Here is a 69232-nt window from a genome sequence, read left to right as displayed (position 1 = left end):
ATTCTTTTTACACTTAAAGAAATTTAAAAGTGTCTAGCCTTCGCGATAGATTCCAACTACATTAAATTACGCAAGTCGACCACAGAATTCACCATTTGCCATTCCTTGTCCTGCACTTAACTTTCTTTATCACACAGATATTTATGATATACGTAGGTAATTTTTTACCTGCCTAACGCGCTAGTTCTTTTCTGTTTTCTCCTTCTGTCACGTTTTACTTGAAATCAACTTCTTTTACTGCAAGTCCATTAAGGGTGACAGTAATTTGATCTGGTATAGTGACAAGTAAGCGAGATAATCAAGGCTTTCGAGAGTAATGAATCGTATAAAGTCATGTTAATTGCAAGAATAGCTCGCAAAGCAGTTATAATTTCAACGTAAAATCAATCTTACTTGAAACAATTATACGTCAAAGAAGAGAAGACAATACTGAGAAATACAAAATTGAAGCTTTAGTAAAGTCAAGTTCTTCATGTAATAAGTTTAAGTGATAATCTCTGCCGCAGATGGGATTTTGGTACAATGCGCTACATTTTCCGCAAGCCTCAGGGCGATTGCTACATTGTACCCAAATCGAGTGTATGCAAACCTGTCAAGGGGATTATTGTCATTGTATCGAATCAAAATTTGTTTTTATGGCGTTAAAAGCTGTTTTCACGGTAGTTTTAGCACGAAACAAAAGGAGAAAACAAACTACGAATGCGGCGATCGTCGTCGAACAGAAATTCGGCGCCCGGGACCGGGAACGAGCGTTGTTGGCGCGAAGGATACACAGGACGCGTACTTGGTATTGGAAGCGACGCAGATCATGGCAAAAAGTAAGTGACAGCGCTGATTTAGCGAAGGCAAGCCATATGCTCTAAAACGGCAGTTCTAATAGCAACATTCTATATGTTTATACTGCTCTTACTTGAATTAACTCCATGTATTTCACCATATAATTGGTTTTAACGTCGACTTTTCTTGATATCAAAATGCTCTCTGCCGCCGCGCAAGTTTCTTTGCCAGTTGACTGGTAAAACTGTTTCTACCACTGGGAGCGTAGGCTCTTGTCTAATCAGAACGACGCATTGGCGTGACTGATACACTGATATCATATATTGCAATATTTCAGTTTTCTCATTAAGGGTGACGATGATCTGGTATGATATAGGCCTAGTGACAAATAAGCGAAATAACCAAGGCTTTCAAGAGTAATGAATCGCATGATGAACGTCCAATCAATCTCAGTTTAAACACCGATACGTCAAAGAAGAGAAGACAATAATTGATAACGCAAAATCGAAACTTTGGTAAAGTCAAGTACATTCCTGTAAAAAAGTTCAAGTGATAACCTCTGCCGCAGACGGGGTGTAGGTACAATGCGCGACATTTAGCACAAGCCGCTGTGTGGAGCGGATTGTACCCAAATCGAGTGTATACTATTATATCATATGTGCTTATGGCATTAAAGGCTGTTTTCACCGTAGTTTTAAGACAAAATAAAAGGAGAAAACAATCCACGAATGTCGTGATCGTTGTCGAGCGGAAATTCTGAAAAAATTGTGAAAGTCTGAAAAAGAAACTTATCACCTGGCATACGGATCACACTGGTCTTGCAGCCCTTGGAAACTATAATGCATTTGCATTTACAGAAACTTGGCTAAACGACTCTGTTGTAAACACTGAACTAAATATTCTACCATTTACTATCTTCCGTCGAGATTGTATTGATAAAAGAGGTGGCGGAGCTCTCTTACTATTATCGGATAATATCCCGGCCCAACGTCGTCTTGATCTTGAACAAGAAGACGGCGAAGCACTTTGGGTACAAATGGATTTGTCGAGGAAGAAACATTTGCTGCTTTGTGTCTTTTATAGGCTGCCCAATACTGACATGCAACCTTTACGCGGCTTATCACATTCTCTGAATCTGGCTACACGTACCACCAGTGATCTTTTAATTGTGGGAGATTTTAATCTCCCAAACATTACCTGGACAAACTTTGGCCCTGCATGCCTCAACACTCCTATGGATACGTTGAGTACTTATTTTATTGATGTCATTTTAAATTCTTGTAATCTTCACCAGTGTAATTTGTTAAACACTTGCAACAACCATGTTTTGGATTTGGTTTTGTGCTCATCACAAATTTCAAATGTTCAATCTGGTTTAAATGTGTTTGAATCAGATCACGAGTCAATTTCTTGTAGTTACAAACATATAAGATCAAAGTCTATTCGTGACAATCGGCTCATTTACAACTTCAAAAAGGCAGATTTTCCTGCTCACAACAGAGGTTTAGAATTGATGCCTTGGTGTCTACTCGATGGTTTACATATTGATGAATCGGTCGATTTAATTTATTCTATGACCTAGTGTCTGCTGCTGTCAAGGACTATATTCCATCATTCAGGCCCAATCGTTCCTTTCCTCTTTGGCATGACAAGGAACTGATTGCAGCTCTCAGAGAAAAAGAGAATTCATTTAGACGTTTGAAATATGATAGATCATGTGATAATATTTAGTTATTTCGTATTAGGAGGGCAACTTTTAAGAAATTGTCCAAGAGTAAATACAAAACTTATATTAATACTGTGGCTGATAATATCTTAAATAATGATAAGCGCTTCTGGTCCTTGGTCAGGGCACGCTCAAAAAGTAGTACTTCTTTTCCCGTAATGAAGTATGGTGATCTTAATGCCATTGATCAAAAAAGTAAAGCTGAGCTCTTCAACAGCTATTTTGAATCTGTCTTTATTAAGTCAGACCACACATTTGATGTTACCAACCTTGATGTACCACAATTTTCTGACAAGGTTATGCAAAATGTTGAAATCAGTACAGAACAGGTGTATGACCTGTTGTCAAATATCAATGTTAAGAAGGCCAAGGGTGCTGATAATATTAGTAAACACGTGTTATCACAATGTTCAATTGGACTAACAGTCCCAGTTTGGAAACTATATGTAACCTCACTCTCTCAGGGGTGTTTTCCTGACATCTGGAAAACGGCAAATGTATTCAATACACAAGTCTGGAAGCAGGGAACAGGTCAGTAATTATAGGCCAGTCTCGCTGCTTCCAACTATAGCAAAAGTGTTTGAAAGGCTAATCTGTGATAATATTTATACTCATGTTAGTCCAGTTATCACAACAAAACAGCATGGTTTTGTTCGACAGCGCTCTTGCACAACCAATCTTGCTGTTCTTGTGAAAAATGCTATTGATGCAATAGAAAGTAAACAACAACTTGATATTATCTATACAGATTTCAGCAAGGCTTTTGATAGAGTTGATCACGTTTTCCTGCTCTACAAATTACAGTATTTTGGCATTCATCAGAATATTCTGAAATGGTTAAAAAGTTATTTGAATAATAGGCAGCAATGTGTCCTAGTAAATGGAGCAGCGTCGACTTGGTGCCAGATAACATCCGGTGTGCCACAAGATTCCATTCTTGGTCCTTTACTATTTTTATTATACATAAATGACTTGCCGATGACTGTATCTGTTCCGTCTTTGCTGTTTCAAGACGATGCCAAACTTCTCAGTCGTGTTAAAACTCTTGATGATAGCAAGCACTTACAAAAGTCTGTAGATAAACTTGTTCAGTGGTCAAAAATTTGGCGTTAAAATTTGAATGCCAACAAATGTAAGGTACTTACCATCACCTTAAAAAAGAAACCTATTAAGTTTAATTACCATGTGGATAATTGTTTGCTCGATCATGTTTCTCACATTAAGGATTTTGGTATCATTTTTGATTTAAAACTCACTTTTGTTTATCACATTGACTCTATTGTAGGTAAAGCCAATCGCATAATTTGTCTCATTAAACGAAATTTTAATTTGATTACTCAAGTTGCTGTCCTTCGACACCTGTTTATTACTATGGTGCGTCCAATTTTAGAATATAATAGAGTCATTTTCAATTCAATTTCTGAGAGTCAGGTAAACCGTATTGAGTCGATTCAGAAACGTATTCTTAGATATTTACATCATAAACAGGGATAGCAGAGTGATATTTCATCTTGGTGTAATTGTGAGTATAACTTGCTCTGTAATCTTTTTAAAATTCAACCTTTGTTCTTACGTAGGAAACTATTTGATTGTATGTTTGTGCGTAAATGCCTTTTATCTTCTTTTGACTCTACAGATTATACAGGTTTTTATGGTCTATGCGTACCTAGATACTCTGCTAGACATAGACCTCTATTACATATCCCTTAATTTTAGAGTTGATGTTACAAAAAATGGCCTGATTGGACGTACGTCACGACTTTTTAATGATCTGATTGATAAGGTTTGCGATGTCGATGTTTTTGAAAAATCTCATTCAACTTTTAAAAGACATGTTAATTTGTTTTTGTCGTTGTTTGATTTTTAGAGTACTTTTTTCTTTGTTCAAATTTTAGTGTATATTATCCTTCTTTTTTTAATTTTCTTGTCTGTAAGTGGCTGCCTGATGGCGCTGTTGATGAGCAAATAAAATAAAATAAAATAAAATAAATTCGACGCCCAGGACCGAGCATTGTTGACGCGAAGGATATACAGGACGCGCAGTCGGATAAACCACAGGGACGCGTTATCTTCCGGGTTAACGTTATCTCATGCGCGTGCTGTGTAACCTCTGACGAATATGAAGATTTAATACGTGTTCATCAAAATTGTGAATTTTAATTCAAGCTACACTGGCAGCAAATGCAATTCAGTGGGAACCCGGTTTAAATGGTAGAATTAGAGAGTTCGGCACCCAAGGCAAATGCAACATTTTGAACAGATTAAAGACGACGAAACTGGCTCTCATTTATGCCATATTAAAAACTATTATAGTAATCTAGCTGGGATGTGAAGATACTGCACAAAAGCGGTCTGCAGAATTTATTGATGTGGTAGAATATCGAGCCGTAAATATCAAGTGTCACGTCAAGGTTACAAGCAGAAGCTGAGGTGGCAATATCGGGTTCTCCAATCCTAGAGTCAGCTAATTTTGCTGCACTGGATCTAAGACACGACGAAAACTGAATGAATTGTTGACATTCAGAACGAGTATATTGCATATTGCATTTCATCCTTCACTTTTTACTTTGAAAATATGAGTAGCCTGGTCGACGAGATAGTTGAAGCAAATCGCACGCTTCTAAAAACAGTTCGCACGTTCTTAATGAAATGAAACCATCATTTTTGAAATTTAAATTAGCGCATGCAGTACTATAGGTAAGCGGGCGAGTAGGAGGCGGTTTACGGAATTTAACGGTACAGTTTGCCAGTAAAACTCCGAGGCCCGCAGGGCCGAGGAGTTTTATGGCAAACTGTACCGTTAAATTCCGTAAACCGCCGACTACGAGTTCGCTGACCGTGTTATACCACGAATTTGCCGAGTTTTAGAGCCTTGTTTGCACGCCGAAAGTTTTATTTGTAATTTTAGTGCAGTGCAAGTTGAAACTTTGGCAGGAAAACATGGACGCGTTTTGACACCCTGTTTGAACGAAAGTATAAAAAAAATAACCCATGATAGGATAAAACAAAGTTGACATGTGTTGCTATTGTAGTGCGATGACGTGGTTGAGCACCTGGTTTGTTTGAATTGTATGAATTAAGTTTGATTGATTGGTTAGTTGAATGAAGTGAAAAGGTGTTTGCGGATCGACGTTAGAGCCACGCTTTGCTCATTGGGTCGAAAACTTTGAGCAGCATACACGCAATTGCCGAGTCGCTCTACGTATATCGATATGGCGGATGAAGTACAAATGAAAGCTGTATCCGGTGCACTTCAACTACCAAAGCCAAAGATGGAAAAGAAAAGTCCCCCTGTCACGCCAGTGCTAACGGCCACAATCGGAAGACCAAGCTACACAGCCACGTCAGAGAAAGGCGCAACAGAAACTGCAAGTACAAAAAAAATACGTGTAGATCCACAATGACTGTGGTACTGCGTGTGTGTTTGCCTGTAGCTAGATTTAACTTTACCAAAGGCGACTGAAACCTCTACATTCAGTGTTGATAACTGACTTTGAAGTCTTAAATTTCAGCTTCGAATGACCGTGATAACAATAACCTTAACACTGAAGTGATATTTGCAATCAATGCCGTTATTTCACGGTGACCTGTAATTGATTTTGAGATGTACAGACGTGCAAAATTAATTCAGTGATTCTTTTAAAGTGTCTTTACTCTGTACTTAATGGTGAAATAAATTTCTTCTGGTATAATGTCTCGCATTTGGGTTTTTTTACTCGTCGCCACGTGACTTTCTTTTGTTTAAAAAGTGTCCATTTTACAAGTTCTTTTGTTTAAAAGTGTCCGATTTACTAGTAAATCGGACAGTTTTTAACAAAAGAACTTGTAAATCGGACACTTTTTAAACAAAAGAAAGCCAGGTGGTATATAATAAAATATTCGGTTATGGAAATTAGAGAGCATGGTTAGAACAATGGGCACGAGGCGGAGAGTGGTATAATAGTAAAACACGCCTGCGCACATGCAATGGTAGAGGAGACACTGACCGAGTCCAATACAGGTCCAGGGGCAATTCTATGTTATGCCCTCAATCTGAAGTATCCAGATCTATTATATGCTTCCCCTGGGAGAATGCCACCGGGAGTTCCTGTTAAGATTGAAATCCCAACAAAACTCAGTTTCGCCAACTTCCATGTAAATAGTCATGAGAAGCGAGTATGTAATTATTATGTAGTTTAGGAGATTTAAATAAGAAGCATCTTCGTGAATTTAAAAAGTTCGACAACTACACAAACAAATCTCGATAGTCGTCGTAATCAGTTTAATTGTATATGCCAGCTTTAAGGAAAATAATTAATTTGGCACAATGTATATGGCGGTGAACAGATGAACAATTTTCAAAAAATGATAAAATTTGTTTCCTTTCTTGTTAACACGATTGGAACTAATTTGGGATGATTGGATTTTCAAATTTTTATAATTTCTCAAACATGTTAGGTGCCAGATAGCTGAATGTTGCAATAATACAAATTACTCATAAAACAAGTGTGTAATGTAAAAAAAGCAGATGAGATTACACTTGTACATTAAATCAGCATTGCTTCACCATCCAATTATCCCTAATTAGTTCCAATCGTGTTTTTTTTATGGAGCAAAATGGTCCATATGAGCATAAAGGGGAAACAGATATTCAGAAAGAGCGACGTAATAAATTGTAAACTATTCTCGTATCAATGACGTTGTCCTATCAGGGTTTTCATTCCTAAATCAGAATATGTACCTTGGGCAGTAGTTAAGGTGGTGCTATTGATACAGGCTGGGTTTTCTACCCTTTTCAGTAATAGAGCCCGAAGCCACTGCAGTGAACTGCAATAAAACTGCTCACACTAATTAGTTTCAGCTGTAGCCAGCTGACAAAGTCGACAACATTGTATGTCCCATGCAGACACTTTGTCTGGGGAAGTTGAAATAAAAAAAATTTGTACATGGACAAGTGCATGGTAATGTTACATTGTATCTCAATCTTTAACACAGGGTGCCAATCGTAAACTCTCATTTACAACTCGAGCCTCAGACAGAGCTAGTTTTGCCTTTGTACAAGCAGACTTTTTGGTCTTTATCAAGTAGCCTTGTTCAACACCAAAGTGGCCACGGCTACAGCTGAAACTAATTAGTGTAAGCAGTTTTATTGCAGTTCACTGCAGTGGCTTCGCGCTCTATTACTGCAAATTGTTGTATTGGTTGCCACTGCTGCCACTTTCACCGAGTCTGTGATTACGTCAATAGTTGGTGTTATTAATTATTGTTGTTGGTGACTGGGCTGTCATGACTGTGGATGGTGATGGTGTCGTTGCCGCCGTTGATGGTAGGGTGGTCACAACCATAGTTGTTGCAGTTGCTGTTGGTGGCTTGGTGGTCGCAACCATAGTTGTTGCAGTTGCTGTTTTTGGCTGGGTGGTCGCAACCATAGTTGTTGCAGTTGCCGTTGGTGGCTGGGTTGTTCCTGTCCAAAGACAGTAATAGTCGCGCCAGCGGCTTACTGACTACGCATGCGCAGATTCATAATATACTATACGAGTACCCGGAAGTGTACCCTACTTCCATGGGCGCCGCCATGTTTATTTGAGTACTCGTAAATAAACAAATACGAAACGTGCAAATTATTATCGAAATAACGGACGACGCGCTGACCATTAACGTCTATCTATATCAAGGGCGAGAGGAAAGCCAAAAATTAACGGGCGAGGCTTGCCGAGCCCATTAATATGGCTTTCCTCTCGTCCGCGCCCATAAATAAACGTTAATGGTTAGCGCGAAGTCTGTTATTTCTATTATATTATCAACGAACCCCTAAAAACCGCCAAAATTTACGAAAATTTCCCGTGCGAACGACAACGGGGCCCAGAACCTGCCAGTGAGTAGTGCGCGCTGCAAAAATTTTGCAAATCCGAAGATTTTTTTGAAAAACAGCGTCTAAACCTAGCCCACAAATGCTCCATTTTATTTTTTATGGTTGATTATGATCTTTGTACAAATCACCATTTTCATTTTAGCTGAAAAGTTACAGTGTGTACGATATTATTCATATTCACGGGCATGAAAACAAACCATTACTGTGTATTTGTGGGCAGTCTCGTGGTTCAGCTCAACCAATTAAAACGCAATGGACAGGGCATGGTAATTTAATATTTTATAACACGCCATTTATAAAACATATCTCTTTTATTAGCCAGTAAGTGTTATTATCCACCTTGTCGCTGATACAAAATATCGTTAATATCACGCATAAAAAATAGAAAAGGGAGAAAACTGTCGTGCATATGAATGGGGCATACGCAAAGAATGCTGGGATTGAATTTTAGAAAAGCGCCCCTGTGTCAATAATTAGATTCAAAAATTGCCAGTTTTTAGACGGAACGCGCGCTATAGTTTCAGCTTGCAAGTGGAAGGTGGGCAGTGCGGTTACCATTGCAATGATAATGATTGCATAATACGTCCCTTGTTTAACGCATTAGGCTGTGTTATCATGATAAAAATTGCCAATTTTGTCCAACATTTTTACACATTACAGAAAATCTATACCTGCACTGCTGCAGGGTTTGACGTCGTGTACGTACGTGAACTGCTTTCATCAGAGGGAAACTGGGCATAGTTGTCATATAAACGTTTATGAAGTAACAATTAATTATATTTTATCATGAATCAATACAAATAACATTGCAAATCTTAACCCCTGGCGCGACACCAAGGGCTGAGCCCTATATAATATTACAGAATCGCAATAATACACGGACTCTTCGATATTTATTTGCCAATTTTGTACTATAGCTACTTTCAAGAAACTATAGAAATAACGGGCGACGCGCTGACCATTAACGTTTATTTGTGGGCAAGGGCGAGAGGAAAGCCGAAAATTAACGGGCGAGGCTTTCCGAGCCCGTTAATTTGACTTTCTTCGAGCCTGCGCCCATAAATAAACGTTAATGGTCAGAGCGGAGTCTGTTATTTCCATTAATTATCAGCGAACCAAGAAAACCGTCAAAATTTCCGAAAATGTCGGAGCGAACGACAACAGGGCCCCAGAAACTGAGCAATACGGGACGCACTGTCACGCTATAAAAAATTGGCAAATCCGGAAATGTTTTCAGAAAAAAGTATCTCAACTTGACCTACAAGTGTGATCCTGTAAAAGGAAGGCATTTTTCTTACATTTCATATTTTAATTAGCATGACACTGCTAAGTTTCTTTGTAAACTTATGTGAGACTATGCGCTAAAGATCTGTGCTACGTTCCAGTCCGGTCAACATATAGTTCGATCTCTATCGACTCATCGGTCTCCTTACATATCTGCAGACTTGAGCAAAACTCAAAATACAGAAACATCTAAACTAAAAAGCAAACTCTGAACTCAAACCTTCAAGTGCAGCGTGCGACACGGCAACTTACTCTCTAGAAAGTTCCGCACTGGACTCCCCACCTATACAGTTATAACAAACAAAAACTCACAGGTAAAATGGAAAATACACAGCCTAAAAAATCAACTCGTTACAATTACATTTATGGTTGATAAGTATTACATTTATGGCTACCATTACAATAATAGTTGGTATTTTTATTACATTTATGGTTGATTTTTGTTATATTTATGGGCGAAATTACATTTATGGGTGCAATTTATCACAATAATAGTTGATGTTACATTTATGGAGATTATTACATTTATGGAGGTTACACTCCCTTAACAACCTCAAAAATCTAATAAGGCCATGAAGAATAAATAAGTTTTTCCTCGGAATCGCTGCTTCTGCTCAAGCCAATTTTTGTTTTATTTTGAAATTACAGATTAAGAGTTAACTTAGAGATAACGTTTCCTTGTACCGGAGCAATACTGACTTTCCAAGACACAGCGCAACCTTCCCATAGGGGCCAGAGTCGAATATGGTAGACACTGAATTGCAAGGAATGAAGCTGAGAAACCTGGTGTTCTTCAAGAAATTATGAATCACACAAACTTTCTTCCAAAAACCGTTTAGATAACTGGGTTTCTAGGTTCTATTTAAGGTATTGACATGACGGAACTTTATGACTACCAAGGTCACCTTGTACATCTACTCAATGAAGTCCTAATTAATGGAGTGCAACTCTTAGATTGGACTTGAAAGAAACGGAAGTGCTTCTAGCTATTCCGAGACAAGTACAAAGGCACACTGAAATGTTGACTACTCTTCAAAGAGTATCATGAGCGTGTAACCCATGAAATTTAGAACATTGTGAAACCTTGAAGAAAATACATACCGTAATTGAGGCTCTTTTAATATGCCAAACTACACCCGAGAGCTCTTATATCAACTAAAAAATATCCTTGCTTGCCGTTTATATCTCTTAATACAGTCATGCAATCGCAAGATTCAATTTCTATGATTATCCTGGAAAAACCGCGTGAGAGAGGTAGAAAAAGCCCCCTCCCCCCTCAACTTCCGATCCCATCGAGAATAAATAGCACTACATGTCTAGATACAAAATTCTAAAATATTTTATTGCATTTCATGAAAATCCATGTATTTGTTTGTCTGTTCAATTATTCATATTTATACAAATATTGGATAAATGTCGATCTACATTGCACTTTACTTTTGCCGGCTTTATCATACATTCAGTTGTTTTTATGACAAAATTAATTGACACTGACTTCAACTGTGTTTTAATCCGTTGAAATGAGCAGAAAACACAAAGGTTTTTAAAATTGCTTTGATTTCGTACGTTTATAATGAAAGGTCGTGGTACCTTTCACTTACAGTGCGAATACATAAAATTTGTCTGTGAATTCTAAGAAGAACGCACATATATATCCCAGGAAGCAGTTATTTTAGCGACGCGTAACCTATCAGATAGGCTGATTGTCTGCAGTTGTCCGTCCGTTATCCGCTATTCTCTGAAACAACTGGTCTGATTGCTTTGAAATTTACTCTGTTGGTTTCTCACGGTGACTTAGCTCGGTTTCTTCAAATTGTGGTGAAGTTAGCACATTTGTATATAGAAGCAATTTTTCAAGGTTTTGGTAAATAACATGTACATGTCAGTGGGTTTTACACATCATAGTTGGATAGAAATAGTAAACAGTGCTGAATGAAAGATGAGTCTTCAAACTCTATTGAAAACACTTAACAGTTCTAGTGTTGCGAATCTCAGACAATCAAGTAAAGCGGTGCAACACGGTAGAAGAGTTTACACGTGTTCGACAAAGTTATGAATTTTAATGCGAGCTTCAGCTGGCAGCAATGCGATTAGAACCGGGGCACAAAGGTAGAATTGGTGAGTTTGGCTCACAAGGCAAACTACAGCATTTTGAACTGATTCAAGACGACTCTGGGTCTCATTTATGCCATATTAAAGACTATTATAGTAATCTAGCTGGGATGTGACGATACTGCACAAAAGCGGTCTGCAGAATTTATTGATGTCGTTGAATATCGAGCCGTAAATATCAAGTGTCACGTCAAGGTTACAAGCAGAAGCTGAGGTGGCAATGTCGGATTCTCCAATCCTAGGGTCAGCTAATTTTGCTGCATTGGATCCAAAACACGACGAAAACTGAATGAATTGTTTCATCCTGATGCGAATTTCGTCCACACACGTCGACAGCAACATAAATCTCCTCTGACTTGTTACAAACAATCAGATACGACTTTTTGACAACTCTAAGCGGAATACTATGTGTTAAAACACACTAAACACCATCGATATCCTTTCTCTATTTTGAATAGCGATCACTTTAATTGTTCTGATATATAGCGTCTATGAGTTGGTTCAATACTGCGGCCCACAGTAAAACGTCATTATTTTCGCTGAAAATGTACATAGGTAGCAGTTACATTTGCAAAACAATATTGTACGCAAAATACATGTGTGTCAAGTTGTCAAAACACACTTCAACAAGGTCGGACGCTCTTTATAACTGCTTTTTTGTCAGAAATCCGAAACAAAACGAACACATAACGCTGAATTCCAAAGGAACCGAGCACAAGTCTAATTACAAAATCATAACAACATAGGGAAGCTTTAGAGTTCAGTGAGAGGAAAATATTGCAAAATTAAACAATACTGCCCTTACGAATTTATTCTTTGTGTCAGCCATTTGCGATTGCGTTAATTCACTGTGTAAAAGAACAAAGTGTTGCAAACATAGGAACACCGTTAAAGTCGATTTATTGACAATATGGTTTCGACCTTTCCATTCTACTTTCATTAAACTTTAATTTTGTGGGAGTTAAAGCAATTCCAGGAATCATCCCGGACGCTTTGCACACGATGTCGTGCCCGTAATTACTGGATAGGATCGAATTTCTGGCTATTCTGTGGTGTTTCCTTTTTGTGTATCACATGTATAATTTCCATCGTGGGATTCGGGAATGATCAGACAAAACTTTGAATAAGAATGAAAAATCCAAGATATGATGCGAGAAAAATTGTATTTCCGATTAATTTTTATCCCCAAACTGATACGTCTTTTACTTGTTACTTTGAAAATATGAGTAGCCCGGTCGATGAGACAATTGAACCAAATCGAACACTTCTGAAAACAGTTCGCATATTCTTAATGAAAAGAAAACATCGTTTTTGATATTAAAACTAGCGCATGCAGTTAATGCAAGGCACGCCTGCGCACATCCAATGGCAGATGAAACAATGACCGAGTCCAATACAGGCCAGGGGCACCTCTATGTTCTGCCTTCAATTTAAAGTATCCAGATCTATTACATGCTTCCTCGGAGAGGGCGCCACCAGGAGTTCCTGTGAAGATAGAAATCCCATCATACTCAATTTTTGTAGACTTATATGTGATGTGAATAGCCATGAGAAGGCAGAATGTAACTTTAATTTAGTTCTGGAGATTTAAATCCAAAACATCTTCGTGAAAGTCAGAAGTTTGATAGCTACGCAAACAATCTCAGTTTACGCCAGGTTTAAGTACAACAATTAATTTGGCATTTTGTATATGGTGGTGAACCTATAGTTTTCTACAAATGATAGAATTTGTTTCCTCTCTTGTTTCTACGAAACAAAATGGTCCATGTGAGCATAAAAGGGAAAACAGATATTCAGGAGGAGCGACAAATATTTTTTAACTTCGCAAGTGCACCTGACGTTGTCCTATTCGGGCTGTCATTCATAAATCAGCGTATGTACCTTGCATGGCAGGGGTTAGCGTGCTCGCAGTTGGTGGCGCTGTCGATAAAGGCTGGGATGTACTGGGTACCACTGTTGTCACCATCCCAGAGTCTGTAGTTACGTCTGTAGTTGGTATGCTAATTGTCGTCGTTGGCGATTGGGTTGTCATGACTGTGGATGGTGATGGTGTCGTTGCCGCCGTCGATGGTCGGGTCGTCGCAACCGTGGTTGTTGCAGTTATTGTTGGTGGCAGGGTGGTCGCAACTGTAGTTGTTACAGTTGTCGTTGGTAGCAGGGTGGTCACAACTGTGGTTGTTGCCGTTGTCGTTGGTGGCAGGGTGGTCGGACCTGTAGTTGTTGCAGTTGTCGTTGGTGGCAGGGTGGTCGCAACTGTTGTTGTTGCAATTGTCGTTGGTGGCAGGGTGGTCATAACTGTTGTTGTTGCAGTTGTCGTTGGTGGCTGGGTTGTCATAACTGTAGTCGGAGGTACAGTTGTATAGATTTATGGACATGTAAATGTAGTGAAGTTCTATAATGATGTGCAAACTGCATCGAGAGGCGTTTCATCCCATGCATACAGACCGATGAAGATTGTTTATATTCAAATCACATTCAATCAGCTTATTCTCTGTGGTTCGAGGGACATGGATGATAATATAGAAATAACGGGTGACGCGCTGACCATTAACGTTTATTTGTGGGCAAGGGCGAGAGGAAAGCCAAAAATTAATGGGCGAGGCTTGCCGAGCCCGTTAATTTGGCTTTCCTCGAGCCCGCGCCCACAAATAAACGTTAATGGTCAGAGCGGAGTCTGTTATTTCCATTATATTATCAGCGAACCCAAGAAAACGTCAAAATTTCCGAAAATTTCAGGAGCGAACGACAACTGGGCCCCAGAAACTGAGCAATACGCGACGCACTGTCACGCGCGCTGTAAAAAAATTGGCAAATTCGGAGATGTTTTCAGAAAAAAGTATCTCAACTTGACCTACAAGTGCTCCATTTTATTTTGTGATTGATTATGATTTACATTTTAGCTGTAAAGTTACGATACTTTGAGTTGTTAATCTTATTATTCATATTCACGGGCATGTCAACAAACCATTACTGTGTATTTGTGGTCAGTCACGTGGTTCAGCTCGCCCAATCAAAATGCGACGGGCAGGGCATGGTAATATAATTCTGTATTACGGTTTCTCAAAATGAGAAATGCCTGCATTTTCAGGATTACAAATTTTCTTTTCGTGGTTTATGATAAAAAGTGATCTACTACCCTTTTCAGTAATAGAGCGCGAAGCCACTGCAGTGAACTGCAATAAAACTGCTCACACTAATTAGTTTCAGCTGTAGCCGGCTGGAAAAGTCGACAACATTGTATGTCCCATGCAGACAGTTTGTCTGGGGAAGTTGAAATAAAAAAGATTTGTACATGGACCAGTGCATGGTAATGTTACATTGTATCTTAATCTTGAACACAGGGTGCCAATCGTAAACTCTCATTTACAACTCGAGCCTCAGACAGAGCTAGTTTTGCCTTTGTACAAGCAGACTTTTTGGTCTTTATCAAGTAGCCTTGTTCAACACCAAAGTGGCCACGGCTACAGCTGAAACTAATTAGTGTAAGCAGTTTTATTGCAGTTCACTGCAGTGGCTTTGCGCTCTATTACTGCAAATGGTTGTAGTTAAAAACATTAAATCTGGAATCGTAAAAACGGTCCTATCAATATTTTGTAATTATCGCCACTTCACACGATCATAAATCCAATCACCAAATGACAAACATCAGTCAATTAAAAGTTCCAGTATTGCCATTCTACACGGTATCGTTCGATCTTTCATCATTTCGTCCAAAATACACGTTTCAGCACTATAAGATGTTTCAGTGGTGATATGTCCACCAAGTACAGACCTGCTGATCCAGAAAAAAGTTATGCCGTCATCACTGCACACTAGAACTGACAGACTGTCCTTTCAAGGTAGCTTCCTTAACCCTTTGAACTCGGCTCGGACAAAAATGCCTGCATGATGTCATAGGTCACCAGGGGGTCAGAGTGCAAAGGGTTAAACTAGCTTAGTGCATAATTGGCCAATGAATATCAAAGGGTCATGAAGTATTCACACCAAGGGTAACGTCTTTGTCCTGCCCAAGATATATTATTTCTGCATTCAAATTTATTCAACATTATTGTAACCAGCCGACAGTTAGTGCAGTTGTCTGTCAGTGAGGACAACAACATGACACAAATCCAAAAGTGAAATAATGAAAATGTATTGAAAAGTTGTAGCCAAATGAAAGTTCCAGGAAAAAAATACTGTGCCGTGTTTTTGATGAAACGTTTTATAAAAATAATGATAACTATATGAATGATTAATTAATCACTTGATTAATGCCTTGATTGGTTGTTTTGCATCGAACGATACACTGGTCGTAATACCCGCCCCCAGCGCTCCCAAATGTTTTGTAAAGTGTGAGAACTCAAACAGATTGAACATGCTGTTTACCTGGGGGATATTTGCACACAAATGGTAGCGTTTCATCGCAACTGTCGTCATAGAAACCATTTCCGTCAACATCCATACTGACACAGTTCTCAGAAAACGAACCATCTGGCTGATTATTACCAGAGGTGGCCCAGTCAATGTATGGTGCTTCTTGGTTATGCAGAGTCCGAAAGTCATCTTCTGTTGTCTCATCACTCAGACCAATCCACACCCTGTAATGAAAAAAAAATCCTTCTTCGGAAAAAAAGAACAGCATGCAAGTACACTTGCAGTAATACGTCAAGAGTGAATGTTAAATGTCATATTTTTAGATGCGAAATAAAATCGTTCCCTTGGGCTCTAAGTTCATACTTTATCCTCGACCTGACCACATAGGATACCCTGGGTCACCAGTGGCCTAGGGAACGTAGCCGTCTGCGTTGAGACTACGTTTAAACGCCTCTGGATGAGAGAATCTTGAAAGTTCATTCTGGCTTTTTACGTACTTGGTATCCTCTTAAGAACCTCAAAAATTCAAGTTCTCCTAGCTTGTAGTAATTCTGAAGTTCCTCGTAAAACGCACTTGTATCTCCAGTAAGCAGAGGCAGTGGCAAGATGTTATTCTTTTTAGTCGGGAAAAAAATGTCATACCTGTTCTTGTATTACACTAACAATCAATGGAGCTACAAGTTCGGTGCTTGACAGTTTTTGTTTGCATACCTTTCCGTGGTCACTTCCGCCGCCAGATCTTCAACTCGTGCGCATTCCCCAGAGTTCTCAATAACAACAAGTCGACCTAAATCGTAAAGTTGACAGTAGGCGTCTGCATCGTACCAAGTCAACGGAATATCCTGGGCTGTGTAGGTATGGCCGTTGTATTCCATCGTTGTTACGTTCGCCGCTGTATGTGTGTTTTTGGGAAAGAAATCAATTTCAATAATTCCATTTACCATCGTCCTATCGAAGTCGTAGTGCATTGATAAGTTGACTTCAGAATAGAGCAACTATGATTTGTTACCATCTAGTAAAAACGATGTCAATTGTTGTACGTTGTTAGCAGATTGTTTGTTCGACAACTTTCAGTATTTAATCATCTTTTCATTGCTTTATTCATGTTACAAAAACTATATGCCTGATCACATCCATTCTAACACAAAAACATCGTTTTCCAGAAACTCAGCATATATATTGATCTCCCTTAGAAACTAGCAAAAAGAAGGAAGAAGTTGAGCTGTACATTTGATTAGCTCAGTCACATTATTCCTGTCGTTTTTTAAGTACCTTATGGAATTGGATCCTTAAAGGTATACAGTCACCTGTAATCTAAATATGCCCATATATGGTCAAAGGCACGTTCCTTGGTATTCGAAATACCCATGTGAGGGGGCTGTTTTTAAAAAGTGGCCACACGCTTAAAATCTGTGATTGGTTAGATTTTCTCTTTCCATGGTAACTGTGGCAAAATTGGAACAGGTGACAGTGTACCTTTAAAGTGAAACATAATGTAGGGCGATATGATGATACGTATATTGACATCAAGAATTATCACAAACATTTGTTATTTGATTATGCTTATTGCCCTATCGGAGAAAAAAGAAAAAAGAAGGAAGTGTGGAGACTCGGTCACCGTTTCTTCTTTTTTAAATTTGTGTCACTGAACTTCATTTCGCGCCAAACCATAGACAGTGTAGCTTCTGCTGCACTGCACTGGTAACCATTGGAGAATACGCAGCTCGGCTACATTCGTTCGGTACGAGCGAGGTACACGAATAAATGTTAGCTTTATCATAGTCTTATAGATGAATAACTTACGGGAGCAGACTCTAGGGTAATTGTTCCAAAATCCACTTGTACATGTGAGTGATGATTTGCCGTTACCTGTAAACTTATACTCAGCATTGCAGGCGAAATTTATTACCGCTCCGTTCGGCGCTGGAAAGGACTGTGCCGGGATGTTTGAAATGTATCCGTTTGGAATTTGTATTTCAGTACATTCACCAGCTGAAACCAGGCGAAGTACTTGTTAAAGTGTTATTCATCGAATATAAGAATGCATTTTGCCATTCTAAGTACGGAGCGTGTGAACAGACATACGGTACATGTAAGTAAGGCATATAACTTTAATTAATGAAATCGAGTAGTCATGAATCTTATCTCCGAAATGAAACCACTAAAATAATCTCCAGAAATGATGGAAAGCGGATCTAATATTACAAAAATATGGGTTGAAAAATCGTGAAACGTGCTATCATATACCGTACTTCGTGGTATGGACATGGTTATGTCTTGTTTTGTTTTGCTTTGTTTTTTTTCTGCATGTTCTCGATTGGATATGATATTAGTTTTGTATAATCAAAGTTTTGGGATTGATTCAGGAGAATTCTTGACACAAATGTTGTGACAACGATGAAATCCGAGCTTCCTCTAGTTATGTTGCCGGTTAACAGAGAAGTACAACCATCATTGAAATTGGACCGCAATAGGACTGATAAGGACAAGAAAAATCACTTTTCACTGTCAGGGGTTCCAATTAAAGTTAACCCCGGAACTCTTTTGAAACTGATAATATCAGCGTGCATGTATTATAATTATTAACTTGTGTGCGTTATCTGGACCAGGTAGGGAATCCCATCTACACGTGGGGTTGCCTCTTCACAATAATATTAGCTGTCCTCTTTGATGAGTGCAGACTGACCATAAATGATGTATGTCTTTTTTTGTCACATGCATTCGTGTAACGTTCTGGGTCATCGCACTAAGGTACTTACATTCACTCTTTTTGCAGACGGTTCCGCCAAAAGTTAAATAGGGGACGACAGTTGAAGCCATTTGCCACTTGGCGGTATTCATGTCCATGGCGACATAGTATCTTATAGGGTCTGATGGTTCGCCGGGTCCCCAGTCGGTGAAACCTACTTCTACGCCCCACACAGTTCTGAAAACGCCCTCTTCGATGTAATCAATTACACCAAGGCGCACTTCTTGTACGTTACTACAAAAAATGTGAGACGAAATCCCTTTTAGTCTGTATATGAAGTTATGTGACTGTTGTGAATATATACCATTTTGAACAACTTATTTCAACAATAAAAAATGAAATATTAATATGATACTGGTGAGTCAGGGTGATGTTGCACCGGCGTATTTTGTTCAAAATCACTTTTTTGCAAAGATTCAGTCAATTTTCATTGATTTGTTGACCGAAGATTAAAACGATGGTCGGGTACACTTTTTCGTATGGTCCTTAGTCATGGGTGAGAAAAAAGTTCAAATTTATGCAAATCACCCTATTTCCTGGCTGCCGGTTTCACATTCCAACAAAATTAAACTCCACTCTGGCCTGATCAAATCATGTGAACGTTGATAATGTACTTTACATGCTACATAACCAAACTACAATTTTGTTTGGCATTGGAGTCCTTACATGTTAATAAGAATCATTTTAATTTTGCCTATCAAGATTTTTAATCATTTTTTACATGTCAGTCTTTAAACCCATGCGATTTAAGATGAGAAGAGAATTATAAGAATAGATAACGCAAAAGAAAATTATCAGGCTTTTTCTACATATACTCAATGAGGTATTAAATTTCATAAAGCGGTCAATGAATTTTTAATATTGATACCAAAATCGAGTTTCGTGCCCAAAATGTGCTCCCCTTCATCTTCGAGTAAGGTGTAAGTACATTTACCATTCTATACGTTAGATTTTCTGTTTTTTGAAAATCTATATAATGCGGGCGTTTTCATGTCATCTCTGATAAGAAATATTGCTCTGAAAAACGTGTGTAGGTTAAATGTAAGGACACCCTTATCGCTACATACCTAGAGAAAAGTCCACGTAAACTGGCTACATGAGTATTTTCAGCACTGTAGGTGATGTCGGCAGGATACCCGAGCTTTTCTGTGAGGCAATAAGATACCGCATTCAGGCCTCTCTCTTCAACCGTCTCGTAACAGTATCCATCGAAAGCATTTTCACAACCTGAAAATCAAATCACTGGGTTACATTTTAAAAAGTCCATTTTGTTAGAAATTACAAAATTTCAAAAAATGTTTATTCGACACTGTCACTGTATCAAAATCTACCCATACAGAAAAATTCACACTAGTATGTTGCCTATACCGTAGAATAATACTCACGAATTCACAGGAATCCGTATGAATACATGATTTAAGAATACAAGCAATGGATTCTTGACTGTATTCATCTGTATACGCACTATTCAGCTAAAACAAATACAATAATACATGCTAACAGAATAAGTATTATATGGTTTTCATGCAGTGTGTTTCTGCAAACCATTTTAATGTTATTTTTTTGCATGTCCATACAGTAGGTTTAATAACTAAACACATTAGTCGAAAAAGCCTCAACTGCTAATTTCATGTCTATTGAGTTTGTATTAATGAAAAGACGTAAGTGTTGTATTATTCTTTCACTTTTCCTGTGCTATTCTTTGCAAAAGAATAGCATTACGACAGTTTAAAATCCTTTGCTTAAAATATTTGTTCATGTATGTTTAAATTCCTTGCGGAAGAATAGCCTTACGACAGTTTGAAATCTTGCTCTTTGGTCTACTATAAATGAGTTGTTTCATATGATGTACAACTGTAAAACGTGGCAAATAAAAAACATGGACTTCTGCAGAGAGTATACTTACTTTTGCAGATAGGTGGCGCTCTGTCCCAATATCCCTGTCCACAAGTAATTGTGGGAGAACCATCCATGACGTAACCAGGGTCACACTCAAATGTGAGAGTATCTCCCTGATTGGCCGGAAATGAAATCATTGGATCAGTCGTTATTCGTCCATTGACAGGTGCGTGTACCTCATCACAAGAAACCTGATCTGAAAGATTGAAAAGGGCCCAGGGCATGTTAGTTTCTTCAGCACTTTGGGTTGGGCGGTCACCTTGGCACAAAGCTCGAAATAGTCGAAGGGATCGCACCTGGCCGTGGCCTTTAATTATGATAAAAACGTGTGTTGTTGGTCTTTCAAAAAGATCGACGAAGAACGTGGGTTTTTTTAATATACAACCCGTTTACTGTGACTGAATTAAATCACTTAGAGAGACCTGATGGGAATCAACGTTCACGTGCAACGGGTCATCCTATACTATCAGGCTTCTGCAGAAAGTGTTTTCATTAAGCAGTTGTACATATTACTGCCTGAATACATGGGTTTATGTGCCCGAGAGCAGGTGACAATTGCCCGATGTCAGGAGGGCAAATTGTCTCCTGCCGCGAGGGCATATAAACCAATGTATTCAGGCAATAATATTTTATTACATGCCTCTTCACAGTTAATGCTCTATGGCGTTAAGTTTCATGAAGGGATAATTTTACCATTATCGACCAGCATCAACAGATTTTAACGAAAGTCAAAATGGCAGTGCGCGCATGGAAATTTTGCATGTAGCGTTAAGCGTCTGCTTTGACGTCAAAAACTTCGAAGGGCTTCACTGGACCAGGTAACCATGGAGACCGGTCAGTACATCGTTCATCGGCCCGCTAACTCGCCGGATGTTCCTATTCAAATCAATGCAGTGATTTGCACCCACAACGAGGCATGTTATAAAATTATATTAAAGAACAAGATATTCAAGTGTTTGCGTGAACTACATATATACAGTTGCCGAGTATCAAGAACATTTCTTCGAAGTTACTATCTTTGATCGACACTGACATCCATTTCAAGGGAAAACGATTGTTACAGTGTCTGAATATTTTCTTGAAGAAGTGATACCTGGAGTTTCAGGTGACTATTTTGTTATACGTGTTACACGTGGCTGTTGTCTGGAGACTCTTTAACTGGCTGAGCCTTGCGGACTTACGACAAAAAACGGAAACGCCAAAGAATGTTTGTTGAGCGTGTGAGCTTGTTTTTTTATTATTTTGTAATCATTTACGGTCGCCGGTCACAAAATCTAAGAGAGACTTTGACTGACAGACAGACAGATAGTTAGTCGGTCGGTCAGATAGACAGACAGAGAAAGACACAGACAGACAGACAGACAGACAGACAGACAGACAGACAGACAGACCATTGGCATTGACTGACGATAGACTGATAGATGGATATTTTTACCTTTTCTCCTTTTACAGAGAACTTTATATCGACTGTAGCAGTATTCGTCCCACCACTGTCCTGTCCCACCAAGGACTACGCAGTCTTGGCGGAGCGATGAACTTCCGTCATCAGGTTCGCCATTCATAAAATTAGTATAGGTGGCGTCATCGTTCATGACGGTTTGAAATGAGTCTTCCGTGACACGATCATGGATGCCAATCCAAGCTGTATTGCCGGTTCTGTATTTGTGAACAATGCATTAGACAACTTATTTGTGCATGGGACTCATTTTATTAACGCGTAACCGTTCCAACAACAAAGAAAAATGTAATGGAAATACAAGCAGATATTAACTTTGCGGGTTGAATTGCACACTTAGCCGGGAAAGAAAGACGTTTTTTTATCGATTTATATCGAACGTTTTAAGTCACTATGTAAACATGAATCAAATGTCGCACACTCATTTGTAAAGTATGCCCAAGTCAGTGATCAATAATGACATAAGATGCGACTGACATTTTATCGTTCGTTTCCCATCGGAAGATACATACTTGACAAGGTAGCTCTGTAGATCGCTGAAAATATGAAATAAATCCCTAAAACAGCTTAATGTATTAATCATCTTGTTCAGCAAATCCCATAAATACAGATACTTAACATTGGAACAAAATTTCATGTAGTCTCTTATTTATAATTGTACAAAACAAACATTCTGGCGTCCTAACTATGTGAAAATACCGGCAGGCAAGACTTGGCATAAACACAGGCCTTGTTGTAACACACCTCATCCGCAGTCTGTATTCTAATTCGCTAGTTGATAGTCACGTGGGATGCATTCTTTTTGTGCTGATCCACGTAAACGACGTCATCAGGCATCATTTGTTGGAACTGTTGCCTGCCAGGCATCAGTTCCGAAAAATGATGCCCGCTGACGTCAAAAACGACATTGACGCGTGCGCGGACCGGAATGTAAACAAAGATGTCGTCTGCGGCCGATCGAAACGATAGTCGAGAATTTTTTTGGTTTATCCTACTTTCTGAAGAAGAATTGAATGCTTTGGTTTCCAACAAGGACTCGAAACGGACGAAAACTATAATCAAAGGTGCATTGAACGTTTTGCAGAAGTATTGCGATCCTGTAAGGAAAAACGTTTTCTTACTGAACCACTCCAACATATTACATCATAGGCCTACATGAGACAAGTTTTGTGTATAGTACGTTCTTATGCATGGCTACGGATGAGATGTGTTACAAAACACATATTGACTGGCCATGAGGGCAACAGCATACGTCTGTACCCCGAGGGACTGTGAGTCACCCCAAAAACAGACTTTTTCCCGAGGCCGTAGGCCGAGAGAAACAGTCTGTTTTTGGAGGTGACTCACAGGCCCGAGGGGTTAAAGACGTATGCTGTTGCCCTCATGACCAGTCAATATGTGTTTTGTAACACACCTCATCCGCAGTCTGTGTTCTAATTCGCCAATTGATAGTCACGTGGGATGCGTTCTTTTTGTGCTGATCCACGTAAACGACGTCATCAGGCATCATTTGTCGGAACTGTTGCCTGCCAGGCATCAGTTCCGAAAAATGATGCCCGCTGACGTCAAAATAAACACTTGCGCATGGGCGAACTGGAATGTAAACAAAGATGTCGTCTGCAGCCGAGTGAAACGATAGTCGAGAAATTTCTCGGTTTATCCTACTTTCTGAAGAAGAACTGAATGCTCTGGTTTCCAACAAGGACTTGAAACGAACGAAAACGATAATCAAAGGTGCATTGAACGTTTGCAGAAGTATTGCGACCCTGTCGGGAAAAACTTTTTCTGCTGAACCATTCCAACATATTAAATCATAAGCTTACATGCCACAACTTTTGTGTATGGTACGTTCTTATGTATGACTACGGATGAGTGTGTTACAAAACACGTATTGACTGGCCATTAGGGCAACAGCATACGTCTTCAACCCTCGGGCCTGTGAGTCACCCCCAAAGACAGACTGTTTCCCTCGGCCTGTGGCCTCGGGAAACAGTCTGTTTTTGGGGGTGACTCACAGTCCCTCGGGGTACAGACGTATGCTGTTGCCCTCATGGCCAGTCAATATGTGTATATTGTCAACAGTTATTCTGTAAGCTCGAGGCTGTACCAGGACGATATCAGGACTCTAGCAGAGGCGTGTTAATTTTTTTGTTTATGTGCATATCATGTGCCATCTTAACCATACGGATCAAAGAAAATATCGATAGAGTTAAGCTTTTCCTAGACCTGTATACATTTCATCTTAGCCAATAAAAGAGGTAGAGCGAGGGCTAAGCTTTTCCTGGATAAATTTCATCTATGCCAGACTAACATGATACTCACTGTGCGAGTACACCGGCCAAGTAGTTGTTTTCCCCTGGGCTTCTGATGTCAGCCAGCTGGCCAACTTCGGAATACTGACAAGCCCATAGCGCTGTTCTAAAAGACAGTTCGCTGTTCACTAGCGCGTAACAATGGTCACCGAATATTGGTGTACATCCTACGGCGTGGACAACATGTTAAAAAAAGTAAGTTTTCCTGTAACACATAATTTCTCATACTTTGCTTAAGGAAAGCATTTTATGCTGATTAAAGTACTACGTGCAGAAACTTAACTCTCGAAGATTTCGATTACAAAATATGCATTTTTCAACAAATTTAATTCAAATCAATAATACTTTTCCTGAATACGGTTTTTCAACTGTTTTCACGGACGGAAGGTTAAATTATGCTTGGCGTAGCAGTCCAAATAAGTCTCTTTTTTTAATTTTTCTTTCACTTTGCGAAATATCATCTGATTCAACTTTCACTGCCGATAAGTCATATTAGTCATACTACTGAGTGGTCCAGATGTGCGTTGAAAGTAGACCAAATTTTAAATTGTCACTGTTATTTAAAAAATTGAATCATCTAAGTATATGATTTTGTGACAGAGGACCTTAAAGACAATAAAGGTCTCTACAAAGTTTGATGAAGCAAAACGAGAGTCTATAAAGTTATCGTAAATTGCTGTTTTCAAAAACTTGCATACACTGTCCAATTAAAGGGTTGTATATCAGCTATCATCAGTTTTGGTTTTGCTATTTTACAGCAACCACCACAAACATCTAGACACTCACATTTCTCCGTGCATCGCCTTTACGATAGTAACAAAGAGTAGGCACTTTTATGTCAGTGATTAAAATATCCTGATTTCACTTAGGTTTAGAACTAATAACAAATGATAACAACACGATTGGAACTAATTTGGGATAATTGGATGGTGAAGTAATGTCGACATAATCTGCAAATGCAACCTCATCTTCTTTTCTTTTTAAGTTACACACGTTTTTATGAGTAATTTATAATATTGCAACATTCAGCTATAGAACACCTAGCACTTTTGAGAAATTTGAAAAATATAAAGATCCAATTATCCCAAATTAGTTCCAATCGTGTTTAGCTCTATTGGAATTCGAACAGTGTCAAGTCAGATACGTTAGGCTATTACGTATCATATACGGCAACAAACACTCAAGTTAACAACAATGCCAACCGCTAATCCAACACAGCTTAAAACCACATTTGTCGTAAAAAAATGAAAGAGGTTAAAAACCCTGTAGAAACCAAACGATAGGCATGTGTTTTACATTCAGAGGCCTCTCCTATGTTTTGTATACTGACTGCAGAATGCGAGCAGTATATAGACTTACCTGAAGCGTCCAAAAGTCTGAAGTTTGGCAACGTGACAGTTGCGATTGCAATTACAAATGTAGTTAACGCAAAACTGCTAGACCTTGCCATGTCGTGACAACCGATAAAAATGTCTGCCGCCCGTGCGACGTGATACTGATTTCACTAAACTGTACAGTTCGTTTTGGCCCAGCGGGGAATGCAGCAGATATTGGATTACAGCGAATGAAGCTGAGAAAAACAACGTTTGTTAAGAAACATGAAAGCAAACGAACCATGGAAACCGAAAAACAGTCAGTGAGCTTAGTTTCTGGGTTTTGTTTGAAGTATTTGCATAATGGCACATTATGACTATCATGGTTATATTGTATATATAGTCAGTGAAGTCCTACTTAATTGAGTAACACTCTTTGATTATACTTGAAAGAAAAGGAATTGCTTCTGGCCCTTCAGAGAATCATACAAGGGTGGCGGAAACGTTTGATGTTTGTTCACGGAGTGGCTTGAGCGTAAAACCCATTAATTTCACCATGTAGTGTACCTTTTTCATGAAAAACGTAGTAACAGTAATTAATGATCAGTTTCAAAGTATATTGCAATGTCAATCTGTAATCTAGTACAGTGATATGTCATAGATATCATCGATTGCAATACTGTATCTATGTCGATATAAACTTTTAATTGATGACTGTTCCTCAACTTTTAGCTCTTTCAAGTATAGTCTAAAATATGAACATCCGATTATCCCAAATTAGTTCCAATAGTGTTCAAGATAGCATTGCGACAATCAAATATACTGATTTCTTAACAGTCAGGGGGGAAATGTTTCATACATCGGAATCCCATCGATATCGTTTATGCTTTATGAATAGAATAATTGCATATTCTGATATTGAGCGCTTCAGTGTTGGTTCGATACCAGCATTAAAACGTCGCTATTTTCCTATATAAGCTTATGTACATAGGAGCCAGTTCGATTTGCAAAAAAAAAAAGTATTCTTCAGATCATCATAACCCACTTTAAACGAGTTCGCCCTAAGAATTGCTCACTGCGTGAGAAATCTGCAAGGAAACGAACGTGTTACGCCAGCCCGAATCTCAAAACAATAGAACAAAACGTTAGAAAAGTCAGTATGTCACAGGAAAAGCTGCGAGTTCAGTAACAAAAACATTTAAAAAGTAAATACTAGCGCCCCCTATCGTTCAATTCTTGATGATGACAATATTTTGATCCGATATAATGACCAGTAAGCGAAACGACCAAGGCTTCCAAGAGTTATGAATCGTATGATGTAATGTTAATTACGACAATAACCCGCCAAAAAATTATAATCTTTAACGTCCAATCAATCTTAGTGGATACACTTATACGTCAAAGTCGAGAACACTGTAATTGAAAGAGCAAAATTGAAACTTTTGTAAAGTCAAGTATTTTCCTGTAATAAGTTCAAGTGATGACCTCTGCTGCAGACGGGACTCGAGTACAATTCGCTACATATAGCACTAGCCTCAGGGATGTAACCTCCACAAATGTAATAATCTCCATAAATGTAATATCAACCATAATTGTAATAAAATGCACCCATAAATGTAATATCACCCATAAATGTAACAAAAATCAACCATAAATGTAATAAAATCACCAACCACAATTGTAATAAACGGTAACCATAAATGTAATAAAAAAATCACCCATAAATGTAATACTTGTCAACCATAAATGTAATTAATCTATTTTGTCGTTACAATTGAGGAATTAGCCCTTAAATATTTATCTTTGTAATAAGGAAAGCAACTCCACACATTATTCATATCTTAATTGTTTGCATTTAGTGTGTTTTGTATATTTGAAACTTTATTTTACGTTTCCATATTTTGTGTACAAAACTGATTGGCCATGGCGAGACACAGCTGTAATCTGAACGTCAGTGCAGTCTCTACTCCAGAGTGGAGGAGACTGTATAACACTACGATCCTTTAACGCCATTTTTTCGAAATTTGCCATACTTTCTTAATCAGTCGCCTCAAATTCATCTCTAGTGGACAATATTCGATAGCTTTTCTGTATTCCTATGTTGTCCCACTTGAAGTCACTGGGGATGTTAGGACGTCTAATTTTGTTCTACTGTGTTCAAGGTATACTAGTGTTCGTATTGTTTTTACTAGATTTAAATATGGATACATGTTCTCGTCAACATGTTTTGTGTCGTAAGTTTCTGTTATAAGTTGTATATTTCTCTCTTATTTGTTCTGAGTCATCTGTCATAAACTTTGTGTGGTATCACTGGTTGACGAGTTATTTTGACGCTTCCTTATTATGTAATTATCAGTGTCTAGAACTGCTGTTCCACTTCCATTGTCTAACTAAACGGTTTGATCGGTACCTCGCCGTTTTCTGATAGTGTTCTCAAAGTATTCTATTCTGTGCTTCGGAAAGGAAACCTAGTTTCAGAAAAGTGTGCAATAACATTACACTAGTCTTATTAAAGTTATTATTTACTCAGGACATTGATAAACAAATGATCATATATGCAAGTTCAAGTTTATTACATTTATGGTTGTGTTTTATTACATTTATGGTTAATTTGTTTATTACATTTGTGGTTGCGGGTTGTTACATTAATGGTTGACTGTTTTATTACATTTGTGGTTGATTTTATTACAATTGTGGTTGATATTACATTTGTGGAGATTATTACATTTGTGGAGGTTACAAGGGCGAGTGCTATATGAAGCGAATTGTATCCAAATTGGGTATATTCCTACCTGTTGGGGGCGTATTGCTATTATATCATATCAAAATTTGTGTTCGTGGCGTTAAAAGCTGTTTTCACGGTAGTTTTAGCACGGAAAAAAAACGGACTAAACAGAATCTACGGCCGGGACCGAGCATCGTTTACGCGAAGGATACACAGGACACGTAGTCGGCTATGGCAGTGGAAGCGACGCAGACGACAAAAAGTGACAGCGCTGATTTGGCGCCATGAAGCGCCAGCCGAATGCTTTAAGACAGTAGTTCAATGAGAAACATTCTAATCGTTTACACTACTCTTGCTTAAATTAACTCCATGTATTTCATCCTTTCATTGTTTTAACACCGATTTTTCTTGCTATCAAAATGTTCTCTGTCGCGGCATTAAGCTTTTATGCTACATGTAGTTGGTTAAACAGTTTTACCGCGGGGAACGTGAGGTCTGATCAGAACGACGCATTGGTGTGAGTGACATGACACACACTGATGTTTATTTCGTAAATATGTATAATTTCCATCGCGATGAGATTCGGGAATGATCAGACAAAACTTTGAATAAGAATAAAAAATCCGAGAAACGATGCGAGAAAAATTATATTTCCGATTAATTTTTATCCCCAAACTGATACGTCTTTTACTTGTTACTTTGAAAATACGAGTAGCCCGGTCGATGAGACAATTGAACCAAATCGTACACTTCTGAAAACAGTTCGCATGTCCTTAATGAAAAGAAAACACCGTTTTTGACATTAAAACTAGTGCATGCAGTTACAGCAAGGCACGCCTGCGCACATCCAATGGCAGATGAAACAATGACCGAGTCCAATACAGGCCCAGGGGCACCTCTATGTTCTGCCTTCAATTTAAAGTATCCAGATCTATTACATGCTTCCTCGAAGAGAGCGCCACCAGTAGTTCCTGTGAAGATAGAAATTCCATCAATACTCAATTTTCGCCGACTTACATGTGAACAGTTATGAGAAGAGAGTATGTAATTTTGATTTAGTTAGGGAGGTTTAAATACAAAACATCTTTATGAGAGTAAGAAGTTTGACAGCTGCGCAAACAAATCCCATAGTCACCGTAATCATCTTGGTATATGCCAGGTTTAAGTACAACAATTAATTTGGCATAATGTATATGGTGGTGAACCTACGAACAGTTTTCAACAAATCATAAAAGTTGTTTCCTCGCTTGGTTCAACGAAGCAAAATGGTCCATGTGAGCATAAAGGGGAAACAGATATTCAGGAGTGACAAAATAAATTTTCAACTCCTCAAGTGTCCCTGTCCTGTCAGGGCTGTCATTCATAAATCGGCATAATGTACCTTGCATGGCAGTGGCTAGCGTACTCGCAGTTAGAGGCGCTGTTGACAAAGGTTGGTTTGTACTGGGTGTCACTGTTGTCAGGATCGCTGAGTCTGTGGTTACGTCTGTAGTTGGTGTATTAGTTGTGGTCGCAACCGTGGTTGTTGCGGTTGTCGTTGGTGGCTGGGTGGTCGCAAGCGTAGTTGTTGCGGTTGTCGTTGGTGGCTGGGTTGTCATAACTGTAATCAGGGGTACAGTTGTAGAGATTTATGAACATTTGAATGTAGTGAAGTTGATGTGCAGACTTCATCGGGGAGGGGGCGTTTCAACTATGCGTATAGACCAAAGAAGATTGTTTATATTCACATCACATTCAATAAGCTTATTCTCATTGGTTCGTGGTTATGTTATATATTTTCTTATTTTCTTATTTTCGCCGCCGCTACACATAATCATAAATCCAATCACAAAATGACAAACACCAGTCACCATATCGATCGATTTTTTATACATCACTTCGTCTAAATTACACCATCTATAAGATGTTTCAGTGGTGATATGTCCACCAAGTACAGACCTGCTGATCAAGAAAAACGTTATGCCGTCATCACAGCACACCAGAACTGATAGACTGTCATTTAAAGTTAGTTTCCTGAAACTAGCTGCATTGCATAATTGGCGTATAAATATCAAAGAGTTTTCACATCAAGAGCAACATTGTCGTCCTGGTCGAGATATCGTTAAAGTTTACCAATGCATTTATTGTACAAGAGTTATAACGAGCTGACTGTAATTTGTCAGTGAGTACAATAACACGAGTCGACATTAATCAAAAAGTGAAATAATTAAAATGTCACGATAGTTTCAGCGAAAGAACATTCTAGAGAATAATTACCGTGTCGTTTTCTTCATGAAACGGTTTATGAAATTAATGATAACGACATGAATGATTAATTCATTTATTGATTAATGCCTTGACTAATTGATTCGTTTGCATCGACTGATGCATTGGTCGTAATACCCGACCCAACGCTCCAAGATGTTTTGTGAAGAACTCAAGCAGACAGAACAAGCTGTTTTACCTGGGGGATATTTACACACAAATGGCCGCGTGTCATCGCAACTGTCGTCATAGAAACCTCTTCCGTCAACATGCATATCAACACAGTTGGCGGAAAACGAACCATCTGGCTCATTATCACCCTCAGAGTTGGCCCAATCAAGGTAAGGTGCTTGTTGGTTATGTACAGTCCGAAAGTCGCCTTCTGTTGTCTCGTCACTCAGACCAATCCACACCCTAAAATGAAAAAAGTTCTTCGGAAAAAAGCACAGCATGCAAGGACACTTGCAGTAATATGTCACAGTGAAGTTTAGATGTCATACTTTTTTTAGATGCGAAATAAAAGAGTTACCTTTGGCTCTAAGTTTATACTTTATCCTTGACCCGACCGCAGAAGATACCCTGCTTCACCAGTGGCCTATTGGTAACGTAGCCGTCTGCAATGAGACTACGTTTACAAACACCTCGGGAGGGGAAAATCTTGATAATTGTTTCTGATTTTTTCCTTACTTGGTATCATCTTAGCAACCTCACAAATTGAAGTTCTTCTAGCTTGTAATAATTCTTAAGTTCCTCGTAAAACTGGTCGTAAGACTGGTCATATTTGTGTTCAACTGTTTGACGTCATATTTGCCGTCGATCTTTTACTGTTAGTCCAACAAAGAGTCATCTATCTCTGGAGACTTTGGCAGAGAACTGTAGATCTGAGACTAGTGTTTGACTTTCATCTATTCTGCCGTCCATTGTGGAAGTATAGAAAATGGGTCCTATATACAAAGGTATGTCAGAACCAATAGGTGCCGATCAGTCTGGCAACTTTTCAGACACTTTTGGTTTCAAGCCACCGCAGTAGAATACTGCAGATTAAAATATGTAGATTGTAAGCATAAGTTTCCAGACATTCCGCACCAGACTCGGGGGGCGGGAGTTCCACTGGTGCAGTTTTACGTGATTTGTGCAAACCTTTGTGGAGCTGAGAAATTACCTAGTTTATGCAGCATGCGTGCAATTAAGTCAAGGTAGTGACTATTTTTAAAGTTGATTTTTGGGTGACTTTTGTTCAATATCTCTCCATTATGATACTTCGAACCATCATCATATATTGTTTTCAAGTCCCCTATAGTCCCATAGTACTTAAAAGTCCCCAAACGTTTTCTACTTTTCCACTCTAGATATAACTTAGCCTATCTAATGCCCATCTTTTCCAGCAATAGTTACCGTGTATAATGTCGATTCTTGGTCTAAAAGTATGGTTTTTTGTGATTTATATCCCATAATATCGAATAAGAGTGTTTTTTTCAAAATACTAGTCAATTATAAACGTTTCCCTCGTGTAGAGGTAGTAAAAAATGGGAATATTTTAGCTATTGCTAGGTGATCAATGGCGACCTTGTAAGGGTTGCTATTCATTGTTGTCTATGTCTGTCATTTGCTGCTTGACTTAATATGCTAATCAGCGAAATGTAACACCGAATCGAAATCAATGATATTACACAAACAATCAATGCGTTCGACAGCGTAATTTGCATACCTTTTCGTGGTCACTTCAGCCGTAAAATCTTGAACTCGTTCGCATTCCCTGGCTTTCTCAATAACAACAAGTCGACCTAAATTGTTATGTTGACAGTAGGCGTCTGCATCGTACCAAGTCATCGGAATATTCTGGGCTGTGTAGGTATGACCGTTATATGCCAGCGTGGCCACGTTCGCCGCTGTAAGTGTGTTTTTGCAAAAAAAAGTTCAGTAAGTCAATTCACCGTCATCCTATTTGAGTCGTAGTGTATTATATGATTTTGTGACAGAGGACCTTACAGACAATAAAAGTTTCTACAAAGTTTGATGAAGCAAGACGAGAGTCTATAAAGTTATCGTAAATTGCTGTTTTCAAAACCTTGCATACACTGTCTAAAATAAAGGGTTGTGTATCAGCTGTCATTAATTTTGCTTTTGCTATTTTACTGCTACCACCACGAACATCTAGACACTCACATTTCTCCGTGCATCGCCTTTACGATAATTACAATGAGTAGGCACTTTATGTCAGTGATTAAAATACCCTGATTTCACTTAGGTTTAGAACTAATGACAAATTATAACAACACGATTGGAACTAATTTGGGATAATTGGATGGTGAAGTAATGTCGACATAATCTGCAAATGCAACCTCATCTTCTTTTCTTTTTAAGTTACACACATGTTTATGAGTAATTTATAATATTGCAACATTCAGCTATAGAACACCTAGCACTTTTGAGAAATTTGAAAAAATATAAAGATCCAATTATCCCAAATTAGTTCCAATCGTGTTTAGCTCTAATGAAATTCGAACAGTGTCAAGTCAAATACGTTATGCTATTACGTATCATATGCGGCAGCAAACAGTCAAGTTAACAACACTGCCAATCGCTAATTCAACACAGTTAAATAACACATTTGTGGTAAAAAAATGAAAGAGGTTAAAAAGCCTGTAGAAACCAAACGATAGGCATGTGTTTTTACATTTCGAGGCCTCTCCTATGTTTTGTACACTGACTGCAGAAATCGAGCAGTATAAACACTTACCTGAAACATTCAAAAGTCTGAAGTTTGGCAACGTGACAGTTGCGATGGCAATTACAAATGCAGTTAACTCAAGACTGCTAGACTTTGCCATGTCGTGACAACCGAATAAAACTGGTACGTTTGGTTGCAGATGAAAATGTATACCGCCCGAGCGACGTGATACTGACTTCACTAAACTGTTGGCCCGGCGGGGAACACAACATATACTGGACTATGACGAATGAAGCTGAGAAAAATAACGTTTGTTAAAGCGAACGAACCATGGAAACCGATGTATAAAACAAAATGTTTTCCGAAAAACAGTCAGTGATCTTAGTTTCTTGGTTTTGTTTGAAGTACTTACATAATGTCTCATTCTGACTATCATGGTTACATTGTATATATAGTCAGTGAAATCCTACTTAATTGAGTACGACACCTAGATTATACTTGAAAGAAAAGGAATTGCTTCTGGCTCTTAAGAGAATCACACAAGGGTAACGGAAACATTTGATGTTTGTTCATGGAGTGGCTTGAGCGTGAAACCCATTAATTTCACTACGTAGTGTACCTTTTTCATGAAAAACGTACAGTAATTAACGATCAGTTTCAAAGTATATCGCAAGGTCAATCTGTAATCTATTACAGTGACATGTCATAGATATCATTGTTTGCAATGCTGCATTTATTTCGATATAAACTTTTAATTGATGATGTTATTACTCAACTTTTAGCTCTATAGCTTACTAAAACTGTATCATATGTTTAGTTGTTTTTTACAATATAATTGGTGGATGCATGGTATCTGTTCCATATCGCTAAAATAGAGGTTATTCGCAAATATATTATAATCATTGCTTTTGCAAGTTCGTTCTTTGTCGGTTTCATTTTTATTTTATCCGTTCATATCTCAAGGTTGTAATACCTACTACTATGAAATCCTGACTAATCAAAACCTTTTGCGTGCATATTCCAAGGAGAATTACCAACTTCAATACGATTGGAACTAATTTTGGATAATTGGATGGTGAAATAATGTCGGTTTAATCGACAAATATAAGCTTATCTGCTTTTCTTTTTAACTTATACACTCGTTTTTATGAGTAATTTGTAATAGTGCAACAATCAGCTATAGAGCACCTAACGCTTTCGAGAAATTTGAAAAATATGAACATCCAAATATCCCAAATTAGTTCCAATAGTGTTCAGGATAGCATTGCGACAATCAAATATACTGATTTCTTAACAGTCGGGGGGAAATGTTTAATACATCGGAATCCCATCGATATCGTTTATGCATAATGAATAGAAATAATTGCATATTCTGATATTGAGCGCTTCAGAGTTGGGTCGATACCAGCATTAAAACGTCGCTATTTTCCTATATAAGCTTATGTACATATAAGCCAGTTCGATTTGGCAAAAAAAAAGTATTGTATGCATATAGCCTAAATATTCTTTAGATCATCATAACCCACTTTAAACGAGTTCGCCCTTAGAAGCGCTCACTGCGTGAGAAACCTGCAAGGACGAATCCAAATACAATAGAACAAAGCGTTGGAAAGAAAAGTCAGTATGTCACAGGAAAGGCTCCGAGTTCAGTGGCGAAAACATTGAAAACGTAAATACTAGCGCCCCCTATCGTTCAATTCTTGATGTGTCAGTTATATAATTGCGTCAGAAAGGTTAATCCGAGGTGTAAAACATAGTGTTGCAAGGATGGGAGAATCGTTCAAGTCGATTTTCCGAAAATATGGCTTCTTCTACCGACTTTTCCTTTTCATATCTACGAAAATTTACTTCTTGACACTTAAAGAAATAGAAAGTGTCTCGCCTTACCGATATGTAATTCCTTTGATTATACAGAAGTGTGGATTCCAGGTTAAGACAAAATCAACTACATGAAATTACGCAAGTCAACCACAGAATTCACCATTCGCCATTCCTCGTCCTGCATTTCTCTTTCTTTATCACACAGATATTTATGATATACGAAGTTATGTTTTTAACGGCCTTGGTCGCTTGTTCTGTTTACTTTTACTGATTTTACCACGTTTTAAATGAACTTCTTATACTGCAAGCCCGTTAATGGTGACAATGCTTTGACCTGGTATAGTGACAAGTAAGCGAAATAACCAAGGCTTCTGAGAGTTATGTATTGTTTGATGTAATGTCAATTACAAGAATAACCCGCCAAAACATTATAATCTTTAATGTCTAATCAATCTCAAATGATACAATATACGTCAAAGAAGAGAAGACAATAATTGTAAGAGTAAAATTGTAACTTTGGTAAAGTCACATACTTTCCTGTAATAAGTTCAAGTGATAACCTCTTCCGCAGACGAGATTGGGTTACAATGCGCTACACCCAGCACGAGCCCCAGGGCGATTGCTATTTGAAGCGCATTGTACCCAAATCGAGTGTATGCCCACCTGAACGCGGCGATCGGGGCCGAGCATTGTTGTCGCGAAGGATACAAAGGACGAGTATAGTCTAAGCCCAATCACACAGCGATATAATTACGCCAGGTGTTAAGTTCCATGAATATTCATCAAATGGAGAGAAGTATAAAAGAAAGAAGAAGTACCAAGACATGTGTCATTCCTCGCACAGACCGGGCCCTGTGCAACGCAGTCTTGGCAGATTCACGATGGCTTCCACCTCTACACCCACTACCGCTACCATCTCCACTGAAACTTCTTCAGTGGCTCATCCCCACGCTGTTGCTCAGACGGTTTCTGCGACGAATGATGCTACAATGACTTCGAAATTTCGTGGAAGCTCATCGCCTAGGATGGCCAGCCCATCGCAGTCACTCGCCCAGTACTCGCCAGCGTTGCTCAACAACCGACTGAAGGAGTGGCGGGAACCAGCAGTGCCGCGACCAACGCCCAGTCTACACCAAAACAATGGGGTACAATGAGGTATGTTGAGCAGATTCGTTTGTGCCATTCCCCTTGTGTACGTAACACATTTCCGTTTTCATTGGAAAAGTACGAATTCAAGCCCACTGCGTATGTAGCTCATCACTTTATTCTGAATGTATTTTTCACCTTTGCTGGCTAGTACTTTGGTAGTTTGATATTTTGTACTGTGTGTGCACGTTCAGTTTTGTGGAGGGCCGTGGTTCAGTCTACCAAATCGATAGTTTCACCGTTTCCATTTCTCGTGTTGATACCTTGCAAGTTACGTGTGATGCAGGGCGTTTGAATTCGTTGTAAGTGTGCAACACTGAAGCTATTCTGGGGAAATATGAGATACACATGGTATGCTGCTGTCGCTTGTATTATTTTTCGAGGCAAACGAATTTGTTTTTCATCACTTTGTTTCATGTTTCGCTTCCCTCAGTGCTACTGTCCCGTATTTCATGTAGCCCTCCTAGGGGTTTTAGAGGAGTAAATAGCACAACGTTAACAGTGACAAGAAGTTCTTAGATAGGGCCTCCTTGTATTCAGCACCAAGTATTTGTGTACAGATTCACGTATACGCGAGTCAAGGCATTACGTTGTTACCCACACGGGATACATAGTATTATGTATACGAGAGTCAAGGCGTTACGTTGTGTTACCCATACGGGGCTTATGAGAATTACGTATACGCGAATCAAGGCGTTACGTTGTTGCCCATGCGGGGCTTATGAGAATTACGTATACGCGAGTCAAGGCGTTACGTTGTGTTGCCCATGTGGGGCTTATGAGAATTACGTATACGCGAGTCAAGGCGTTACGTTGTGTTGCCCATGTGGGGCTTATGAGAATTACGTATACGCGAGTCAAGGCGTTACGTTGTTGCCCATGTGGGGCTTATGAGAATTACGTATACGCGAGTCAAGGCGTTACGTTGTGTTGCCCATGCGGGGCTTATGAGAATTACGTATACGCGAGTCAAGGCGTTACGTTGTGTTGCCCATGCGGGGCTTATGAGAATTACGTATACGCGAGTCAAGGCGTTACGTTGTTGCCCATGCGGGGCTTATGAGAATTACGTATACGCGAGTCAAGGCGTTACGTTGTGTTGCCCATGTGTGGGGCTTATGAGAATTACGTATACGCGAGTCAAGGCGTTACGTCGTGTTGCCCATGCGGGGCTTATGAGAACTACGTATACGCGAGTCAAGGCGTTACGTTGTGTTGCCCATGTGGGGCTTATGAGAATTACGTATACGCGAGTCAAGGCGTTACGTTGTTGCCCATGCGGGGCTTATGAGAATTACGTATACGCGAGTCAAGGCGTTACGTTGTGTTGCCCATGTGGGGCTTATGAGAATTACGTATACGCGAGTCAAGGCGTTACGTTGTGTTGCCCATGTGGGGCTTATGAAAATTACGTATACGCGAGTCAAGGCGTTACGTTGTGTTGCCCATGCGGGGCTCATGAGAATTACGTATACGCGAGTCAAGGCGTTGTTGTGTTGCCCATGTGGGGCTTATGAGAACTACGTATACGCGAGTCAAGGCGTTATGTGGTGTTGCCCACATGAGGGGGAATATTAGTAGTATGTATAAGGGCGTCGAGGCATTACATTATGTTGCCATGTGGAGCGTACGAGTATCATATACACGCGATTTGAGTTGAGTTGCTACACAGTTGCCCATGCGGGGGCTTATGAGAATTATGCATATGCAATTTCAGTTGTTACCTGTGTTGTTCTGGTGGGAGTATGCAATATTTTGTATACACAATGAAATGTGTGACGATGTGATGTCTATGAGGGACACTGTCACTTGTTCGCTCGTTTTCTGCTCTTCACCTGCGCGGCCCGTGGTCATATGCGAGTACGGGTATCGTATATGAGTGCGGGTGCGTGGGTGGATGAGGGGTCGTGGTGAGCAGGTGATTGTGTAAGCGACACTGTTAATTACAGAAAACGGATTGGCTACACTAGAGGTAGTAATACGGTGTTTCATTGCATTACAGATGCAAAAACAATTGGCAGAGTTACATAAGAAGTTTGACATGCTCGAGAAGTCGGCTGGCAATGCATCGATTAAAGAGGAGGCTCTGTAAAAAGTGATCGAAATGGCCAACAACGCATCGTGGAATTCCAGACCACAGCTACTCAATGCACTCAGAATATTGGTGGACAGAGTAACCAACATGGCGCACCCGAAGTTGTCCAGATGGCAATATAGTTGAAGCCTATGTATATACGAATATGATTAAATGAATTCAAGAGATATTATTTGCATACATATATGTAATGTGTTCCTGTTATGTTGCGACACTGTACTCCTAGACGGGGAGGGCGATCATCAAAGCCCTTTGCCGTTATGGCTGCCTGCCTTGCAGGTCCTGTCTGGGGTGCCCTCTTCAGGAATGTACATTTCTCTTCAGCGTATTACCCATCATTGGGACTTTGAACACCAAGTCAATAAAGACATCAAGGCCTACAAACTTTATCTTGGATGTCCTTAGAGGGCACCCCCAGACATGGTCCTGCCCTTACTCGATTGTATCCACGATGGCTCAAGGGACGATAATGGCCTCCCCTGCACATCCAGCTTTTATAAATCCTAAGACCTTTATAGTGGGGAAATTCACAACCATCTTGATTTTTGGAAAATTGTCACAGACCCACTTGACAACAAAAATTAATCATGGAATGGATTACCATTGGTGTCAGTATTTCTCCGTATAGGCCTATAAGGCATTTCTAGGGAGAGTTTAAAGATTTTGTGTACGACCATAAGTCCCGCCAATACTATTACGGTCTTCAAAAATCACCCTCTTGTCAACAGTTTGGAGAGTTTTATATCCTCCACACCGGAAGTAAATTAGAATCCGGGGCGATTTCTGTATGGGGAAGTGGGTATTCACCCCCTCCAAAATTAGTGATGTCCATCACAATTGAACCAAAGAAGCCTAGATTGTGCATTATTGATATGCGTTATATGAATCTTTGGATTTGGAACGTAAATTTTAAGTTAGATCACTTTGTGGAAGTCTGTCGATATCTTGATCAGGGGGATTTACAAGTCAAGTGTGATGATAAAAGTGGTTACGACCACGTGAAAATGTCTAAACGCGACAGGGGCTTTCTGGGGTTTCATTGGGCTGGGTGTGGTACGTGTGTAATACTTTGCCTTATAGTTGGAAACTTTCAGCATACGTGTATCACAAATTGGGTATTGTATCACCAGCTATGCTAGATCCCTTGGCGTCCCATGTATACAATATATCGATGACGGACATGGTGGCCAACTGTGACATTAAAAAACTAGCAAGCCCGCTGTTTAGTCGTCAAGAATTGGCAGAGTTTGCTGCTTTCATACTAGCCAAATTATGTATTGACGCTGGATATTTTATTGCTCTCGAGAAAAGTATTCTAATCCCCGTAACATCCATTGTGATGCTCTGTTTTACAGCAAATACGGTTACTAGGTCATTTCCAAAAACAAAAGATATGAAACAATGTGATTTAGCAGGCATGTTGTGTTGGCTTCTAGAGTATCATATCAGGTTACGTATCCATACGGACTCTAGCTCTTTCAGATGGGCGACCCTTAGCATAAGGTCGCGACGATGTTCAAGTGATAGGTGACATGTGAGAAAGTACTTGGCAACAGGAGCATATCGTAGTCAAGGAACCCGAAGCACTATATTGGACCCTGCTCGCTTAAAAGAACATGACAAAGAACGCCAGAGTAGGTGCAATTTAAACCCAATGACACGCACACACAAACACAAGACAAACACATTTTCATAACAGACATGACCCAAAAAAATCCACCTCGCGGAGCGATTGCAGAAACTCCTGTCTTTTCCCCCAGGCACTCTCAGTTGGATCTGTGGTTGTTCCTATGACAGTGAATGCACCACTGTCGAATGTGTAACACAAAACTCGTGAAGCCGGATGAGAGACGGCAGAACCCACTCAGAGAAATTACCACCAAATATTTGAAGATATCCATCAACGTATGCATCAACTGTTGGGAGAGAAATCCGCATACGAATGACAAAAAGATTGGCTTGTTCAACAGCTCGAGAAATTTCTAGCTGCACTACCTGTCCCAATAGATTTAACAATGGCGAACTCAGAAGGCATTGTACGGTTTTTATTTAAAGATACGGACACAAAAACCCATGTTCACACTGATACGTGTCAGTATTTGGGGCATTCCGGTGTCTCCCTGCCAGTGTCCAAAACGTTTAAAAAGCTGCTACGCTAATAAATATGGTATCCAAATTAAAAACATTCTATCGCATTGTATACAAGGAACGCTCTATTTCAAGACAAAACCCAGTAGAAGCATACATTGTGGTCAGATACATGGAAAAAAAATTGTCTGAGGGGCAGTAAAAGCACATGTAACCCAAACAAGCCCCTCTACTCTTTATACAAAATTAATGAAATTTTTATTTCATCATATCATGCAGAAGATTGGTGTCGCAAAGTCCCCAACTCATATACAAGGGATCCAGCATTTTTCAAGGTGATTTACTTCTCGGGTGATAGGGCTGGGGATTTGGGAAATGTAGAAACTCAAGAGATATAGTTTTCCAGCCAACTCCGGTTTTTTGTTTAATAACACTTTGGGAAAAGACACTTAGGGGAGGCTCATCTAATTTGTTTGCGATTAAAAGATGTGAAGACAAGTTTTTATGTCCGGTGAACACCGTAGAACAATATATTTGTTTAGCAAAGGATTTAGGTATGGATCTGAGGAGAGTGCATCTCTTCCGACCGACAACCTCAAGTGGAGACATTGAACAACGCCCTCTAGCATCACAAGTTTCTTATCTGCGCCTAAAACTACCTCAAAGAATTAGACATGGTTGTAGAAGCGCATGCGCTGTAACATGAGCCATGGCAGATACGGATATCAAAAGCCTGGTGCGTCACCTTGGTTGGCGGTCGAAAGAAATGGTCAATTATTATACACAATTGTCAAATATGTCAGTCAGGACCCAGCACACTAGTTTGTTGAAGCTGTGAATGAAAATCTAGACACCTTGCAAAGTTATGAACGAGTTTTACGATAGCCTTTGAGCCATAGTATGTGCATATGTGAAGTGTCGATTAATAACCGCTGTATAAATATTAAAGAAGATAAAACAATTTGGCATAGTTTATCTTGATGTCCTGTTTTGATAGGAAAACTGGTTTCATGAATAACTGATGGTTGTAGCACGCATGCATGAGTGGGGGTTTGGATGAGGAAGAGGAGAGTTATAGGCAAGGGTTTATAGGAATGGGGTTAAGTAGCGAGGGGGATATAAATTATATACATGGTTAATGTGTGAAATGGACGGCCGGAACAATACCCGCATCCCCCAATCCTTAACAATAGGCTATATTCATGAGCGGAGTGATTGGGCTTTAATATTATATTATTCAAAGCCCAATCACATAGCGATATAATTACGCCAGGTGTTAAGTTCCATGAATATTCATCAAATGGAGAGAAGTATAAAAGAAAGAAGAAGTACCAAGACATGTGTCATTCCTCGCACAGATAAGGGCCAGGCTGCTGCAGGAATGGTATAATAACGTATACGACGACAGAGCAGTAAAGGTACAAGCAAGAGATAAAATGTGCTGCCCACCCACCCACCCGCCCTTAAGATGGTTTAATCTTTCGCATGGATGTAGCCTCCACAATACCCGCATCCCCCAATCCTTAACAATAGGCTATATTCATGAGCGGAGTGATTGGGCTTTAAATATTATATTAGTCGGCTATGGCAGTGGAAGCGACGCAGACGACATAAAGTGACAAAGAGCAACATTCCACTTGCACTGCTCTTGCTTAAATTCACTCCATGTATTTCACCTAAAGGCTTTCAACAATACAAAACAATGACATGACGGTGAAAAGTTAACATAACAGGCTTATCACAAACTCGCCATAATATCATGATTTAACTTGCCATGATGTAAAATTTGTCGATTTTTCTTGCAATCAAAATGCTCTCTGTCGTTGCATTAAGCTTTAATGCTAGTTGAGGGTCCGTTTTACATGTTTTAGCACTGATAAAACAGTTTTAGGATGGGGAGCGTAAGGTCCAATCAGAACGATGCATTGCTGTGACTGATGTAATGTAAAACATTACATCATACCAGGCCAGCATATGGATTGTGCATATACTACGATTGGATTTTTCTTTGTGCAATCTTGATAGCTTACAATGCCTCTTTGGTTTAATATTGTTTATACAGCATGGTGATCGACTTTGTCACTCTCATAAATTATGCATGTTATAATAAGCTCTTGGTGTGAAAAAACTTTTCATTGGCTCAGTTTTTCGAATTTGGAAAATATTTATTTTTCTCCATAGAGAAAAATAAATAATATGACAAGTAATTAATAATATGTCATTAATTTTCTCCATCTCCATAGATGGCCATTTTGAATTTCAAATATCAGTAAATCTTAATTTGTTGTTTAGTACCAAAATTTGCAATGTGACCCCCGATTTTTCTTCTTGAAGTTGAAAGAGAATATTTCTTACGGAAAGTTTGAGCAAAAGATTAAGTATTTAACTTTCGAGACGCATACTAACTTAAGTACCAACACTTTTGAGCGTGGAGAAGGAAAGGTTTTCATGTTTCACTTGAGTAGTTGTTAAAGATATACATGTGCGTGCATGTTACACTCCTTGAAGGAAAAGTTGTGTATCAGGAAAGCTGATGAATGAAGTTTTGTTGTGCACAGTTTTAAATATTTTCGGTAGTGTGGCTGACGAGGAGACTGATACACCATTCAAAGGTCGACCACTCACTGGGACTTTGCCATCCACTATGGACCCTGGAGAAAAAACTCCTGGGTCTATGAATAGACCAACATATTCATTTTTAATTGTTCTAATTGGATGATTCTATACAGGCTTCGCACGCAGCTAATCAATCGTTATCGCAGCTCCTCCACAAAAGTTCAAAAGTTGATGTACAAAAAACACCCCAACAGCAAGCAACTGACCCAAACTTTAATTCGAACTCTGATCGAGAAGTGGATCTGAGATCTGAACATTGTCCCTCGGAATCATGGGCCAGAGTCGAAAACGTAAAATTCCGGTGTGTTGTAAAAGTCCACTGAGGTCATAAAGTTAATCGACATGACATTTCAGAAATGTCATTCCAATGGTACACAGAAAGATTAGAGTGAATTATTAAGGGACCTGTGACAGGTCTTGACCGCAAAAATATGTACAAACATGTAAAGTAGGTTTTTCATTGTAATCGACTATTGGCATTATACCAATTGACGACACCTATCACTCACTGCCAACCATAGAAGTTACCAATATAAACGTTTACCTTTTTTTATTTTTTTTACCTGGTCAAACACTTTCTAACCCGAAGTGTCTTCCTTGGATTTTGTATAGTATTAAAGGCAGATTGAAATTTTACATCATGGCATGTTAACATGACATTATGGCGAGTTTGTGATAAGCCTGTTATGTTAACTTTTCACCGTCATGTCATTGTTTTGTATTGTTGTTTCAAATTTGTTCTTTTTTCGATTGGAGGGATGTATTGAAAATTTAATTTCCCATGTACTTAACATGGGGTACAACGGCCATTTTAAATTTCAGACATCTTTAAACTCAAGATATCATATTTCTCTGATCCAAGTATTGCACTGACGCCTGGAAAAAATTCTGAAGGTGTAAAGGTTATGGTCACATGACCTCATGCACAATTATCATTTATAGATTGTATTTACGCCACAAAGGAAAAACACAATGTAAACGATTGTTGTTTGTAACGGTAAAGTGATTGACAGGTTGATGTAAAGTGTTGTGAACTGAAGTAGTACTATGCAAAGTTGGATTTTGTACCACTTATCGTACTTACCCTTGATGAAATGGGTCTTGTGTGACATTGCACAATCTATAGCTCCAAGAAATGTGTACCCTGCCCCTCTGGAAAGGATTGCTCAGCCATTATGTTAAATGACAAACACCGCTTGTGTAGAGGTACATAAATATACCTTCCGTTGCGTCTTCCTTTTTCTATTGACTAGATTTTACATAATTTTGTAGGAAGACAAGACATAATTTTGTGTACGCGTTTAAATAATATCCAAAGTCTGTCACACATCACGTCACAGTGGCAGTTGTGGTCAAAGAAATAAACTATCGCTACATTCAAGTGTCTGTGCCTCAAGTATTGCGTGACCTCATGGCTGTCTATAGGGATTGGCGTAAGTAACGGTCAGAATCAGTACTAGAATAGCGGAAAGTTTTCGTCAAGCATAGAAATGCCGCTGATTGAAATGGTTGTTAAAATGCCTTCATGGAAAAGAGTTTAGTAACTTTGAGTGCACATCGTATCTAGGCTGTAATTATAAGTTGCTCGTACCTCTGAGCCAAAGTCTAACTAAAAGGCATTGTGTATACTATCGTGCCTGGCGGCATGTCATTGAGTGATTGATCTTTGCGATGGTGAGGTCATGTGAGTATTCGCATCGCCGTAAATATGATCAGATGCCAAAAGATGACATATAAATTTATAAAATATGAACAGTAAAACTGTCTTCTATAGCTAGTAAACTTCAAGTGCCGCAAAATGGCAGACGGGGAATTACAGAATGAAAATGCCCGTTTCATTATCTGCTGTGAAAACAAGTTTGTACAGATCGATTAGTCTGTTTCTGGTTGAAAGAAAACACAATTAATGCTATTTTCAATGTTTTTACTTCAACTTGCTCTTTTTCGTCGTTTAAAATATCTTTGTAATGTTTTCAATGTAAACATATTTCAAGCTTATGTTTTGGCTATTGTGCAAGCAGTTTTTATTCCTTTCATGGAGAACACAGAGTCGGCTTTTAAAACCTCGTCCAGCTTGTGATAGTTGGTTAATGATGTAGCCTAATAAGCAATTCGGAAATTATTGCCAAAAGTGAAAATATAGGAATGGAATATGGAAACGTGGATTAAGTTTTTTGTAAATTATTAAAAAGATACAGTAAGTTGCTAAAATTGGACATTGTTCCCTAGTTTTACCATTGACTCTGGGACGTTGGTCAATGTGTGTACTATACTAATCCATGCTGGTGATATCCGAAGGTATTATTGTATGTCAACTCCTTCCTACCTCCATGATATTAATCTTGTAAAGAAAATGCAAATTCGTAAAAATATATGGTTGCCACTCCTACAAGTTTCGAATTATCCAGTTTTACTTGAGTAGGATAAAACATTATGTGCTAATACAATGGCTGCCGAAGTAGCTTAAATGAAGAGGAAAGCACTATACATGAAAAAAAGAAAATAGTAAAACAAGTGTAAACTGATAAGCAATGGTTGGGCAATTCTGCTCTCCCTGGTGCATTTCAGAGTGACCGCGAAAAACTGTCATGGCCACATGATGTTTATGGAGGGGGGCAAAATGTCCTCCGGTTCGACAATTCTAGATTCAACACTGAATAATGTAATTTTATTTACAAGAAAAACTCACCACATACCTGACCATTGTCGTTCAGAATTGTTGGGCAAAGTTGAAAATGCAAAGTTTTCGGCAACGTTGTAAAAGTCCACTGAGGTCATAGGTTAGTCAATATGTCATTTCAGAAATGTTATTCCAATGCTATAAAGAAAGATTAGAGTGAATCATTAAGGTCTTTAACAGGTCTTGACCGCACAAAAATTGTCGAGTTGGCCTGGATGGCGCGTAGAAAAAGCGTGAAGGTATAAAAGTTATGGTGACATGGCCTGATGCAAAATTATCATTTTTAGTCGGTTTTGGCCACAGAAGAAAAAGCAATGTAAACAATCCGATAACACAAGTGGATGGTACGATGTTGTTTCTAACGGCAAAATGATTGACAGGTAGATTTAAACTGTTGTGAACAGAGGAAGTGTTACTTAAAGTTGGATTTTGTACCACTTATCGTACTTACCCTTGATGAAATGGGTCTTGTGTGACATTGCGTAATCTGTAGCGCCAAGAAATGTGTACCTTTCCCCTCTAGAATGGATTGCTCAGCCATTATGTTTAATGACGCACACCGAGTACACGAAGGGAGGTAGGGATAGCATTAGGAAAGCCAGAAATATTTGTTTGTGTAAAGGTACCCATAAATGTACCTTCTGTTGCGTCTTCCTTTTTCTATTGACTAGATTTTAAATAATTTTGTAGGGACACAAGATTACATTTTGTGTACTCCTTTAAACAATATCCAAAGTCTGTCACACATCACGTCACTGTGGAGTTTTGTCAAAAAAATATTGCTACATTCAAGTGTCCGTGTCTCGATTCAATGTGTGACCTAATAGCTGTATATAGGCATGGCGTACGTAACGATCAAAATCAGTACTAGAATAGCGGAAAGTTTGTTTTCCAAGCTTAGCAATGCCGTTGATTGAAATTGTCGTTAAAATGCCTTCATGGAAAAATGTTATGTAACTTTGAGTTCATATACGGTGTCTAGGCTGTAAATTGCTCGCACCTCTGAGCAAGAGTTTAATCAAAAGGCATTGTGTATACTATCGTGCCGGGGCAGCATATCATGGACTGATTAATCTTTACGTTGGTGAGGTCATGGAAGTATTTGCACCGAGGCAAATAAGATCAGATGCCAAAAAGATGACGTATACTTATACAATATCAACAGCAAAACTCTTTTCGCTACCGAGTAAACATCAAGTGCTGCAAAATGGCGAACCACGAATTGCGGAATGAAAATGACCGTTTCATTATCTGCTGTGAAAACAAGACTATACAGATTGATTAGTCTGTTTCTAGTTGGGTGACTTGAAAAAAAAACATTATTAATGCTATTTCAGTGTTTTTACTTCAAATTGCTCTTTTTCGTTGTCAAACTAAAATTCGGTGCCCGGGACCGAACATTGTTGACGCGAAAGATACACAGAGCGCATACTACTTGGCAATGGTTATTGAAGCGACGCAGGAGACAAATGTGACGGCGCTGATTCGGCGAAGGACAGGCCATGTGATCTTATACGGCAGCTCCAAGAGCAACATTTAAATGTTTACACTGCTCGTGCTTAAATTGACTCTATGTATTTCACCATTTAATTAATTTTAACGCCGAGTTTTCTTGATATCAAAATCCTCTCTGTCTCCACATGAAGCTTCTTTGATAGTTGAGGGGCCCTGTTTAAAACTGAAAAACAATGTCTACCCACAGGGGCTCATAAGTGGCTATTTAAGTCAATATTACAGCGTTTTTCTTTCTTTTTCAATGTTACAAATAAACCAGCTGAAGAGCACAACACTTGTGTAGCTGTCTTTTGTGTAGCTTGTATTGGCATGTATAGTGCGTCCTCGTAAATGTGACCTTTAGTTCCGTGACCTCTAGCCATGCCTACTTCCTGCCCTGCCCTCGCTATGCTTACTGTAATATAGTACAGTAAACACAGCGACGTCTGTACGCATGGCCAGTAGGCATGGCCAGAGGAATTGGCTAGAGGTCACGGAACTAAAGGTCGTATTTACATATGATCACATTCCCCATTGAGGGCGCACTATACATGCCAATACAAGCTACACAAAAGACAGCTACACAAATGTTGTGCTCTTCAGCTGGTTTATTTGTAACATTGAAAAAGAAAGAAAAACGCTGTAATATTGACTTAAATAGCCACTTATAAGCCCCTGTGGTCTACCACAGGGAGAGGAACGGCTTTCGTCCAATCAGAACGACGCATTGGCGTGACAGACATACTGATATAATATAATGCAATATTTACGGGAGATTTTCTGCTGATATGAACGTTATGACCATAATCATGTCTTACCTCTGTGAAATTGACTATTTATCGACATTGAATTCCAGGCATGAAATGTATAATAAGCGCTCAAGTGCACTATAAAGTTGATTTATCCATGCGGATGCGCCCACTAACTTACTGCAAAGTTCTTGAAAGCACACTCTACCATTTAACATGAGAGCTATGAAAAGTCCTCTATTTGATAAAATTAAGACTGCATTTTCAAATATCAAAGATCACCAAAACTAGATACTTTTCAGTCAGCAGCACCGTCAGCCAGAGATAATGGCAGAAAATATGATTTGAATATTTCTCATTGGCATTTCTTTTCGTATTATTGATAGCTTACCATTACTTTTGAATTAATATTTATTAAAATTCATCATAAATTATGTATGATTAACTTATAGAGTGTCTTGTACAGAAAAAATTGGCGATTAAAGCTCATACTACTTACTAGTAGCCTTATCATGTTTCTTGTCGTGACAGTATATATGTGACACCAAGTAACAACACTGCCAAAGTGTACTTTCGAGTGTGGAAACATGAAAGGTTTTCACGGTTCACTTGAGTAGTTACTAAAGATATACCTGTGCGTATGTTACACATTTTGAAGGGAACGTCTGTATCTGGAAAGCTGATAAACTGCGTTTTGTTGTGCACAGTGGTAAACATTGTGGCTAGTGGGGCTGACGAGGAGACTGATACACCATTCAAAGGCCCACTACTCACTGAGACTTTGCTATCCAACGTGGACCCTGGAGAAAAACACCAGGGTCTACGAAGAGACCAACGTGTTCGTTTCTAATGGTTCTAATCGACTGATTCTTTACAGGGTTTGCACGCAGGTAATCAATCAATAACAATGAAACCCCTCCATCCCGCTTTTGTTTCAAAGGTTGATGAGCAACTGATCCCAAACTTTGATGCAAACTCTGACCTACCAGAAGGTGGATCTGAGATTTGAACGTTGTCGCTCGGAACTGTTGAGTCAGCAATGTTGCAAAAGTCCACTGAGGTCATAGGTTCGTCGACATGTCCATTCAGAAATGTCATTCCAATGCCATACAGAAAGATTAGAGTGAATTATTAAGGAACCTGTAACAGGTCTTGACTGCAAAAATATGTACAAACATGTAAAGTAGGTTTTTCATTGATAAACCGACTATTGGCATTTTACCAATTACCGACACCTACCTCTCACTGTCAGCCATAGAAGTTGCCAATCCAAAAGTTTAACTTTTTTACTTTGGACTGAATGATTTCTGTATATGACGATTTCGGTCAAACACTTTGTAACCTAAAGTGTTATTGAATTGTGCTATAATTTGTTATAGGTTGATTGAAATTTTACATCATAATAGCTTTTGTGGTAGGCCTTCGTAACAAATTAACTTTTCGCCGCCATATTTTTGCTTTGTATTGTTTTGTTTTGTTTCGGGTTTGTATGTTTTTTGGGGATATTGAACATTTAATTTCCCCCATAGACTTAACATGGGGCTCAGCAGCCATTTTAAATTCAGACATCTTTGAACTTTAGATTTCGTATTTCTCTGATCCAAAATTCCATTGTGACCCGACATTGGCTTTTAGGAAAATAGTTTAGAGTTTCCAAAAGTAAAGTCTGAGCCAAAATTTAGAACTTTCTTTTTCGAGGCACGTATTGGCCCAATATCCTTGCCACTTTAACAGTTATCTCTCTACATTTCTCCATCTTGAAGCTATTAATTATATTTCCGCTACTTTGATACCTCTCTGGAATTCAATTGTTATGGAACCAGCCAGTGAATCGACTGTCATCAACAACATCTGATCACTTTGCTGATGGGAGTAATGTTGCATTTTCAAGCAGTGTTGCAGCTAGAATGCGGCCTCGCGTCATTGGCGCGCAACGTCTTCAAAGGACGCACAAAAATTGTCTAGTCGGCCTGAATGGTAGAAAAAGCGTGAAGGTATAAAAGTTAAGGCAACATGTTCTGATGCAAAATTATCATTTTCAGATTTTTACGCCACAAAAGAAAAAACAATGTAAACAATTCGATATCACAAATCGATGGTACGATGTTGTTTCAAAGTGATTGACAGGTTAATGTAAAGTGTTGTGAACTAAAGTACAGTTAGTAGTGTACCCAAAGTTGGATTTTGTACCACTCATCGTTCTTATACCCTTGATGAAATCGGTCTACTGCGACATTGCGCAACCTCTAGCTCCAAGAAATGTGTACCTTTCCCCTCTAGAACGGATTGCTCAGCCATTCTGTTAAATGACACACACAGTGTACACGAAGGGAGGTAGGGATGGCATTAGAAAAGTTGTAAATATTCGTTTGTGCAGAGGTACATAAATGTACCTTGCTTTGCGTCTTCCTTTTGCTATTGACTAGATTTGACATGATTTTGTGGGAAGACAATATCACATGTTGTGTTTGCGTTCGAATAATATCCAAAGCATGCCGCACATCACGCCACAGTGTTGTTTTTGGTCAACGAAATAAATCATTGCTACATTCAGTGTGTCTCCAGTATTGTGTAACCTCATGGCTGTATACAGGCATTGCGTATACGTAACGGTCAGAGTCAGCGCTAGAATAGCGGAAAGTTTTCGTCAAGCAAAGCAATGCCGTAGGTTAAATTGTTGTTAAAATGCCTTCATGGGAAAAAGTTTAGTAACTTTGAGTGCAAATGGTATCTACGCTCTAAGTTGCTCGTACCTCTGAGCCAAAGTCTAACTAAAAGGCATTGTGTATACTATCGTGCCGGGGTGGCATGCCATTGACTGATTGATCTTTACGTTGGTGAGGTCATGTGAGTATTCGCACAACGGCAAATATGATACGACTAAACGCCAAAAGATAACATATATTTATAAAAAATCAACAGCAAAATTGTTTTCGCTACCGAGTAAATTCAATTGATGCAAAATGGCGCACCAGGGAATTAAGGAATCGAATGAAAATGTCTGTCGATTATTTGCTGTGAAAACAAGTTTGTACAGATGGATCAGTCTGTTTCTCTTGAAAGAAAACACCATTAATGCTGTTTTCAATGTTTGTACTTCTATTTGCTCTTGCTCGTCGTTTAAAATATCTTTATGATGTTTTCAATGTAATATAAATTTTTACTAAACATCTCGCAAACTCATGCTGGAGCTATTATGAAAGCATTTTTATTTCCTATGATTGAGGACTCGCTGTCCGCTTTCAAAACCTTGTCCGGCTTGTGACAATTGGTTTATAATGCAGCTAGAGCATATTAGCCATTCTGAAATTATTGCCGAAAGTGAAAACATACGAATGGAATATGGAAATTGGGATTAAGTTTTTCAGAAATTATATAAGTGATACAGGAAAGTGCTAAAATCGAAAAGGACAGTGTTCCCTAGTTTTACCATTGGCCCTAGAACTTGGGTCAATGTATTTACCATACTAATACATGGTTGTGATATGTGGAGGCATTGTATGTCGACTCCTTTCTACCTCCCTGATGTAAAGTCCTATAAAAAAATGCAAATTCGTGCAAACATATGCAGACTCATAGGCTTTCTTGCCATTCCTACACATTTTGGATTACTCAGTTCAGTTGAATGGGATAAAAAGTACCACTTTCTATGGGCCTTTGAGAAAACACCACGTATTCATGATATGGCTGCCAAAGTATCTTATTAAATACCGACGGGGAAAGCACTGTACATGAAAAGAGGAGAATAAAACAAATGTAGACTGATAAACGATGATTGGGCAACTCTGCTTTCCCTGGTGCATTTAAGAGTGACCAAAAAAGTCATGGTCCCATATTTTTATGAAGGGTCCAACATGCCCTCCGGTTCGACAATTCTACATTAAACACTGAATGATATAATGTGAATTATAGCTTGCCAAAAACCTATAATTGTTCACGTCCAATCAATCTTAGTTGATATACGATACGTCAAAAAAGAGACGACAATAATTGAAATAGGTAAATTGAAACTTTGATAAAATAAAGTACTTTCCTGTAACGAGTGAGCAATAATCCCCGCCGCAGACGGGTATACACTCGAGATACAAGACTTGGCTTTTAGCACGAGCTGTTCGGCAATTGCTATCATAGTAGGAGCAAACTCTACCAAAATCGGGTGTATACCAACTTGCTCTTGGGTTATTGATATTATATCATATCTATATTTGTGTTTATGGCCTAAAAAGCTGTTTCCTTGGTAGTTTTAGCATGAAACAAACGGAGAAAATAGGGTGTGGCCCTGAAATTCGGTGCCCGGGATCGAGCTTGTTGATCTGAGGGATACACGGGACATGAAATTGGCTATGGCCATGGAAGCGACGGAGAAGACAAATGCGACGGCCCTGATTTGGCGAAGGGCAGGCCATGTGCCCTTGTACGGCAGTTTCAAGAGCAACATTCTAAATGTTTACAGTCTTCTTGCTTAAATTGACTCTTTGTATTTCACCATTTAATTAGTTTTAACGCCGATTTTTCTGGATATCAAAGTGCTCTCTGTCTCCGCATGAAGCTGCTATGCTAGTTTACGGGCCCGGTCCAGCACTGTAAAACAGTTTCTACCACGGGGAGTGGGAGCGTATGCTCTCTTCCAATCAGAACAACGCATTGGCGTGACTGACATAATGATATAATATAATGCAATATTTCCTGAGGGCAGGTGTGAACGACTTACACATTTATTCAATTTCTGCAAATATGAACTTAATGACCATAGTCATGTCTTACCGTTTTTAAATTGACTATTTTTCGACGTTGAATTCTAGGCATGAAATGCATAATAAGCGCTCAAGTGTACTGTAAAGTTGATTTAGCCATGCGGATGCGCCCTCTGTCGGCCTCGCCTACGTATCAAATGAGAGGAGTAAATATTTGTTTTTAATATTGTCAGTACTTGAATATCAGTTAACATATGTAACGTTTTTTGTAAAATTGCTCATTGCTCTGTTCGGTGATTGTTCTAGGTTCAAGGACGAGGTCTTTTACAAAACTGTATTGTACAGACGGTACTGCTAAGTTCTTGAAAGCAACCACTCTACCACTTAACATGAGAGCGATGAAAAGTTACTTAATCTTCCTGTATTTCATAAAATGAGTAGTCTTATCATGTTTCTTGTCGTGACAGTACTGTGACATCAAGTAACAAAACTCCTAAAGTGTCCCTTTGAGTGAACAAACAAGAAAGGTTTTTACGTTTCACTTGGGTACGTAGCTGCTAAAATTATGCCTGTGCGTACATGTTACACTCCTTGAAGGAAAAGTTTTGTATCAGAAAAGCAGATAAATGGCGTTTTGTTGAGCACCTTGGTGCATACTGTCGCTTGTGTGGCTGACGAGGAGCCCAGTCAAAATAGGGTTAGACCCACCACAAATTGCAACAGAATTTTTTTCTTCGGAATGCATTTCAGAGAGGTACCCAGAACAACATATTAAAAGTTTACTCGAATCCACCTTGGGGAAATATGTCTAATTTGCATAAATCAAATATGGCGGCCAACCATCCAACAAAATAACATAATTTGCTATATATCACATGTTAAACAAGCTAGTTCAGTTATTTCAAAGTCTGACAGTAGTAATTTGGCCCAGGGAATTATTTTGGAGGTATAATGTTCCTTATAGGTACTTTATTATTTGCATAATTCCAATATGGCGGCCAACATTCCTACAAAAGACATTTTCGGTCATATACCACGTATTAACAAACTATTTCAGTTATTTTAAAGTTAAAGGTATATTTTCTTTGGCATGGACAAACGATTTTCGAGATGCTATGATTTGCATAGGTAATTTGTTATTTGCATAAATCCGACAAAGGACATTGTCGGTGATACACCACGCATTAAACAAGCTATTTCTTTGATTTTAAAGTGTTACTATTTTTCTTGGGTATGAAGAAACACTGTTAGTGGCTCAATTTTTACAAAGGCCCTTTGATAATTTGCATAAATTAAATATGGCTGCCATATTAGTGCCCCATGGCTTAATAGCTTCTAATATAGATAACGGTTTTGGTATAGTTTTTTAGCACTAGGAAACTATCAAAAAGAAACTGTTAAATCCTTGGACATTCATTTTAATTTTTTTTTGATTTTTCTGTATATGATGACTGTTAATGTTAATGAATGTTAGTCTTCTGAATGATATATTCTCTTATATAGCATTGAATTCATCTGTGTGTTGCATTTTCGTAATTTGTAAGGGTGTTTAACATTCTACAGTGTCAAGCATGTTATCTGTAATGATTACTCTTAAAAAAAGGAGTGTTCAAAATCTTTAGTTTTTAATTTAGACTGAACCCCCTTCTTATGGATGGGTGCATCTTTATAGATCCTTAGACGATAGGCAAGAAGTCATCACACGTACCAGCAAAATACAATAAACACAACAAACCTAAAAAAACAGAAAAAATGATATGACTGAAATAAAAAGTGTCGTAATGCACACAAATTGAAACTTAGCACTATTGCAAACAATTTCAGATTCATAAAAACTTTCTTGAAACACCTACTCAAAAAATCTGAAAACTGCATGCTTTAGCAAAGACTTACAATTAATCCAAACACAGAATCCAACTATTACACAATACAAAGAAGTACATCTTGAGTCATTTTTCCAAGTGTCATTTTTCCAGATGTACATGTTTGTATCGTGTAACAGTTGGATTCTGGTGGGCAAATGAGTTGTTTGAATTAATTTTAGGTCTTTCCTAAGCATGCAATTTTCAATTTTTGTGAGTTTGTGTGTTGATCAATTTTTTAAGAGTCTGACATTGTTTTCATCAGCGCTAGGTTTTAATTTGTCTGTATTGTGGCATGTGTTTTATTTTTGGTCACATTATTTTATTTTTTGCATTGTTATTATCTTTGTTGTGTTTGTTGTATTTTTGCTGTTATATGTGATGACTTCTTGCCTATCATCTAGGGGGATGTACCAAAGATGCACTCATCCATAAGGAAGGGGTTCAGTCTAAATTAGAAACTAAAGATTTTGTCCACGACTTTTTTAAAACAGTAAACATTAAAGATTACATGTTTTAACACTGTAGAGTATAAAGCACATATAAAAATCACAAATAATGCCGTACACAGATGAATCCAATGTTATATTCAGAAAGAGATTATTATTAGATGACTAACAATCATTAACGGTTGTCATGTTTAGAAAAATCACAAATATTTAAAATTGCATGACTTTCTTACAACTCAATAGTAAACGCACATCAACATATACGTATTTTAATCCGTTCGGAAGTTATATGTAAGTCTACCAAATTTGCTGTAACATTCTTTTCAAAATACAATATATTTATTGGGTATAATAACGAATTCAGGTATCACAGACACCTATTAAAATAAACTTTTATTTGTAAATGGATCGTTATTGTATGTAAATTTATTGTATATTTTCTACATTTTTAAAAACAAATGTTCAAGGACTTAATGTGGAGCTGCACGTTGCCAACTCAGTTTTTTTGAAGGAATATTTCTCATCTAAGATGACAAGGAAACCCTTACAAACTATTTTGTGAAATGTAATATTTCACTTGAAACAAGAGTATATCCTTATTCTAAAATGGCATGGGCTGAACGACTGACACTCAAAAAGTGCTTAAAATCATGGTTAGCAAAATAAAAATGCCTCTAATTCAAAATGTAAGAATTTTATCGCAAAACAAAATAGCTGTTTTGTAATATAGCATTTAAGAACATAATGTGATAATTTCAGAAAATATGACGCAGACAGAACAGAGTTATATTCTTTGGAAATCTTAAAATTCTGATAGAAGGGAAACATGAATTCGGGTGATTTGCATACATTTGCATACATTAACCCTTCTATATCATGCAACTTACGACTGCTTGCCAAGCTAAAAGGTGAACCTAACCAATTTTAAATCCTGGGTTAACAATTTAATAAAAATTGGAAGAATATTTGCAAAATACAGTGCGTTGGGTGCAGTGCCCTCTTGACAGTTTTTTCTTGATATTCCTATTCCTAAAAACTATACCATAACCTTATTTATATTTGAAGCTATTTGGGCATGAATTTGGCAGCCATATTTAATTTCTGGAAATCATCAAAGTGTCTTTTGAAAACATTGAACCACAAAAGGTGTTTCTTCATGCTCAAGAAATATAATTAAACTTCAAAATGGCTGAAATAAATTGTTCAATACATTTTATGACAGAAAATTTCTTTTGTATTGGATTTATGCAAATTAACGAAGTGCAAACGCAAATCATTGCACCTCAAACATCATTTGACCATGCCAAAGATATACACTTTTAACTTCGAAATCATAGAAATGGCTTGTTTACCCTTTGACTGCTGTAATTTTTTACACCAAAATTTTAATGCGATATTTTACCAATTTCTGTGAACTTTTCTGTACTTTTTTTCATAATTTTGGACCAAATGGATATCATTTTTCAGCAGCTACATATTTTTATCAAAATTTTGGCAAAAAGCAGAAAAAGTGACTGTGGTACATTTTATAAAGTTGACAAAAATAGACTTTGGCACCAAAAGGGTTAATGCGTGGTATATGACACAAAATGTCTTTTGTAGGTATGTTGGCCACCATATTGGAATTATGCAAATTAACAAATTACCTATGCAAATCATGCATCTCGAAAATCGTTTGTCCATGCCTAAGAAATATACTTTTAACTTTAAAATCACTGAAATAGCTTGTTCAGTACATGGTATATGACCGAAAATGTCTTTTGTAGGAATATTGGCCGCCATATTGGAATTATGCAAATTAACGAGGTGCCTATATGAAACATTATACCTCCAAAATGATTCCCTGAGCCAAATAACTAGTGTCAGACTTTGAAATAACTGAAATAGCTTGTTTAATATGTGATATATAGCCAATTATGATATTTTGTTGGATGGTTGGCCGCCATATTTGATTTATGCAAATTAGACATATTTCCCCAAGGTGGATTCGAGTAAACTTTTAATATGTTGTTCTGGGTACCTCTCTGAAATGCATTCTGAAGAAAAAAATTCTGTTGCAATTTGTGGTGGGTTAGGTGCCAAAATCTCGTAGATTGACTGGACTAGAGGAGCCTGATGTACCATTCAAAGGTCGACCACTCACTGGGACTTTGCCATCAACTATGGACCCTGGAGAAAAATTCCAGGGTCTACTAATAGACCAACGTGTTCGTTTCTAATGGTTCCAATCGAATGGTTCATACAGGCTTCGCACGCAGGTAATGCATCAAGCATATCCCCTATGATCCGCGCACAACAGATACCCATGTTTAAGTCAAACATAGAGAGACTAGGCGGGTCTAACATTTAATATTGTTGCTCTGAATTCAGACAGAGTTAAAATGTAAAGTTTTCGGCAATGTTCTAAAGATCCACTGAGGTTATAAGTTTATCAACATGACATTTCAGGAATGTCATTCCAATGGTAGACAGATTACAATGAAGGAATTTATGACAGGTCTTGACCGCAAAGATATGTACAACATGTAAATTAAGTTTTTCATTGATAAATCGACTATTGGCATTTTACCAAATCGTCGTCACCTATCACTCGCTGCCCACCATTTTACTTCAGACTGACTGATTTCTGTATACAACGATTTTGTTTAAACACTATATAGCCTGCATTGTCTTACTTGGATTGTGCTATAGTGTTAAAGGAAGACAGGAATTTTACATCATGATGGCTTTCAAGTTTGTGATAAGCAGTTAGTCAACTTTTCACCGTCATGTTTTTGTTTTGTTTGTTGTTCCAGAATTTTTTGCTTTTGGGGAGGGGGGTTTCGAAAATTTAACTTCCCCATAGACTTGACACAGGGTACAGCGACCATTTTAAATTTTAGATATCTTTGAACTTTAGATATCAGATTTCTCTGATCAAAAAATTGCACTTTGACCCGAGATTCGGTTATTAGAAAAATTGTTTAGATTACCCATAAACAAAGTTTGAGTCAGAATTTAGAACTTTCTGTTCCGACTCCATTGCCTCAATATCCTTGCCATTTTAACAGATATCTCCTTACAGTTCTCCGTCTTGAAGCTATTAATTAATATATATTTCCGATAGCTGTAAAATATGAAGGATATATCCTCGGTGGCCTGAATGGCGCCTGCAGAAAGCGTAAAGGTATAAAATACAGTAAATTTTCGATCGGATTCGAACTCACAACGTACAGCACCCAGTCAACTAGTGAAGGTATCACAGTCAAAACCGCTCGACCGAATCCCTGCCCTTAAAAAGAGTGGTTCAATAGCCGAGCTAAGTTGTCGCAATTTTCTGACTGCGACCCTACCACACGCTGTAGAGTTCATGAAGCACTCGCACTCATATACTCGCTATGACACATCGCACACAAACTTTATCAGAGCAATGAAGTTATGGTTACGTGACCTCATGCACAGTTATCGTGTTTTATATTGATTTTAAACTATGAAATAATATAAACAAATTGATATCACAAATCGATGTTATGGTATTGTTCCTAAGGATACGGCGATTGACAGGTTAATGTTACGCGTCATGAGCTAAAGAAAACAAAACTAAAAAAACAAACAAATAACTAAAAACTGAGCTAAAGAAGTGTTACCCAAATTTGAATTTTGTACCAATTATCGTACTTACCCATTATTTGGATCTGTAGCGCCATGTAATGTGTACCCTCACCTAGATAGGATTCATCAGACATCATTTTTAATGACAAACACTGTGTACACGAAGGGAAGGATGGCGTTGGGAAAGCTTTAAATATTCGTTAATGCAGGTGTAAACATATTTACTTGCGTCTTCCATTTGATATTTGACTAGTAATTTAAGATAAGACAGGACTAAATTTTATGTTCACGTTTAAAAAAAATATCCAAACTCTGTCACCCTTCACGTCACAGTAGCGTTTTGGTCAAAGAAATAAAATATCATTACATTCAAGTGACTGTGTCTCGAGTCAATGCGTGACCTCATGGCTGTACATATGGATGGCGAACGTAACGATCAGCATCAATAGTAGAATAGCGGAAAGTTTATTACGCTAGCAATGGCATTGATTAAAATGCCTTTATGGACAATGGTTATACATTTATTACCTAGGGTGTATAAACGGTATCTCGGCTATAGATTACTCGTACCTCTGGGTCAAAGTTCATGATATTGACTGATTACTCTTTACGTCGGCGAGGTCACGGGAGTAATGGTACCGCTGCAAATGTGACAAAATCAAAGGCCAAAAAGAAACATATATTTACAAAATATCAACTACAAACTTAAGCTGTTTTTGCTAGCGAGTGAACTTCGAGTGATACAAGACGGCGGACCGGGAATTACGGAATGAAAATGCCTGTTTCATTATCTGCTGTGAACACGAGTTTATACAGATCGGTTAGTCTGTGTATGGTTTGGTGACTAGAAAGAAATAACATTTCTTTACTTCAAATTGCTCTTTTCGTTTTTTCAAATATCTTTGTAATTTTTCCAATGTAAACATCTTGCAAGCTTGTGCTTGAGCTATAATGAAAGTAAGTTTTTGTAAAAGTAATTTTTATACTCTATGATCGAGGACTCAGTGTAGGTTTTAAAAACTTGTCCACCTTGAGAAAGTTGTTGATAAGGCAACCTAATCAGCAGAGCTGTAAAGGAATTATTGTCAAAAGTGAAAATATAGGACAGGAATATGGAAACGTGGAGTAATTTTTTCGGAAATTATTAAAATGGTACAGTAAAGTGCTAAAATTGTTAAGGACTGTGTTCCCTATTTTTACCATTGACCTTAGAACTTGGGTCAATGAGTGTACTATACTAATCCATGGCTGCGGTATTTGGAGGTATTGTACGTCAACTTCTTCCCACCTCCATTATGTCAATCCTGAAATGCAAATTCCTGCAGACTCTTTGGCTTGTTTTGCCACTCTTAAAAATTTTGAATAACCCAGTTTTGGTTGAACTGGATGCAAATCACCATTTTCTATGGGCCCTTTGAGAAAGCATGTGTTCATGATATGGCTGCCGAAGTATATAAAATTGAGACGAGGAAAGCACTGTACATGAAATAAGAAGGGGTAAACAAATAAAAATGATTGCGAAGCTAATTTTTTCCTGGTGCATTTCGGAGTGACCAAGAAACTGTCATGGCCCCCATAATTTTATGGCGGGGTCCAAATGTACCCTGGTTCTACATCCTGGATTTAACACTGAAAAATGTAATGTCGTTTGCAAGAATAACTCGCCAAATACATGTAATGCCTAACGTCCAATCAATATTAGATGATGCGCTGCCAGTCAACTATACGTCAAACAAGAGAATACTGTAACTGAAAAAGCAAAATTGAAACTTTGGTAAAGTCGAGTACTTTTGTGTAACAAGTTTGAGCAATAACCCCAGCCGGGTAATCACTCGAAATATGTGACATTTACCCTCTAGGCGATTGATTTGTGGAGCCAACTGTACCCAAATCGTGAGTAACGCATCTGCTAAGGTGGTTATTGCTATCAACATTTGTGTTTATGGCGTCAACAGCTGTTTTCGGGGAAGTTTTGGCACGAAACAAACGGAAAAGGCAGGGCGTCGCAGCTAAATTCTAAACGTTTGCACTGCTCTTGCTTAAACTGACTCCACTTATTTCACCATCTTATTAGCTTTAAGGGAGTATTCACCTCGAAAGAGAAAGATTCAAACTTGCTCAGACTTTCCTCGATGAACTTTCAACCATACTCTTATCAATTCAATAATAAAAATCACTGGTTGCGTGCAAAGCTTGGGACTACAGAAACTATCCATAATTATCCATAATATAGTATACCGATATTTGCTATTCAAAATAGCCACCATCCTTGTGTTAATTCTATGGAGAAAAATAAAATCTTTGATTTTAAAAACTAGGACCTTGGAAAGTTTTTTTCTTTACAACCTTTAAAACGAGTTCCCAAAAGTGGAAGATCAGAAAAGAAATATAAAAATATCTGTCCCCGGGGTGCATTCGAACTTAACGCCCATTTTCTTGCTATAAAAATGCTCTTCGTCCCCGCATTAAACTTCTATGCTAGCTGAGTGGCCCGCTTTAGCAGTGTTAAAAGTTTTGCCACGGGAAGCGTAAGCTTTTGTCCAATTAGAATTATTCATTGGCGTGATTGACACACGTGCAAAATATAAAGTGCTATACGAAGTTGATTTAGCGCATGCGCCCTCTGTCGGCCTGGCCCACCTATCAAACTAAATGGGTAAGTGGCCGTCTAAATGCTGTAAGTCTTTGAATATCAGTTAACATCTGAAACATTTACGTAAAATTGCTAAATGCACTGTGCAGGGATTGTTCTAGGTTCAAGGACGAGGTCTTTTAGAAGTGTGAATTGTACAGACAGACTGTACTGCTAAGTTCTTGAAAGCAGAAATAAGTGAGTGCATCTGTAAAACCACTCTACCATATCACCGGGCAGTAATGAAAAGTTTCTAAATCTTCCTCTATTTCATCAAGTTAAGTCTGCATTTTCGAATATCCAAGATTACCAAAAATACATATTTTTCAGTCAGCAGTACCCTCAGCCAGAGATGATGACAGAGAATAACATTTGAATATTTCCCATTGGCATTTCTTATTGTAATCTTGATAGCTGCCATCATCATGCCTTTTTGGATTAATATTTATTATAATGCATAATGACTTTGTCACTCGTTAATTATGGGTGTTTAACTACAATGCTTACAAAGTGTCTCATACAGAGAGAATTTACATTGAAAGTCATAGTTAAAGTCCTATGATGTTTCTTGTTGTGACAGTATATATGTGACATCAAGTAACAACACTGCCAAAGTGTTCTTTTGAGGGTGGAAACAGGAATGGTTTTCACGGTTCGCTTCAGCAGTTGCTAAAGTTATACCTGTGCGTACATGTTACACTTCTTGAAGGAAAAGTTGTGTATCAGAAAAGATGAGTGGCGTTTTGTTGAGCACGTTGGTGCATATTTTCGCAAGCGTGGCTGGCGAGGAGCTTGATATATCATTCAAAGGTCGACCACTCACTGGGACTTTGCCATCAACCATGGACCCTGGAGAAAAAAACTCCAGGGTCTACGAAGAGACCTACGTGTTCGTTTCTAATGGTTCCAATCGATTGATCCAGGCTCCACACGCACGTATCAATCAAGCATATCGGGCTCCTAAATCCTGCTTTTATTTCAAAGGTTGATGTGCAAAACTACGCCCCCACCCGCGAGCAACTGGTCCCAAACCTTAATCCGAACTCTGACCGACTGGAGATGGATCTGAGATTTGAACATTGTCGCTCGGCATTGACGGGCAGAGTTGAAATACAACATTTTCGGTCAGTGATGTTTTAAAAGTCAACTTAGGTCATAGGTCAGTCAATATGTCATTTCAGAAATGTCATTCCATTGCAATACAGGAAGATTAGAGTGATAGGAATCTATGACAGGTCTTGACCGCAATGATATGTACAAACATGTAAAGTAGATTTTTCATTGATAAACCGACTACTGGCATTTTACCAAATTGCCGACAACAATCACTCACTGCCCTCCACAGAAGTTGCAAATCCATAACTTTATCTTTTTAACTTTGGACTTACTGAACTTTTGATTTACTTATTTCTGTATACAACCGCATTAGTCAAACACTTTTTAACCTGAAGTATCTTCCTGTGATTTTGCTATTTGAACTTGAGATATCATATTTCCCAGATCAAAATACTGCACTTTGACCCCAATGTTTGGTTGTTCTGGAAATAGTTTAGAGTTCCGACAAGCAAAGTTTGAGTCAAAGATTAGAACTTTCCGTTTCGAGGTCCATATGACTTCAATATCCCTGCCGTTTTAAAAGTTATTTCCATACAGTTCTCCATTGAAGCTATTAACTGTTTTTTTCGATAGCTTTGTATTTGAAGGATGCCTCTCCGGAATTCTATTGTTATGGAACCAGCCAGCGATTTAGTTGTCATCAACATTTGATCTCTTTGCTGGTGGGAGTGATGTTACATTGTGTAAACATGTTTTTCCCCGGGTGCGGGTATGTTTCTCACCAACAATACCTCAACACTATTGTGAGCAAGGCCCCAAGTACCAGGTATTTGCTGCTCGCTTTGTTTAGCATGATGAAAAGCCATTCAAATCACTTTGTTCAATATCCAATAAACCTTTTCTTCACTAGACAAAAAGAACAGGCTATTAGAAATGACTTTCTCTTTGTGAACATGTAATCCAAACACGTTAATTACACTCAATTAACACAGATCGAAAGTACTAAACCAACGTGTTGAATCTATTTGGGTATTTTATGTTGCACTCCCATCGCAAGTTCATCCTCACTAACGTTCTCGTCACTTGTTCATAATTAGCGTTCTTCTCTGCTTCTTCATAAATTAAATTTCATTGTCGCTTTCTTTCTGATGATAAAAGTCGTCAACAGAATTCTGCATTGTTGTCGTTCTCGACGGGTTCCTGATAATAAATCTTATCAACACGTTCTTTAAAATTGACTCGCTTGATGGGTTCACGCCGGCCATTTTGAGTTCGCTCTAAATATTTTCCTTCGTGGACAATTTCTCCGTTCTTTGCACTGTGGATAGCTTCTAGATCATTGGGATTTGCAGACACCTGATAATTCACTTCTTCGTCACATCCTTCACAGTCGAGTGACTTCAGAGACTATGTATAACATGCCAATCAACCTTCTCCGGGTTCTGCCCCAGGGTTCTGCATAAATGCCATTCATAGTAGCATTGTGGAATCTACGTTACAACAGGTGTACTCAGGTCCTTTATTCTGTACATTCTTTCTATTGTCTTGACCTTGTCATATACTTTACGACGTCTTTTGTCTGTCTCGATAACCTCGGAACAATTGTCTTTTCCACTTAACACTCCTTCTGGCAGGAATGAAAGCCCCTCTCCTTGCATGCTGATTTTAATTGTTTAATCTGACCTGAAAGACCTAGGTGTCTTCTTAGTTCTGCAGACAACAACACGTGTTTTTAAAACAATGAGTAAAGAACTACTGAGTGGTCCCGGAACGGAAGCTAAGTAACACAATAGTCGAATTTTCTTCTTTGTGTTGTGCTTTCTTTGTCCTGTCTTGTCTTAACAAAGTGTGAGCAGTCGCTGTGAACGGATCGCCGGTCCTTGGAGCGCCTGTGTAGAGTATTTTTCGGCGCAGTCGCAGCTGCGACTCGAACAATCACAATCTCACCACCTATATGCTTGAACCCAGATCATTTTCTGCCTAACATCAAAATCGTGTACTACCCGTCGCCCACTTCAGAAAATCCCCTCAAAGAAACCCTCCCTCGCTGACCGGGCATTGTTTCACCGCAAGCCACAATAGCCACAATATAACTTTAATGCTCTGGTCAAAAGTCAATTTTAAGACAGTAACAGTCGGATATCCAGACACCTGACAAGGAAAAGTCACAATATTCGTCACATCTGTTACTGTCACCTATCTGGCGTTACCGTGACCTCAGGCTCGTATTGTACAATGAGCGGCCACAAGGTATATTTGATAATTTGATACCAGCAGTGGCTTCCTGGCCGTAACCAGGGTGATTACATGCAATGTGCAGGAATACAACAATGCACTACGGTTTTCTGGCTAAAAGTGTTAGGCCAAATTCAATATACGTGCGTCCACCGTTTCTCGACCCCGATCTTGTTACCGGCAAACTAGTTTAGTTCATTGGAAATCGGATCTCCTAAGCCGAAATCACAGGCCAGTGTGATGGACTGGCCTTCTCTGACTGTTGCACTATTAAATTGATGGGTCCTCATCAGACCAGCAGCGGCATTGCGGGTCAGATGATCTCGGAGTAACGTAGATAGCTATCATAGCAATTCTGGATTACTTTTACGTTATCTGCTCTTGACGAGACGGCGCAGTGCAAGATATATCGATCGCTACGATTTGCAAATTGAAAGTTCCATTCTGTTATTGACGTCATATGGATTGTCAATTTGCAACGATGCCCCTTTGTCGTGTCGCGTTTTATAGTCACCGCTGACGACAGCGTCATATTTAAACCACGACGGTGAAAGCTCACATCTAACGTTCTAAAACTTGACTTTACGGTTTCTACAGTCGACGTCAGCGGGGACCCGTGTTCGGAGACTCTCACCTCGCCTGTAGGTTGATACTAGAAATACACGGCGCAGGACTTTTAGACAAGACTCAACCAACAACACATGTAGTTTAAAAAACACCTTATAACAATACTGACAAACTTTTTCTCCGAAGGTTCATATGAGTGCGGGCTTCAAAACGCCAGCGATCCAAACTACAAAAACGTCGATCGCGTTGCCGGCTGTTTCCCGAATAAGTGGACTCTTAGTCGCTGTAGTTCAATTGCTATAAAATTTCCCGTACACCAGAGTGTCATGATGAACGTTTAAAAGGACATCTTTGATAGCGAACTTGTAAACTATTTTAGTCTACGTGGTGTCTATTGTGTGTTTTATCTCTCTTCAAGTTGCAATTCTAGAGAACGCCATTATTATGTTGTCTTTCTTCTGACTGAGGCACGAACGGATGTATCGTATATCCGTGTAGCAATGACAGGCATACCAGTATTTACAAGAATCGCTCGAGCGTACAAAACCAAAAACATTTGCTTTTACAAAACGAGGAACCTTTCGTAATATTGTTTGCTTGTTGTCCGCATACGGGTTGGTTTCATGGTCAAATAGAGAAAAACAAACAGTTCTTGTTTTCTCGACATGTCCCATCTCTCTGACGGGTCATTGAGGGAACACGCAACAGGTGAAGGGAGTTATCTCAGTCTACAAAGATGTAAATGCCGGCTTCAAAATTCAAATAACAATCTTGGTCATGCATAAACAGTCCCATGCTTGTTCGTGTGAGCTCGGCTTCGAAGTACGATGATGTCCATTCTCAAGGCGAATCGATAATTTTAAATGTTACAATTTCATGGATATATTACCCTTTCTGTGATCGTAACACCCTTCATGTCATTCATGATACTGCCATTGTCTCTGTAGGAGATGTTCTCAATGATTTCACGTGCTCCGTGTAAATCTTTGTAAATCGGCTTTCGACGAAAGCGAGAATAAAACTTTCTCTTAAGGTAGTATGCGCCTCCAAAGTGAAAGACTTAATCTTTTGCTCAAATTTTCCTAATGAAAACTTTCAACCATTCTCTCACCGAATCCAGAATAAAAATCAGGGGTCACCGTCCATAGTTTGGTACAAGAGAAACAAATAACCTAAAATTATCTTATCTGAAATTCAAAATGGCCGCCATCCCTATGTTAACTCTATGGAGAAAATTAAATGTTCTCTTTTTGAAAAACTAAGACGGTAAAACTTTTTTTATTTCACCAAGAGCTTTAAAATGAGCCCCCACAAGTGGTAGATCAAAACAGAATTGTAAAAGTTTGAGAGTCCGAATATCTGTCCCCAAGGCGCATTCTACCTTAAGTTTGGATATATGTCTGTAAGCATAAGCATTCAAGCACTGAGCTTCTTCGCAATGGATACGTATGTATACTAAAACGGTGCCGGTGAATACATTCTGTCTTTTCAAGCTAGGGGGAATGCTGAGGAATATGTGCGATCACTGGATATTTCCATGACCACTTTCTGAGCATTGTTTTGTTGAATTAGCATACACACATTATTTTTACATATAGCAGGGGCCAATACAGTTGATGAACAATTATTTACATATGTGGAGTGTGGGTTTAAAAATACCCATAGTTTGAAATAAAAAATAATGTGACTGATGTGGCCTAGTTTTTCAAGTCGCGATGAGTGGTCTTACAGAGTAATTACGAAAAGTTTACTAAAATCGCTCTCTGTTTGTGTAACTTTTAAGAATATTGAAAACATCCTAAATGTTACTACTCATGAATTACGCACATAGAGGCTGCTTATTATGAAAAGTGGCTGTTTTCTTAGGGCTTAGGTAAATGTAGTGTAAATGTCAATGAGTAACATACACAAACAGATTCCTTCATTTCGAGTGTAAGTGACGTCAACATTCGTCAGAAAATAATTGCAGATTTTATGATGAACTCGATTTTGTCACTAAAAGTTTTGTTTACAGAATAGGGCCAACACCACAAGTTAAAAGTCAAGGGATATATTTTCTCAAACTAGAAAGCCAGTATTTTTTATGATTCAACCTTCCTCAAATTGTCTATGACATGGCACTTTGTGAACGAGGGTAAAAGTACACATGTTATACTAGTTTACGAAGCAAGAATTTTCGAAAGAGAGTTACGTGTTTGAGGTTGAGCGTGTTTTACAATTTTCCGTCCTCCATCGCGTTCGTGGTCTCATGTTAAACCGTATGAGTATATATATCAACGGTTTGCCATGTCACGTAAAATTTACTGCAAAGCGACATCTTTCACTACCGTAAATAATGCCTGCCCTGCATTTTGTACTGAGAACAGAGGAACGTTCTAATTAGGTTGTGAATGCTTCTCAGTGTAATGTACTGTGATCTTGCGAGGCTATAGTAAAAATTAATTGACAATCAAAATGCTAAACATACGACATCTGCGAATGCAAAGGGCAGCTTATATATGATACAAAGGTCAAGGCATCGCCATGGTGACCGAGCAACGTCCCTGAAATGGGTCTACATGGTCCAAGGACCGACCAACCTGTTCGTTTCTCGTGGTTCTAATCGACTGATTCTGATAAAAGGTTCACACGCAGCAGGCAATCAATTAGACGTATCGAAACCCCTACACCCTGCCTTCGTCATAGAGGTTGATATAGAGAGCCACGCCCCCAGCTGGACCTATGACTTGCCCCCACGTGAACAACGTCGTCTGGAATTAATTAGCGAGCTCAGTCGTGAAATGAATAATCGCCTCGTTTAAGGTTATAAGGTTATGAGTTGCCTATAATGCAATTACAAAGACAGTGGACATACGTATACTCGTAAAAATAGACATTTCAAATAATTACTGAGAACCGAGAACAAGTCTTGGCCAAGAAATGTGCATGGAGGTAGCAGAGAACTGCGCATGCCCTCCATGACATGATACTTGTAAAGAACAGTATCATTTGATGTATGAGTGTTGGCACTTTACCAAATTGGCTGAACCTGTTACTGCCCGCCATATAAGTCGTCCAGTGAACAATGTGCCTTCTGTTAATTTGGATTCACAACGTAATGACCATTGATTTCTGTGTACAGCGGGTTTTGGTCAATCAAACGTAACTCGACGTGTATTCTGTCGAGTAACCTACAGTTTTACGAGCACTTTGGAAATGTTGCACCGTGGCACCCTTATTTTTTTCAGTGCAAAATAATTACAAGCTAATGAAAGCATTGAGTTGGTAGACATTTTTAATACAATTAAAACTATTAATCTTCCACGTATGATTGTACACAAACTAATAACTTGATTGTGTTTAGAAATAATACAATAGTTTAGTTGTGTGAATGTAAATTGATATGTAGGTTTTGTGACCGTATTGCACGCAGATGTTTATCAACTGGCATTTTAAAACTTATCTCGTGAGACGGCACAGAAGTTCTTGCTGTAATAAAATTTTCGACGACATATGGTTCTGCTTTTTATACCGGTGTAAAACCGGTGTTGTTTCACCGGTTATGTCGGTGCAGTCAGTCGTCTCCAGGACAATAGCAGTATTTTCATAAAAGCACGTATTTTAGGAAAACCTCTTTGTAATTCATCTGTTATGTAACCAGCAAACGATTTAGCTGTCATCAACGACAACTTTTCATTTTTTTTGTAAACATTTTGTTTTTGCAAAACATGTTTTTCCCAGATGCGGGTACGTTTTCATGAACAATGGCGCCGCACTATTGTGAGCAAAGGGTAAAATATCAGGCACTTGCTGGGTGGTGAATGGCAATTCAAATCGCTTTGTTCAATATCGAATAAACCTATTCTTTACAAGACGAAAACAGCACGCTCATAACAGCGACATCCTCTGTATGGAAATGTAATCAAAACACGTTAATTGCCCTCAATTAAAACCGATCGAAACTATTAAACTAGCGTGTCAAATCTACTTGGATAATCAAGTTTTA

The 69232-nt window shown here is 38.6% G+C and overlaps 2 protein-coding genes across 2 annotated transcripts; both read right to left on the bottom strand.

Moving 5' to 3' along the window:
- Positions 1 to 10957: 10957 nt before the first annotated feature.
- Positions 10958 to 26105, bottom strand: LOC139142222 (uncharacterized). The gene is made up of 11 exons (XM_070712089.1): positions 25879 to 26105; positions 24530 to 24686; positions 22187 to 22407; positions 20759 to 20947; positions 19920 to 20079; positions 18863 to 19086; positions 17907 to 18095; positions 16815 to 16995; positions 16116 to 16327; positions 13632 to 14003; positions 10958 to 13235 (listed from the first exon to the last, which is right to left on the bottom strand). Exons 1-11 carry the CDS (start codon positions 25967 to 25969, stop codon positions 13087 to 13089), a joined length of 2145 nt encoding a protein of 714 aa, XP_070568190.1. The 5' UTR covers positions 25970 to 26105; the 3' UTR covers positions 10958 to 13086.
- A 2462-nt stretch (positions 26106 to 28567) lies between these two features.
- On the bottom strand, positions 28568 to 34071 carry LOC139141444 (integumentary mucin C.1-like). The gene is made up of 4 exons (XM_070711059.1): positions 32510 to 34071; positions 31001 to 31215; positions 29939 to 30157; positions 28568 to 29528 (listed from the first exon to the last, which is right to left on the bottom strand). Exons 1-4 carry the CDS (start codon positions 32629 to 32631, stop codon positions 29245 to 29247), a joined length of 840 nt encoding a protein of 279 aa, XP_070567160.1. The 5' UTR covers positions 32632 to 34071; the 3' UTR covers positions 28568 to 29244.
- Positions 34072 to 69232: the final 35161 nt, after the last annotated feature.

This window comes from Ptychodera flava, chromosome 10 (assembly GCF_041260155.1).
Source record: "Ptychodera flava strain L36383 chromosome 10, AS_Pfla_20210202, whole genome shotgun sequence".
Classification (NCBI taxonomy): Eukaryota; Metazoa; Hemichordata; class Enteropneusta; family Ptychoderidae; genus Ptychodera; species Ptychodera flava.
Note: the sequence above shows the minus strand (reverse complement) of the source record. Positions and strands in the feature narration are given on the sequence as shown.

Coding starts and splice junctions, on each gene's coding strand:
- LOC139141444 (XM_070711059.1), bottom strand. CDS start 32,631: ATGACTTGGTACGATGCAGACGCCTACTGTCAACATAACAATTTAGGT. Junction 30,158..31,000: donor TGTGTGTAAATATCCCCCAG/GTAAAACAGCTT, acceptor CCCTGATTACAG/TTATGACAACCCAGCCACCA. Junction 29,529..29,938: donor GCTAGCCACTGCCATGCAAG/GTACATTATGCC, acceptor CTATCTTCACAG/GAACTACTGGTGGCGCTCTC.
- LOC139142222 (XM_070712089.1), bottom strand. CDS start 25,969: ATGGCAAGGTCTAGCAGTTTTGCGTTAACTACATTTGTAATTGCAATC. Junction 16,328..16,814: donor GCGGAAGTGACCACGGAAAG/GTATGCAAACAA, acceptor TTTTCATTACAG/GGTGTGGATTGGTCTGAGTG. Junction 13,236..13,631: donor GCTAACCCCTGCCATGCAAG/GTACATACGCTG, acceptor CTATCTTCACAG/GAACTCCTGGTGGCGCCCTC.